This window comes from Camellia sinensis, chromosome 3 (genome assembly GCF_055761805.1).
Source record: "Camellia sinensis isolate YWXY chromosome 3, ASM5576180v1, whole genome shotgun sequence".
Lineage (NCBI taxonomy): Eukaryota > Viridiplantae > Streptophyta > Magnoliopsida > Ericales > Theaceae > Camellia > Camellia sinensis.
In genome coordinates this window covers 200,178,362-200,250,450 of record NC_138963.1, presented here as the reverse complement: position 1 = coordinate 200,250,450, position 72,089 = coordinate 200,178,362, and the positions used below count along the sequence as shown (strand labels likewise).

Genomic DNA, 72,089 nt, shown 5'->3' with positions numbered 1-72,089 from the left:
TCAAATGTGTTCAACAAGCTTCTTGCTTGATTTTCTATAAGAGGGAGGCCCTCCCTCCCTTCTCCAGGTTCAAGAAAAGTTGGCTTGAGCTATAGATACACATATATTTCTATATCTCTCTCTTTGTCTCATTTTTGTGCTTGAAAGTGCATTTTCATCATACTATTGCACACAAACACACACTCAAACACCACCCTTTTGTTGTTGAGGTACCTTGAGATTGGTTTTGGAGTTTTTGGACTGGTTTTGATCTAAAATAGCTGCTGGAGTTATTGCTCTAAAGTAGTTCTACAAGGGTGGGCTTCTAACCTCTTAATCCCCTTGTTTTGTTTAAGCTTTTGGCCTTACTTTTATGTTGTTTTAGTCCTAACTTTCTACTGCAAAAAGTTCTGATTTTGCATGCTTGTAATGTTTGTTTAAGATCTCTTTTGTGTTGGGGGTGGTCCACCCCCTCTTGTGCCTTGTTTGGCCTTGTTTTGTGATTTCCTTTTAAGCTATTGGGACCACCTCCTTTTGGCCTTCACACCACTGAAACTCAGAGGAATTTTAGTAGTGGAAATGGTGTTTTGAGGTCCCAAATAGGAGAGGGTCATCCCCTCTCCTTGTATCTTGGATGCTTGCTTCATGTTTGAGCATGTTTGTTAAGCTTATGTTGGCTCCATCTTAGCATGTATTTGGGGTTATTTTGACATAACATACCACTATTTTGATTTGGTTTTGTCACCTCAGGCATGCTTTATACACTTGTAGTGTAAATTTTGCAAACTAGTTTTGTGTGCTTCATGAAGTAGCATGTCTTTCTAGCGTGTTTTGAGTCCATCTCAGTAGGTTTTTGGTGTTCTTTTAACATGCCTTAGATCTGTTTTGGGTTGGTTTGATAGCCCCATGCATGCTCCATGCACTTGTAGTGCATTTCTATTCACTAGTCTAATGTGTATCATGCTTTTGATCATCATTCTAGCATGCTTTTGGCTTAACTTCAGCAAGCTTTTGGTCATGTTTTAGCATGCTCTAGCTCTGATTTGTGTTGTTTTGGCCATGCATGCATTGCTTTGTATAGCCATGGTTCAATCTTGCTCACTAGCTTTGTGTATTGAGTCCATTAGCATGCATTACTTGGACTATTTTCATGATTTGGTATCATTTCATATGTGATTTCAGTGCATGTAGTGTAGTCATACACTCACACTTGTCACTTTTTCCATGCTTTGGAAGGTTGGTTCTTTGTGCTTTAAACATGAGTCATTGTGTATGCCTTCATGCCTAAGCTTGTGAGCTATCATTTCAGTATGTTTTTGGGGTTATTTTGCCATGATATAATTCTGTTTTTTGTTGGCGAAGCTATCTTATGCTTGGTCTTGGTAGGTGTAGTGTAATCTTCCATATTGGCCTTGCATATTCCATGCTCCATGCCTTCATGCTAGCTTATTTTGACTTCCTTCCATGCATGTTTTAGCATCATTTTGACATGCTCTAGGACTGTTTTGGGTTGCCTTAGCCATATGCTTCATGTTTTGCATAGCTGTAGTGCAAGTACATATGCTAGCTTCAAGTTTTGAGCACCATAGCATGCTTCATTTGTGACATGTGCATGGTTTGGCATCATTTCTTACTTAATTTCAGAGCTTATAGTGTTGTTACACTTCCACATTTTTCACTCCTCGAGCATTCTTGAGAGTTGTGCTCTTAGGCCTAGTTGATGGGCCATTGCATGTGCATGCATTTACCTTGCATTTCACGCTATCATTTTAGCATTATGGCCACTATTTGGGCATGATTGAGGCCTATCCCTTTTTAGTTTAAGTCCATTCAACATCATATTTGCATGCTTGACTTGCATTTTGTTTTGCATGCTTATGGTTTGCATTGTTGATGCATACTTATGTTGCATTTCATTATGCTTGTATTGTTGTTTGTTTTGTGTTGAAATGCTCGTGTTGCCTTGCATTGTGTATGCATGCCATTAGCATTGATAGGTTGCTTATGTTGCCTTGCATTGTGTATGCATGCCATTAAGCTGATCATGTTGCATTGCATTGTGCATGCATGCATTACATTGCGTTTAGCATGCTTGAGTTGCATTGCATGTGTTTGGATTAGGTGTTAATCCGAACACGAGAAACGAGGGACATTTCATACTTGAAGTGATGAAATGTGCCTCATTTCTCGATCGCCGACCCTCTTGATCGTGCATGATAGAGGTTAAGGCATTTATGTGTTATTTGTGCATTCATTTCATATTGAATTGTGCAATCTTAGCTTCTTTGGTCATCATGCATCGAGATGAGTGATTGGTGGTTCGAGAGTCGAGAACCGCACTCCCTTGAGGTCATGAAATGATAGGGAGGGTGGTTGTGCACACATATCTTGCAAATACATTGCCATGCCCCTTCTTGTTCTCTGTTGCAGCAAACTGGAGATTGGCGGCCAAACTGGTCAGCCGACCAGTAAAAGTGGCTGTCCGACCACTTTTTTTGGTCTGCAGCAAACTTAGGTGGTCGGCAGGTGGTTGGCAACACCAACAATTGGCCGGCAGCCCTCCTACAGGTTCCCATGGTGGAGTAGAAGCTTTCTGGAGCTTTGAGCAGTGTTCTGAGAACAATTGCAAACAGAGGCAAGTTGGGGCATCGCGATGGATTTCCGAATGAGGCGATCGAGCATGCATGCACTCCTCGTCCCGAGGACCTCTTTTTAAATGCTTTCCTTAGCTACCTTATGCTTTGGTTTTGTACTTAAATAGTTAATGCATTTAGCTATTCGTTTGTGTTTAATTAGCTAGTGTAGTTAATTAATTAATTTGTTTTGTAAAAGTTACTTAACTAGGATTAGTTAATTAGCTTCATTGTGTAATAATTAGTTTAATTAGTTTAGATTAGTTAGTTAGCTCATTATTCGGACCCTCATGCGAGAGGGCGTACTGTTTTAATAAGCGTGCGTGTGTGTGATGCATGTCTTTCAACCCCCATTTCTTTCTCCCTTTTACTTAACCGCTTACGATGGTTAGTTTAGGGCATGTTTCAATTAGCATCCTTATGCTCGCATGCGTGCATCCATTCATCTGTATTGTATGCACCGGGCTCGGCACATCATACTAACTGCATTGTATTTCAAATACATTTACTTGAATACGTGTTCAACAGCATGTTATCAAGTTGCATTCACATGACATTTTAGAATAGCCGAGCCTATCTTAGTTGCATTTTTGCATGTGTTGCATTAGCCATCTTAACATGAACTAGGATCATACATGATTTCTAACTAGTTCTCTGTTTTGGCTCGAAATACACTGTGAATGTTTACGCTTTAGCATACTGCATGAGATGTGTATGTTGCCATGTTAGCATGCTTGCCATGAGGCTAACTGCTTAAGTGATTAACTACATGAATGCCTGTGGATGAAGGTTGGATTGCTTGAATTGGGACAATTCATCAAACTATGTGTTTTAAGCCCACTCGAGAGTGGCAAATCATGTTTTTTAAGCCCACTTGAGGGTGGCCAAATCCTCGACTTAGCCTACTTGCGAGTAGCACCTCTAAACCATTTTCAAACAAACGAACATGAAATGTTTTGTTCAAACTTAGGTGATCTAGTCTATACTTGTATATTGTGCGCATCACATAGTAATTCTAGGTTAATAATAGGAATAAGAACACATGTGTTTTCAAAAATAATATATCATGTTAGTAAAGGCCGATCTTTGATCGGGCGAGCGGGGGTGCTCATTGCATGACCTTCCCCTCTCGTACCTAAGTTCTCGAGCCGAGGCAACTTTGGTGATGACGGACACGTGGCCTTAGGCACGAGTTAGGGTTTCCTAAATTTTTCCAAAATAAAATCCTTAGGTGGCGACTTTGTATCTGACAAAGTAGTTCATGTTTGGCACTTCTTTATAAAAATCAGTTTTCCAAAATGATTTGCCGGATTTGGACTCTTTGGTAATTTATTAGTCTTGCATTGCACTTTGCGAGATTGGATTCAGAACCGTGACATGAGTCCGAACTGTATTAGCTAATGAACAAACGATTTCGCGCCCTCGCGCACGGAGGGGAGTTCTCGGGCGATCTACACATAGGCAATGTCAGGACGAGTCACTGTGAGATAGACAAGACTTCCAACGAGCTGGCGATAAAGAGTAGCATTAGAGAGGAGATCTCCATCGAGGGGAGTGAGACGAATCTGAGGATCAACTAGAGTAGAGGTAGTTTTGCAATCAGTAAGACCAGCACGGGCCAGAAGATCGGATGCATATTTGGCCTGGGACAAATAGGAACCAGTAGAATCATGAGAGACTTCAAGGCCTAAGAAGTAGTTAAGAGTACCAAGGTCCTTCATCTCAAACTAACGGTGGAGAAAACGTTTGAGGTGGAGAATACCAGCTGCATCATTACCAGTGATAATCATATCATCCACATACAGAAGGAGAAGAGTGGTACCATGAGGAGTAGTCTGTATAAAAAGAGCAGAGTCATAGGAGCTAGAGGTGAACCCGAAGTCATGAATGGTAGAACTAAACTTAGCAAACCAAGCTCGGGGCGCTTGCTTGAGGCCATAGAGGGCATGCTGTAATTTGCAAACCTTATGAGGTGGAAAAGTGGACCCAGGTAGAGGTTGCATGTAGACCTCCTTAAGAAGATTACCATTGAGGAAAGCATTTTTGACATCCATCTGAAAGAGCTCCCAGTGGCGAGCAGCAGCAACAACAAGTAAACTGGGGACAGAGGTAAGCCGAGCAACAGAGGAGAAGGTCTTCTCATAATCAATACCATATTCCTGGTTGAAACCCTTGGCAACAAGACGAGCTTTGTAGCATTCAATAGAGCCATCAGAATGAGTCTTGATTTTGTAAACCCATTTGCAGCCAATCGCAGTCTTGCTAGAAGGAAGATCAACATGATTCCAAGTATGAGTTTTGTCCAAAGCCTGGAGTTCATCAGTTATAGCTTCCTGCCAAAGAGGATTAGTACAAGCCTCACGATAGGAGGTAGGTTCATAAGTAAAAAAAGCAGCAGATCCAACAATATAATCACGAAGATGGATAGGAGGTTGAGTTACCCGATGTGGTCGACCCATAGGAGGATTGGTAGGGGGATATCTTTAAATATATATCAACCAATATCTATCTATCCATCTATCCATATCTATTGATATGATAGATATAGATATCCTAAATGATTATCCAAATAAGTTTTGAATTCAAATTTAAACTTACATAGATAAGGTTCAAAAGGTTCAGGTTCAAAAGGTTCAAAGGGTCATGCCACATGGGCGCCCAATTTCTAACATCTCCCACTCGCACATGAGTTGGCATGATACTGCCACATCTCTATCTCAATGTCTCCAAAAATGAAAAATCTCATACTAGCCAGTGCACCGTGCGACTGCTGAGAACACCTGCATGTGGGAGCTTTATACTAGAAACTCAAAATAAGCCAGCATAGAGACATCAACCCAAAAAGAACAGAAATAGTATCTCATATACCCTAGACCCATCTTATTACACCGGTCCAAAAAACCTCTCTAATCCCTTAAAAAAGAGCATGTTCGACCATCTCAATTCTTGCAATATATTCACACTCAATCTGCGTCTCATACAAAGCGATGTGAGTTGCCGGCAATGAATATACAATAGTGGTGTAATACTAGATGATCTTCCCTTTTCCCTCATGCCATTTAGTTTAGGATTGACAGCTTTCCTAGTGATGTCCCTTAAGGCCGAATCATACATGACCGCAGACAACATACCAAAGTAGCAGAACATCAACCCCTTACCTTATGACATAGTCAAAATTCACACAAGGGTACATAAATGAAAGTCATATCAATAATGACACGTAAGACTCACACAGTGAGGAAACAGGGATCCATTCTCTCACCTCATTACTCGGTTGCCAAGCACATGTAGTATGAATACATGTTACGGTGGAGTAGCTCTTCCAAAAAAAGTGACGTCATACTCGATACACCGTGCAGATCTTAGTCTAGTCGCTTTCTAGCGCCTAACCCAAATTCTCTATTTGCTTGTCTTCCAGGCGCCAAATGAGATCTCACATCTGGTTAATCATAACAGGCACAACATGGAAAGTGGGTACTAACATCCATGTTTGGTCCTTAACACGACCTCATCTTGGTTGTAACCAATGCGACATAAATAGTGGATAATTTAAGCCTCTCTTGGCTCCAAATAAAAATAAACCACTAGTCTCATCCTTGCTCGTTCCCAAGCGCCAAGGGCGATTGCTCGTGTGAATGAGCCAATCTTGCTTGCTGAGATCATCATCTGCTAATCATTGTGACACAAACCATAATAGTGTCAACATCACATCATCTCATAACAAATAAGTGATCGATTTTAAAAAAAAACACGACCACATTCTGCACAATTCTAGATTCCAAGCATAAGCCTTATCAGCACCTCTTGTGATAAGCATATACAGCAGAATCCACCATTTGCACCTCACATGAAATGGTTCAAGATCACTACTTCTTGCGCAATTACCTCTCTAAAGATATTTTGGCGACCAATCTGTTTCCATTCAAAATGCGCCCAACTAGCCCATTGAATCGTACAAGGAGCAAATTAATATACTACTAGTAAAGCATTCTATCTACAGTCTAATGAGCAAGGTCAATGTCTAAACTACTCAGTTGACCATTTACCAAAGATAACACTTATCATGCCGAATACGCCCACATAGCGTACTTCAGGCTCCCATAACAAAAAAGATTAAGGAATATAGATCATCTGTTTCTCCCAAAGACAATCCGAGGATTCACTCAATAGCTAAGGCTCTGGCTTTTACCGATAGGTAAGTCAATGGGTTTGCAATTTTGCATCTAGAATCCTTCTAGGATATTCCTTATGTAAGTCATCAAAGACAAACTGGGAATTCTCCCAAAATAATCCCTAAGGATCATACATCCGAGCATATAAATTACATCACCCATGTTCATCATATCTAAAACAGAGGACTGCCCACCCTAGGTGGCGACACCCTTATAAATTCCTGGCTCATAATGACTAAGTAAGGAAAAACTTCTTTTAGACCATTGATCTTGCCTTAGTGGTCTTCATCGATCATCGTTGGCCTATCATAGCTTGACGAAATCTAAGAACCACTATTTGGATAACTGTTTTAGGCTGTAAAAGATTTATTGGAACTAGCAACCCTTTTGCGCTCCTAACTTTTCACCATAAAAGCAGAAGGTAAATCCCTACGGATCTACTTATCCAATTCTCCAACGAGAAAGTTGGGTCACAATGTCCACAAATCAATGTTCCGAACTTATGTCAATCATAGCCTAAGTCAAAATAACCTCACTCCCCAGGAGGAAGTCTTCTCATGGTCTACACTTTTCTCAATGGTGCGACTCTTTGGTATCTAGCGAGCCTTATGCCTCAACAATGACTATCCAAATCACGCATAACTTTAGAACAGTTTCGCGTCATAATGGTAAGTCAACCAAATTATAGAAATGGTTAATCCTCAAAGACTTTGTCTTCAACTGCGCAACATTGATCCACTTTCTAAAAACAGGGGACTAGAGCCTTTGGCATTATTCTACGCTCTTTATCATCTTGCAGAGTAATCATGAATGTTTCCCTCTCAATCACCCAGTGATGACGTGGAAAATTTTCACATTTGCTACCACACAACAAAGAATGTAGAGTATTATTCTCTAATGGAGTAATCCACTAGTAAGCACATCACTCCCACTGTCCCTGGGATATTAGAAATTTCTCTCCATTCTCAACTAGGCTACATAAAACGCTATGCTTAGAATTCTCTATCTTATAGAGTTCCAAAACTCTATTCACGTCACCTTTACTAAGAAAACTTTATGTGACTTAGTTACACTACCACAAAGCTGCTTACCTATATGCATATGACCCGGAGGGTTTACATGACAGCATACAATAATGCGCTATAGAACCCTAGGTCTTAACTTCGCAACCTTATGAGAAGTAAATTTAACGGTTACAGATCGCCCATAGATGGCTCTCCGCTAACCCATTACTCAAATGGAGTGTAAAATCTGATATGGAGGGCATTTAGTCAGGGATATAGGCAACAAACTATTGCAATTCCCAATTGGGAAACATTTTGCGCCATCATCCACCTAACATTAACAATGCTTAATTCTTTATCTCTACTACACCATTGTGTTGTTAAGTACTAGGAATAATCAATTTTCTAAGCATCCATTTCTCTTCACAGAGTTTTCTAAAATAACTCAAATAGTTACTCGCCACATTGGTCAAAACTAAAAGTATGAAAGTTGTTGTCTAATTGATCTTAACCTCATATGTGCAATGTCAAAAATCATCTTAAAACTTTTGATTTATGGGAGATCAAATAGTCTTGACTCAGATGCGTATCGTAATCTATAAATGTGTCGAGATTGAGGCTTAGCTATCATACCCTTACACATATCTAGTCACAAATATCATAGTGGACTAAATGTGCCAATACAAATGGCCTTCTACGACTTTCCTACTTACTTGTGCGCAACCATTGCGAGCAAAGTTACACATTCATATGAGAGCAGGATGTCACAAGCGAGTGGGCCCGAGAGGGCCTACTCAAACCATCCATGTCATCTTCTCATTAATGTGATTAAGTATAATAAGCCATCGGTTCATGACCAACGTCATAAACTAATTTCAATCATCCTAATGTGTGAGTTCACGAAGACAAGTTTTAAAGGTTTAGGCCTAACTAGGTAATGACTCACGACTAATTCATATTCACTAGATCATAAAAGGATGTCATGGAGATATCAAGTGCACCTAAGTCGCAAATTTAACTAGTAAGTACTAATCCCCTACACCTTCAAGTCAATTTTATTCTCCATACACTTTACTACATCTAGTTGAAAGGTGACGATACTCCTCTTGCCATCTCTGTTTCTCGCTTCATAGTTACTTGTAATTAATTCTACTATCCACTAGAAGGAGAGAATATGATATCAATCTATGATAGCTCACGAAGTAACTTAAGCGCGAATTAGGCTAAAGAGTCTAATTCAACACAATGCTCTCACGAGCCATGCGTCAAATTCTTAGAGTCATAACAACCTTGTCGGCCTTGACCTTTTCATTACTATGCTGCAACGTTTGCGCTTAGGGGTAAACATTATTTAAAAACATTAGCCTAGCTAAGGAACCATACAAAGAAGCACCTCTTCATGTCTCACACTTAAGTGTGGAAACAATAAGTGTCCAGATTTAGACAAGTTGGCAATGCTAATAGATTTTGCAGCCACTTGGCGCTAGTCTTTTCACTTAGTGTTAATAAATTTTGCTGCTACTAAGCGCTAATCTTTTAACTTCAAGCGATACTTCAATGCACACTATTATAGTGCGTGAAATTTTGCTCCATCCACGCCCAATAGTTGGGTAGAGAGCAAAACACTGCTCATACTGGCTACTCGTCTTACACTTAATGACTAACTCATTTAAGCTCGTATTTCTTGGATGACGTGACTCTTGAATGTTACTTCATCCAATGATGCAACATCATTACAAGTCAAATTACAAAGTCAATCCGTGCAGCTCAATAGTCAATATCATATACAGATCTATTGAGGGCTTACTAATTTCATAACTCTAAAACTCGCCAACCAAAACTATGTAGCATGCCGCTAACTATAGCCCACACATTAGTTTTTATTGTGCCAAACAAGGCAACAAAACCACAGCGACTTTGAGTCATGTTTCCTTACTATGGCTCAATTAAGGTCTGACCTAAAGTCTCCAAGACTTTTGCTCATCTAAAGAATAGAATTGCATTGTTCACATTTGAACGTCTCTACTAAGTCTAGGTCAACCAAATTAACTTTCATAAGCTAAGTCAATTTAGAGAGAAATTCGCATTGGGATTAATTTGATTAGCATAATTTAATTTTATCGCAAAAATCTAAATTAAATAGTGACAATATTACACAAGTCGCAAGATCGAAAATCCACTATGCTCGTAATCATCTCTTGCGCCACAAGTGACAATTATCCAAAATTTAATTTAATTTATGCGCAAAATATTAGTTTTCGGGAGTAAATCTACAAAGATTTCTCTTAACCGATTAACCTCCCACTGACTATGGCATGTACAAAGCATGATAAATTCCATACAATAGCATCGTAATGTAAATTTACAAATAACTCATGCTATATTCATTTAATAATGGAATTTAAATAAAATAAAAAAACTAAGCATGCTTTTCTAATCACAACATATTAGAAATTCTAGGCCAAAAATAACAATATGCTGTATTTAATATTCAGATTATGCCATAACAGAAAGTATATCACTTTTGAAATTTTTCTAGAATTTTCTGGTATTTTCTGGAATTTTAAATAATTAATAAACACACATGAAATCATAAATAAATATTCCAGAATCTGGAAAAATGCAACAATCATACCAGTAAATAGTAGACCATAACAGTAGTCTACAATAAAAAATTCAGCCCCAGAAACTTATTATTTCAGGAAAAATATTTTTTATTTTCATAAAATTTTGAAAATTTTACAAACAATAAAAAATTTAATTCTGAGTCTAACAGTACTAACCATACTTAAAATAAAGCTATAACGAATGACTTATGACCATTTAACGTAATTCTAAATTTTAAAGAAAACAAACAGACACTTAACCCCAGCCGTCAAACCAGCCAAGCCGGTGCGAAAAACGGCTCGGTTCGGCTCGGCTCGCTGCTCAGCGCACGGCGCAGCACGCGGCTCAGCACGCTGCTCAGCGCACGGCGCGCGTGAGTGGTGCGGACGGGGCGCGCGTGGAGGCGCGTCGAAAGCGCATCTGGCGTGTGGCAGCGCGTGGAAGCCGCTCACGGCGTCAGGTGGCGCGTGCGTCCTACGTGTCGCCTTCCAATGTGTTTTTTTGGTCCAATTTCGGTACTGCTGGACTCCATTTTCCAAAATAAATACATTTATAGTATTAAAAATGACATTTAATGAACATAAAAATGAGGTATTTTATGCTCTTAATCTAATGAGAGTGGACATCTTCCTCCTTTATTAAAATTCATGTATTTAATGTGTACATATTTATATAAAATTATACACATGATTAAAGAAAACACAAAAATACCCATATAAGCTCTGATACCAATGTAAATCAAAGTATAACGCAGCGGATAAAAATTATCAGATCATACCTTTAGATGATAGAACCTGAAGCGAAGAATCTCGTGGGTAAATCACGTGTTTCTAAAAATGCGAACAACGAACCCAACAGCGGAGTGATACTACAATATGAGTATCACCTACACAAGTCGCAGTACAAAGGCTGGATCGTTCTCATATGGGAGAGAGTTAGAGAGAGTCTGGGAAAAAAGGTTATGGGTAAAAATCATATAACGTATATCTGATATCGATATTCTTCCCATCATATCAAATGTATTTTATTAAATATATATCAACCAATATCGATCTATCGATCTATCCATATCTATTGATATGATAGATATTGATATCCTGAATGATTATCCAAATAAGTTTTGAATTCAAATTCAAACTTACATTGATAAGGTTCAAAAGGTTCAGGTTCAAAAGGTTCAAAGGGTCATGCCACATGAGCGCCCAATTTCTAACATGATGGATTGACCACATTAGAGAAGGACAAGGACTGGGCCTTTCATCAAATTACTGTAGATAATCGTTAACTTTACATGTATGTATGAGCACTCGATGATTGATCAGTTGTCCCCTCAGTCGATCACCTTCTTGCAAAATTTGTTTCAAGATTTTGGAGAATTTACACTGACCGATCGACCGGCTAAACATTTTTTGATCATCCTTCCCATCGACTGATGGTTTGATGAAATCTTAGATTGCTCCGTTAGAACGAGTAATATCAAATGAACTTTTTATTTAAATTTTTACTCAAATTTAATGGGAAAAAAAAAAGAGAGTAAACTTTAGAGATACTCTAAAAGGTGTAAAAAGATGAATGGTGCCAAGCCAAATAACTTCTTTAAAGTAAAGCTAAGGTTTTTTGATTTTGTTTGTTTATTTATTTATTTTCTTTTTTCTTTTCAAATACCTAAGAACAAGGCACTCAATGCAAGGTGTTTGGGAAGTTAGGTTGGTGTTTTTTATGCGCGCACGCGCGCGAGTGACACTAAAACTGTCAGTAAAGGTTAAATAGATTAAAAAATAGTTAAAAAAATAAAATGTTATATCTAAACCAAAATCATTTCACTTTTTTCTCTCACAAAATCAAATCAACTATAAAAAATAAAAAAAAGCTAACTATCATGCCAAACATAATTTTTTTAACCAGAATAAAATTATCAAAAAAATCAATTAAAATAACCAAATTCTAAGCCCTCATTTGGCATGCTGGGTTAGGAGGCTAAAAGGCTAAAATAGCCACAAAAAAACAAAATAAATTAAAAAGTTAATAAGATAAAATATCATATCCAAACTATAATCATTTCACATTTTCTCTTACAAAAGTTAAAAAAGCTAAAAAGTCTAACCCAAATGAGACATTTTAACTTAGGCTAAAATATTTAAAAAGTCAAAAAGTCAACCCACTTCCCAAAAGAAGCTTGAACAAGCCCAAAGTTAAGTTTTTCTCAAAGGGAGGCCTTGTTTGGGAAGTTGGCTATTTAGTTTTTTTGATTATTTTAATCTAGCTAAAATAGTTGTGTTTAGAATGTTAGTTGACTTTTTATTTGTAGTTGATTTGATAATTATGAGAGAAAAAGTGAAATAAGTATAGATTGGATGTGACATTTTGTCTTGTTGATTATTTTAGGCTATTTTATCTTTTAATAAATTATTTTAGTCCAACTCTTTTCCCAGACAACGTCAGAGCGAACATATCTAGTGTTGTAATACGCTGTTCTAAGAGCGTCTCCAATGTTTCATCTTTTCTTTCATCAAACCAGAATCAAATCTATGATATCTTAAACTTTTCATCAAATTGAGGATAATTGTGTACTTGTACATAGCCATTGGAAATGTAGAGCATACATCATCACTGGACGACCGGACAGATGTCTGGCCGGTTGTCCCCCTAGTCGACCACCTCCTTGCAAAAATTTGTTTCAGAATCTGGAAAAATTACATTGGTCAGTCGACCGGCCAGACATCCCCCTGTCGACCTGTGATTTGATGAAATCCCAAATTACTTTGTTGGAATATGCGATATCAAATGAAACTTTTATTCAAATTTTTACTCAAATTTGATGGAAAAAAAAGGATTAAATGTTAGAGATACTCTAACTATGTGAGACTTGAACCCTCTAGAACAAATATTCATAAAAAGCACTGCTATATATTATTAGTATATATATATATATTTGAACCCAAGATACAATAAGAAAACTCAGACAAGAACCTAAGCTACATCCAGTGACAATAAACTAGAGCAGAAAGAGGATTGCCAACCTAACTCACAGGAAGAGTTTGCTTAGAAAAAGCATTAGCTACCCAGTGAGCTACTTTGTTGTTCGCTCTCCTCGTCCAAATAAAAACCTGGCTCATGTTTCATGCCATCCAACGGACATCTGATAAAATAGCCAAATTGTCCCAAAGGGGAACTTTTTCCGAAACACAAAGTTTGATGGTCTGTTGGTTATCATTTTCAATTTTCGCCTTATCCAGGTTGTGCTTTTGGGATAGTCTGTAGGCCAACCGCACTGCGAACGCTTCCGCTTAAGATGCTGATGTTGAGAACGAAGAAGTAGTGATGCCATCAATAAGACGACCTGCAAAATCCCGCAACACTGCATCACACCAAGCTCTAGATGCTCTCTTGGAAAATAAAGCATCACAATTAATTTTGTAACCTCTCGCCGAAGCAGGTTACCAACCAGAAACATCCTCACCTGAGTTAGATGGGACAGCAGGGTTCAAATGAGAATCTTCATTAAGTTGGGAAAACTATTCCTTCCAAGCAAAGGAAAATTTATGAATATTGTCTGAGGGATCAACTGGTGCATGGTTAAAAACCAGATCATTCCTTGTTTTCCACATGAACCACCTAACAAGTGCTACCTTGCTTAAAAAAATTTTCCCAACATCAGCACTGGCTCCTAGAGTTAACCAACTAACTGACCACTGTGCCACGTTTTTGACTGATCCTTTGTGAATTGGAATATTCAAATTGCAGCCAAACCACACAACCTTTGTCCAAGAGTAATCAAATAACATGTGTTCCACTAATTCCACCTTCGTTAAACATATCAGGCACAAGTTAGATGCAGAGCATCTCCTTTTGGACAGATTCCCTTTTGTTGCTAATAGATTCTTGCAAGCTCTCCACCAAAAGTGACTCACCTTAGGAGGTATTTCAAGTGTCCACAGATGTTTCCAGAAGTCGGAGGAAAAAGTGGCCCCGTTTGGTGTAACTGTTAAAACAGATTATAGATTATGACTTTAATCAGAAGCTGTTAATCTGTTTAGTGTAACTGTTGGATTATAGATTTAAATTACTCAGTATTGTTTGTTAAATAAGCTGTGAAGTAACTTTTTGTTGTGTAAATATCTTTTTTATCCTTGTTAGTTGTAAATTGAATTTATCTTGACTTTTTGCTATTAATTATATATTAAGAGATCATTCCAACACCAAATTAACATAATGATTTTTTTTTTAGATAATAACAATGATATGAATATTACACAAAAATAAATTTATTATATTTTAATAATTATTTCCTTGAAAAATTGATATTAAAATCTCATATCTTCTCGAATTCATCTCATAATCATCATTATGAACTAGATACCCATGTCGGTCTTCCCCTACCACTGCTTCTTCGTCAACAGGGACATACTAAATATGTTTATCATAGGAGTCAAATGTAATATCCATTAAATTAGTTCATCTAATGAAGTTGTGGATAGCCATTGTCGTTGACAAACAAAATTGTAATTGCATGGAATATGTTTCATAAAAGGCCATCTTGCTTCGAAACACCAAATGATCTTTCTATTACGCTCTTGAGTGATGAATGTGTCTTGTCGAATTTTTCATGTGCAATTTGAGGAGGTCGATGGTCAAATTGAGCTAAATGATATCTCTCTTCTTTGTACGGCGCAAGATAACCCTTTGTGTTTGGATAGCCAGAATCAACCAAATAATACTTATCTACAAAGTAAAATATGAACTCATTACAAATATAACTAATATAAAAAAAAAAAATGAAGAAATCTTAATTTGTGTTACATACATACCTCCTTCTGGATATGGAAAATTATTGCTTGGATTCCTAATTGTATCCCAAAAAATTCGAGTGTCATGTGCACTTTCCTTCCAACCAGGCAAGCAAAAGGTGAAACACATATCAAAGTCACACACTACCAATATGTTTTGTGTAGTGTATCCCTTCCTACTTATGAAACGGGGTAAGTATTCTGTTTCCACATGAGCTTTGATATGTGTTCCATCAATTGCCCCAATGCAATTCTACATACAAAGAATATCAAAAAATATTTTTTTTTAAGAGAGAGAGAGAGTATTTGTAGTTACCTTAAAATGAGGGTAATATTTTCGGCTATTCTTTATGTACGGATAGACCCCATTTCTCTGCCAAGGCTTCACCCAATCCATAGACATTTTCGCACATGCTTTTAAAGTAGAGTGGAAGTATTTTGAAATAGTTTCACCTAATAATTGAAATCTTTCTTGAGTATTTCTATTGTTTGCATGTTGACCAACAATATATATATAAAAAAAAAATAGCAACTTGTTGTTGAACCCTAACTTTTTTCCCACTTCGTAGTTCATAGTTAATCTCTAATAAATTGCACAATTGATAAAAAAACATCCCTGTCCATTCTAAAATTTTCATATATTCTTGTAGCATTACCATGTTGCAATTCTAACATCCATTAATGTCTTGTGAGGGCAGATGTACTACATGGTTGTTTATTTAGGTATTTTTTTGCATAAATTGTTCCTACCATTACTGTTGCCATTAGGTAAGGATTCCCATGTGGGTGATTTGGCTGTTGTGAAGATCCAGCGACATTGTCATCATTATCATAGTCACCATCATCATTGAAATTGTCCATCTTTTTATACCATACAGAAATTGGGTTATCTACTACATTCATTCAATAAGAAATTAATTTAACACATAAAATAAATATAAAATTAGAGTATATATATAGACAAAAAATAAAATTAGACAAACATCAGTAAAATACCTGCAAAGATTGGAATGCCTCTTGTTGTTTAACAATTTAGAATGGTAAACAAGTTCACCATGAAAGTATATATAGACAGTGTCATTGTAATGACCATCATTGAAAATAATGTTTTTTAAAAATTGCTATCTAATCTTGCAGGCAAATGGACAAATAATAGCTAAAGCTTGTGACCTAGAATTTCAAGGACAAATAATTGCATGGCACACAAGTGGGCAAATACAACTTGCAATAATACTTTCTATTCCACTTGTGATAGCACAAATTAAATCTGCCACTGAGGCAAACACAAATACAACATCAAGCCAAATTAATTGAAGATAGTCCTAATGTCTTTTTTTTAAAAAAAAAAAAAAAACATTCGCACAATGGACTAATCACGATAACCAGGAATGCGAGCCTTTTCCAAAGCAATTTCAAAATTAATAAACTTCAAACGCAACACATCATTAGGCAAAGCCATGAAAGACTCACGAAGTGAGGGTTTTATGAACAACCTTACAGCATAAACTAAATGGTCATCATCTTCACTAACACCAGAGATTGTGCTAATCTTGGCCAAACACTTATTGTGTGCGGATTTTGCATAGTAGCATTCTATGTTCCAGTTGAAGATGATACCTCCACAGCATCGACAATGTAGTTAAGTGTCTTACTCAACTCATCGACAGCCGATTGTTTTTTGTTCCCTTTTTTTTTCTTTGATGGACCCACTTTTTGGCGATGACATTGGTTGCTCAATTCAGATGGATCGATGTCCGTATCAGTATCATCACCAAGTGGGGTGTAAGATCCTCAGTGTCAAGAAACACTCCAGAGCTTGGGTGTATGCCCACTCACTAGTTGTAAAAACATCAAAGAATAATATGTCCATGTCATCGGCTAATGTCAATGGCTTGTCATGAAATTTGGCCGCATCAGGATACCTCTATAACAAAATATGGACAAAGAATTACAAATATATAAATCACAAAGCTCAAATACATAACATAATTCACTGACCTGCAGCTTTAAATTCCACCAATCATCAGATGCCATGATAGCTCCATTCAAGGGATCTAACCCTAGCCCAGTCTCACCTCTCAATAAATTTTTCCAAAGACCCCACTCCTTTTAAGGTATCCCAACGATTTTTAAGCTGAATGCAAACATAGGACTTTCCAATTGCAATTTTGAACTTGTTAATAACTGTTTCCCAACCAACCCTATCTAAGTGCGTACTAGGTCTATGACCTGCTTCACTTGCTCTTCACAAAGTTTGACAAAATTTCAGTGGATTTTGTGTCCCAATGTGCCTTTAAACCTTGTGAGGGTTGGGAGTTTTGGGAAGCTTTTCCCTTGCTCTTTGTAGTTGTTGGAGATTGTGATGGTGGTTGGGAACTCATTTTATATTAAACAAACCATAATAATAAAAACACTTGAAATGCAATAATGGTATGAACAAACCCTTACTCACATTATTAAAAACCATATCAACAAGAAAATAAAAAACAATCGGAACCAAGTTAATTTTACCTGGCCTTGTCCCATTTTGAAAACATTGGATATGAACAACATGAATTAATAAGAACATGTAAACAAAATAAACTTCAAAATAACAATGAAAATAAAGGCACATGATCATTCCAATAAGTAAAGAAAATCACTGTTGTCATATTCCTACACCTAAAAGCAATTGCATCAAGTATTTGCACACTTTAACAAGCATTGTTTAAGTGTATATTAACTAATTTGTAGTAAAATAGTGACGTAATTAAAAATACGCAATAACAACCTATATGTGTTCTTGAGAGTATTATCTATGATCTTAGGCATCATACAAGTTCATCTACTAATTGAGGGATTAGAGAAAATTCTGAATATGAAATGGAATATATATATATGTGTGTCTGTGTGTTAAGCACTCCTTCAAAGCATGAAGGAGATACTAGTTCAACATAATACAACAAATTAGTTTTGTCCAGCAATGTACAAATTGGTGTGTGTGAGATAGCAAGAGACATTGCAACATGTAAGGTAACATCATCACTACAACAAAAAAAGGTATTTGGTGACAAACTCATTTTGTCTCAAAACATCAAATTTTCCTCACCAAAGTGATCTGTGACGAAATAATTTTGTCACCACGTTTGTCGCCTATACGTTGTCACTGAAAGTACCTGGTGACAAAAAATAGTTTCGTCGCCTATTTTTCATTTTTGGCGATGAAATTTTTAATCTCTAAATATTGCCTTTTTCGTCCTTTATAACATCAATTTCGTCACTAGAATTAGATAATATTTTATTTTAATTGTTTTGGTGACGAAATATTTCGTCACCAAATAGGTTTAAGTGACGAAATTTATCCTCACCAATGATATAGATTAAGCTGACAAAAAAATTCGTCACTGAAATGAACACAAGGAAAATTCTTCAATGACAAAATAACATTTTGTCGCCAAATATTTCATTTTAGCAACGAAATATTCAGCAAATGTAACGAAATTATTTGTTTGGCACTATATCATTAGCGACAAAATTATTCGTCATCTTTTTTGAAAACTAATAGCGACATATTTTTTTTCCTTCGTTAACAATAATTAAAATTTTTTAAAATGGGGGTAATATTTTCAATTTAAAATTTTTCTTTTCAATAAAAATTCCCTGCACATTTCAATAACCTGTTCAATAAAATATCTATTACAAATCAATACAAAAATCTGTTCATTTTCATAAACACCACAGTTGAATTTCGGCACAATATCCACAAAAATACAATATCAATTGCATGTGAATTACCAAACACGTCTCCTAATATCCACAAAAAATATATTTACTAATATCCAAAAAAATATAATATCAAGTGCGGATTACCAAACATGTCCTGTAATACCCACAAAAATATAAAATTTACAACGCAACCAAAATACATGTAAAGTAATATGAACAGAAACACAAAATGAGCTAGCTTCTGCTTTCTAAATTACCAAACACATCCATGTATAATCTTGAATTTGCAAAAAAATAAAACACAAAAAAGAAGAAGAAAAAAGAATGCAAGTTAGACAATTATTATTTTATCAATCAAATATACAATTTAGCATGCATTTTTCGACTTAGTTTTCAAACTGGGAGTCTCGTGCTAGTTCCGTAAGTTTTCACAACTTACATTGGTCACTCTTGAGGTGTTTGAGGTATTGCCTGGGCCTTCCCATGCCTATTACACGAATTTGGCCCCTAATGGACTATTTTCAAGCTAAAGTGTTGGAAAAATACATTTTTTGCATTAGTTTTCAAACCGGAAGTCCCGTGCTAGTTCCATAAGTTTCCAAAAGTTACGATGGCCTTTTCCAAGGTGTTTGAGGTGTTCCCTATGTCTTCTTGTGATTGTTTAACGATTTTGGCTCCCGATGACCTATTTTCAAGCTTAAGTGTTGGAAAAGTGCATTTTTTGAATTAGTTTTCAAACCGAGAGTCCCGTGCTAGTTCCGTAAGTTTTCACAACTTACATTAGTCCCTTCCGAAGTGTTTGAGGTATTCCCCAGGCCTTCTCGTGGCTATTATAAGATTTTGGCACCCGATGGTCTATTTTCAAGCTTAAGTGTTGGAAAATTTTGACTTAGTTTTAAAATCGGGAGTCTCGTACTAGTTCTGTAAGTTTACACACGTTACAATGGTCCCTTTTGAGGTGTTTGAGGTGTTCCTCGAGCCTTCTCGTGGCTGTTTCACAATTTTGGCCCCCGATAGCCTATTTTCAAGCTCAAGTGTTGAAAAAGTACATTTTTCGACTTAGTTTTCAAACCGACAGTCCTGTGCTAGTTCCATAAGTTTACACAAGTTACATTGGTCCCTCCCGAGGGTTTGAGGTGTTCCTCGAACCTTGTCGTGGCTATTACACGATTTTGATCCCCGATGGCCTATTTTCAAGCTTAAGTGTTGGAAAAGTGCATTTTTCGACTAAGTTTTAAAACAGGGAGACCTATGCTAGTTCTATAAGTTTACACAAGTTAGATTGGTCCCTTCCAAGGTGTTTGAGGTGTTCCCCGGGCCTTCTCATGGCTGTTACACGATTTTTTCCCCCTGATGGCCTATTTTCAAACTTAAGTGTTGGAAAAGTGCATTTTTTGACTTAGTTTTCAAACTAGGAGCCCCGTGCTAGTTCCGTAAGTTTAAAAAAATTAAATTAGTCTCTCCAAAGGTGTTTAGTGTGTTCCCCGGGCCTTCTCATGGATATTACACGATTTTGGCCCCCCGATGGACTATTTTCAAGCTTAAGTGTTGGAAAAATGCAGTTTTTGACTTAGTTTTCAAATCGGGAGCCCCGTGCTAGTTCCATAAGTTTACACAAGTTAAAATGGTTCCTTATGAGGCATTTGAGGTGTTCCCCGGGTCTTCTCATCATTGTTTCACGATTTTGGCCCCCGATGACCTATTTTAGAGCCTAAGTGTTGGAAAAGTGCATTTTTTTGACTTAGTTTTCAAACCGGGAGTCCCATGCTAGTTTTGTAAGTTTCCACAACTTACATTGATCCCTCCTGAGGTGTTTTAGGTGTTCCCCATGCCATCTCGTGGTTGTTACACGATTTTGGCCTTTGATAGCCTATTTTCAAGCTTAAATGTTAGAAACATGCATTTTTTGACTTAGTTTTCAAACTAGGAGTCCTGTGCTAGTTCCGTAAGTTTCCACAACTTATATCGGACCCCTCCAAGGTGTTTGAGGTGTTCCCCAGGCATTCTCATCACTGTTACACAATTTTGGCCCCCGATGGCCTATTTTCAAACTTAAGTGTTGGAAAAGTGCATTTTTCGGCTTAGTTTTCAAATCGGGAGTCCCGTGCTAGTTTTGTAAGTTTTCAAAACTTACACTGGTCCCTCTTGAGGTGTTTGAGGTATTCCTCGGGCCTTCTCGTGGCTGTTACATGATTTTGGCCCCCGATGGCAAATTTTCAAGCTTAAGTGTTGGAAAAATGCATTTTTCGACTTAGTTTTCAAACCAGGAGTCCCGTGCTAGTGCTGTAAGTTTACACAAGTTACAATGGCCCATTCCGAGATGTTTGAGGTGTTCCCCAGGCCTTTTCGTGGTTGTTTCACGATTTTGGCCCCCGATGGCCTATTTTCAAACTTAAGTGTTGGAAAAATACATTTTTTGACTTAGTTTTCAAACGGGAGCTCTGTACTCGTTCTGTAAGTTTTCACTACTTACATTGGTCCCTCCCAAGATGTTTGAGGTGTTACCTAGGCCTTCTCATGCCTGTTACATGATTTTGGCCCCCGATGGCCTATTTTCAAGCTTAAGTGTTGGAAAAGTGCATTTTTCAACGTAGTTTTCAAACTAGGAGTCCCGTGCTAGTTCTGTAAATTTTCAAGCCTTCTCGTGGCTGTTACACAATTTTGGGCCCCCGATAGCCTATTTTCAAGCTTAAGCGTTGGAAAAATACAGTTTTTGACTTAGTTTTCAAATCGGGAGCCCTGTGCTAGTTCTGTAAGTTTAGAAAAGTTATAATGGTCTCTTTTGAGGTGTTTGAGGTGTTCCTTAGGCCTTCTCATGGATGCTACACGATTTTGCTCCTGATCGCTTATTTTCAAGCTTAACTGTTGGAAAAATACATTTTTTGACTTAGTTTTCAAACCAAGAGTTGTGTGCTAGTTTCGTAAGTTTTCACAGTTTACATTGATCCCTCCCGAGGTGTTTGAGGTGTTTCCCAAGCCTACTCGTGCTTGTTACATGATTTTGGCCCCTGATGGCCTATTTTCAAGCTTAAGTGTTGGAAAATGCATTTTTCGACTTAGTTTTCAAACCGGGAGTCCCGTGCTAGTTCCGTAAGTTTACATAAGTTACAATGATCCCTTCTAAGGTGTTTGAGGTGTTCCCCGGGTCTTCTCGTGGTTTTTTTATGATTTTGGATCCCTATAGGCCTATTTTCAAGCTTAAGTGTTGGAAAAGTGCATTCTTGATTTAGTTTTTAAACCGGGAGTCCCGTGCTAGTTCCGTAAGTTTTCATAACTTAAATTAGTCCCTCTCAAGGTGTTTGAGGTGTTCCCCATGCCTTTTCGTTCTTGTTACATGATTTTGGCCCTAGCCTATTTTCAAGCTTAAGTGTTGAAAAAGTACATTTTTTGACTTAGTTTTCAAACCGCGAGTCTCGTGCTAATTCTGTAAGTTTTCACAAATTACATTAGCCCCTCCTGAGGTGTTTGAATTGTGCCCCGGGCCCTCTCGTGACTATTACATGATTTTGATCCACGATGGCCTATTTTCAAAGTTAAGTGTTGGAAAAGTGCATTTTTTGACTTAGTTTTCAAACCGGGAGTCCCGTGCTAGTTTCGTAATTTTTCACAACTTACATTGGCCCCTCCCGAGGTGTTTGAGGTGTTCACCAGGCCTTCTCTTGGTTGTTACATGATTTTGGCTCCGATGGCCTTTTTTCAAGCTTAAATGTTGGAAAAGTATATTTTTTTGACTTAGTTTTCAAATCGGGAGTCCCGTGCTAGTTCTGTAAGTTTCTACAACTTACATTGGTTCCTCCCGAGGTGTTCCCTAGGCTTTCTCGTGGCTTTTACATGATTTTGGCCCCTAATGGCCAATTTTCAAGCTTAAGTGTTGGAGAAGTGCATTTTTTGACTTATTTTTCAAACCGGGAGTCCCGTGCTAGATCCGTAAGTTTTCACAACTTACATTAGTCTCTCCTAAGGTGTTTAAGGTGCTCCCTAGGCCTTCTCGTTGTTGTTACATGATTCTGGCCCCTGATGGCCTATTTTCAAGCTTAAGTGTTAGAAAAGTACATTTTTTGACTTAGTTTTCAAACCAGGAGTCCCGTGCTAGTTCTGTAAATTTCCACAACTTGCATGGTCCCTCCCGAGGTGTTTGAGGTGTTCTCTGGGCCTACTCGTGGCTGTTACATGATTTTGGCTCACCATGGCTTATTTTCAAGCTTAAGTGTTGGAAAAGTTTATTTTTTAACTTAGTTTTCAAGACGAGAGTCCCGTGCTAGTTCTGTAAGTTTGGACAGCTTATATTGGCCCCTCTCGAGGTTTTTAAGGTGTTTCCCAAGCTTTCTCATCGCTGTTACACAAGTTTTGCCGCCGATGGCCTATTTTTAAGCTTAAGTGTTGGAAAAGTGCATTTTTTGATTTAATTTTCAAACCAGAAGTCCCGTTGTAACAATCCCGACCTCTGATTAACATGCAATCCATGGTTTAATATGCCTAATAAGTAATTAAGTTGAAATCCCAAGTTAATTACTTGTGCATTGTATTATTTGTGTTAATATATGTCTAATGTAGAAATATTTGTTTGTGTTTCTATTCTGGTTTATGAATTGAAGGCCTTATCGGCAACCGAATGCGAAATTGACTTGGTATATGTATTATTTGGAATTTTTAGAATATTATAGTAGATTCAATTAAAATTTGATTCAAAACAAATCAATTTAGATTAATTAATACCTTTACCTAACCTAAGTTAATTAAGGTTAATTAAGCCCACTAGTGGAGCCTATATAAGACTAATGCAAACCTTAGAACCTTTTACACACTCTCATTCCTCATCTTTTGGCTCCAACGTGTGAAGAGAGAGAGAGAGAGAGAGGGAGAGAGAGAGAGAGAGAGAGAGAGAGAGAGAGAGAGAGAGAGAGAGGAGGGAGAGAGACCAAGAGAATTGAAATCAAACAAGGGAATTACTAGCCATCTAGAGGAAATTGACTTCAAGGCTCAAAGATAGAACAACCTAAAGCTCAATTGAAGGTCTTAGGTGAGTGTTTAATTCTTAATCTTTGTATTCAAATTGCTAATAAAGAGAATTCAAGAAGTTTTGGTGACTAAGTAAGAGATTTGAGCTTTAATGAATGAATTCCATGCATGCATGCATATATCATGGCATTCTAAGTAGATTTCTAAAGAATTTTCGCATGCATGTGTTTATCTTGACATGGTTTTGAGAATTCATCATATGTCTTACCATTTGACCTTAATTGATTATGTTTTGGAAAGCTTAAGTTCAAAGTAATTCATGCATGTCATGTTCATGACATATTCATAATTTCAAGTTAGAGTTTTGGTCAATTGACATGTCTTAGGGCCTTGATTTAGTGAAATGATCTTCAAATCATGGTATTTTACAAGTTTCTAAATGTTTTCTGGAAATTTGACCCAAAAAGATGAGTTTTGAAGGGTGTAATTCGAGTTTGAAGCTTGGGAGTGCAATCTAGAAATTCTAGATTTAGCACTTCTGCTCAAGCGGCATAATCTGCGCTCGAGCAACCACTTTGTGATCTTGCACTTCCGCTCGAGCGTGACCCCTATTTTCAGCAAGTTTTGTTAAGAGTCCCAAAGTGCATTTTGGCATTCACATTGCATCCTAGGCATTCCTAGCCTATGATTAAGACTCACTAAGAGGTTAAGACTTAAAAACACACTAAGAGTGAACAAAAGAAGTTAAGTACCAACAAAGTGTGTGTTTCATTATGTGTTTCCACTACATGTGTGTAGGTCACGCGCTACAAGGTATCTGATTTATCTGTTCTGCAAGTGGAGCCATCTGTGAGTAACAACTCTATAAAGTTATGTTTAATTTTAACTATTTTCTGATGTTATGAAATGATCAATTTTTTGAAATGCGATATTTTGTATGAATGAATGATTGTCCAAATTTCTGAAATATATTCGTGGCATTCTTAGCACAAGGCTCTTGCCTAGGGATAATAATATTGTGGTCTACAAGTATAAGGCCCTTGCCTGGGGATAACAATACCATGCCTTTTATCTAAGCAAAGCCCTTACCCGGGGGTAATAATACTGTGGTCTCATGGCCCTTGCCCCGGGGGTAACAATACCATGGCTCAAGCATATTACAAGTTCCCAATACCGAAGGTTCCTTACGGAACTAATAAGCATGATAATGCTAATGGATGTACCATGTATGATTAAGCATGAACTCTGATTTCTATATGAAGTTCGAACAAGAATATATATATACATATATATATATATATATATATATATTTGATATGAATTCTAATTTTTGAATTTGTTATGGACATCGATCATTTAAACCCTTCACTCTATTATTATTCATTGGGCTTCTACTCATTTTTTATATTATGTATGTAGGTGAGCAGACGCGTGACCAAGCCTAAGCTACTGCATGGAGTTTTGGGTCAGCCAGCCACAATGCCTCCAGGGGAGGTTCCCTTTGAATGTTTAGTTTTGTAACCTTGCTACAGATGTTTTTGTTTTGTTTTGCCTATCTGTACATTGGGCTTGTTAGAATTTACCTACACCTACCACCACCTACTACCACACCTACTACACCTACCACCAATTTACCCTCACCTACTCCTCACCTACTACCCAAATCCTCTTCTATATAATAGGAATCCTTGTAATATCAATCATACAACAACACAATACAATCAATCAATAATACATTTCTCTATTTCTTTTTATACATTGCATTTTTTACATGGTATCAGAGCAGGTTTAAAATCTAAAAATTCTGCTTCACCGGCGGGCGGCAGCCTCGCCTTGGCCGTCCGCCGGACCTCTACACATACCTTGAAATTCTTCTTCACCACTTTGCCGGAACAACCCCAAAACCCCTCGTGGAACACCAGTGTCTGGCCAACATTTATGCGGTCCTAAGGTCTCAGGGCAATTACAACCTTCATCAGATTCTGCTCACAACTCGCCCTTCTACATTGTCCGTCTCTCGCATCGGATCAGGAGGATCAACTGGCAACGGCGGTGGTAATGGTGTTTTCATTGGGCTGAATTGGGGGAATATATCTGGTCTCCGCCCAGGCTTCGGCCTTTCCCATTCGATGGGGAAATCAAGAGGAGACCGGCGAATCATCTTCTCTTCTCCGGGCGCCATACACACGACCTGCGACCTCCGAAGACTACACGTTATTTCCAATCGCCGCCGTCGGAGAGCGAGAGCAAGAGACAATGGCCTTCGGGAATGGCTGAGCGGCGGAGAGGTGGTGGTTAACGACGAAGGAACCGCCAGTGCCGCCGTGGACGGCGGTGATGAGGATAGAGACAGAAACTCCATTACAGGCCGCTTCTTTCTCTCTCTCCCTCTCTTCCATGCCATCGTCTCTCCCTCCCATCCTTCTCCAGCCGTGCCGCTACTACTCCTCTCTCGAACCAGAGCTTTGTCATCGATGGCAGATCTCTCTCCACCGCCACCGCATCATTTGTGATCTCGTCCAGATTACGCAGAGGCAAAAGGGGCGAGATTTCTCTCTCTCTTATCTTTCCACCCGTACCCTCACAATTCTTTTTTTTTTAATCATTCCACTTCCTCTCACTCTCATTAAAATATTTTGATAGCCAAACATTCCCACGTGAAACCCATCAGGAAAGTGGCCCAGCTGCTGTTGCACACTTCCACAAACAAATATAAGATATTATATAAATATTTTGTTAACTACCCGGCCCATGGTATTCAAAACCCCCATACACTCCAACCAGCAGGAAAATCAAACTTGAATCTTCCCCATTAATACATTTTTATTATTATTATTCTTTTCAACACAAAAACAAAAAAAAAAAAAAAAAAACCAACAATTTCCAAATTTGCACAAGAGCCCATATTTTATTCATGTCGGGGCTCACCCCGATCACCATTTTACACCAAAAAAAAAAAAAAAAAAAAAAACAACACAAATCGGCACAGTGGGATTTTTCTTTTCCCTTCTCTACTCTACTGCAGGTCTCTTCTTTTTGCCTCCATCCTGGGCGGCTCTTGACGGTGCTCCCTCAGTACTTCCTTGTCCACCGAGCACGTTCACTCCCCCATACTCCTCCACTGCAGCATATGGTGGACCTCCAAATCGGAACATCACGGTGGCCTTCCGCTTCAGCTCCTTGTTTTCTGCCCTTAGCACGCTTATCTCTGCTCGCGCATCCTTATACATGCGTTGGAGCAGAGCCAGCTGGGAGTTTAACTGTTGCACCTCATTTGCCCTACTCTGCAGCCGGTTCGACAAGTTTGTCACCGCAGTCATGGACTCCACACATGCCTTCAAAGTATACTGATTAGCCTCCACATCCGTTTGCACTGCCATTTTTTGCTCCACCGACCGCATCGGAAAGTTCAACGGAGCAAACTCCGGGGCACTCGGTTGAGGTTCCAGTGCCACCGCTCCAGTTCTCTCTCTTGTTGACTCGTTGAGGTCGGGAAAGAGGGTGAGCAGTCCACGGGAAGACGAGGCCATTTTCTGGGCAACAAAGTGTTACAGACTATCTCTCTCAGCACAAGAAACTCTCTTTCTCAGCAACACGAAGGATTTTTTCAGAGGTTTCTCTCAGTTTTTCTCTGCCTCAGCCTCTGCCTTCGTCTTGGTTATATAGCCAAAGCAGCCACGCGTATCATGCGCCGCTCGGCGCTAGACGACAACCTGGGCGCGCAAGCCAAGTCACGCGCCTCGCCATCATGTCCGGTACACCTTTTGATAAAATGGGCACGCCTTTTGATGGCACGCCTTTTGACAAATTGGGCACACCTTTTGAGGGTGCGACTTTTTAAGGGTCCGACAAGACTCTGTAAACTGTCCCGACATTGATTCCGGTTAGCATCTCCATCGGTCCGACATGACCCTATAAACTGTCCCGACATTGATTCCGGTTAGCTCCTTTATGGGTCCGACAAGACTCTGTAAACTGTCCCGACATAGATTCCGGTTAGTTTCTACATGGGTCCGACAAGACTCTGTAAACTGTCCCGACATTGATTCTGGTTAGTTTTTAAGTCCCCTATTGGCTTCAAATGTATAAATGGGTGACGTATGACTAATGTGTTTATGACGTCACATGTATTTATATTATATATGTATAAGTTTCTTTTGAAGATTCCTGTCTCATATCCGTCAACATAGCTCTATGGACATTGTACATTTTCTATATTTGCTTTCTCAGCCCCTTATTATATGTCATTCTATTAAGAGGCCTTTGGTAATCTAAAGATTACTGGCCAATTACGACGCTAAACCTGTAGGGGCGAGTTTAGGTCGTGACACCCGTGCTAGTTCCGTAAGTTTCCACAACTTTTATTGGTCCCTCCTGATGTGTTTGAGGTATTTCCCAGGTCTTCTCGTGACTGTTATACGATTTTGGCCCCAAATGGCCAATTTTCAAGGTTTAGTGTTGAACAAATGCATTTTTCGACTTAGTTTTTAAACCGGGAGCCCTGTGCTAGTTTTGTAAGTTTACACAAGTCATAATGGTCCCTTCTGAGGTGTTTGAGGTGTTCCCCAGGACTTCTCATGATTGTTTCATGATTTTGGCCCCTGATGGCCTATTTTCAAGCTTAAGTGCTGGAATAATGCATTTTTTGACTAGTTTTCAAACCGGGAGCCCTGTGCTAGTTCCGTAAGTTTCCACTACTTATATTGGTCCTTTCTGAGGTGTTTGACGTGTTACCCAGGCCTTCTCGTGACTGTTACATGATTTTGGCCCCCCGATGGCCTATTTTCAAGTTTAAGTGTTGGAAAAATACATTTTTCGACTTAGTTTTCAAACCAAGAGTCCCGTGCTAGTTCCGTAAGTTTTCACAACTTATATTGGTCCCTTCTGAGATGTTTGAGGTGCTCCTCGGGCCTTCTCGTGGCTGTTACACGTTTTTGGCCCACAATGGCCTATTTTGAAGCTTAACTGTTGGAAAAATGCATTTTTCGACTTAGTTTTAAAAAAGGGAGCCCCGTGCTAGTTTCGTAAGTTTACACAAGTTACAATGGTCCCTTCCAAGGTGTTTAAGGTGTTCTTCAGGCCTTCTCCTGGCTGTTACACGATTTTGCCCCCGATGGCCTATTTTCAAGCTTGAGTGTTGGAAAAGTAATATTTTTTTAATTCATTTTCAAACCGGGAGTCATATGCTAGTTCTGTAAGTTTTCACAGCTTATATTGGTCCCTGCAGAGGTGGTTAAGGTGTTCCCCAAGCCTTCTCGTGGCTGTTACACGATTTTGGCCCGCGATGGCCTATTTTCAAGCTTAAGTGTTGGAAAAATGTATTTTTCGACTTAGTTTTCAAATCGGGAGCCCCGTGCTAGTTCTGTAAGTTTACATAAGTTACAATGGCCCCTTCTGAGGTTTTTGAAGTGTTTCCTAGGTTTTCTCGTGGTTGTTTCACGATTTTGGACCCCTATAGGCCTATTTTTAAGCTTAAGTGTTGGAAAAGTACATTTTTTGACTTAGTTTTCAAATTGGGAGTCCCGTGCTAGTTTCGTAAGTTTTCAAAACTTACATTGGTCCCTCTTGAGGTGTTCATGGTGTTCCCTAGGCCTTCTTGTGGCTGTTATATGATTTTGGCCCCCGATAGCCTATTTTCAAGCTTAAGTGTTGGAAAAGTACATTTTTCGACTTAGTTTTCAAACCGGAAGTCCCGTACTAATTCTGTTAGTTTCCACAGCTTACATTGGTCCCTCTTGAGGTTTTTGACATGTTTCCCGGGCCTTCTTGTGGCTGTTACATGATTTTGGCCCCCGATAGCCTATTTTCAAGCTTAAGTGTAGAAAAAGTGCATTTTTTGACTTAGTTTTCAAACAGGGAGTCCTGTGCTAGTTCTGTAAGTTTCCATAGCTTACATTGATCCCTCCTGAGGTGTTTAAGGTGTCCCCCAAGCCTTCTATTGGCTGTTACATGATTTTGTCCCCCCGATGGCCTATTTTCAAGCTTAAGTGTTGGAAAAGTATATTTTTTGACTTAGTTTTCAAATCAAGAGTCCCGTGCTAGTTCCGTAAGTTTTCACAACTTACATTGGTCCCTCCCGAGGTATTTGAGGTGTTCCCCATGCCTTCTCGTGGCTGTTACATGATTTTGGCCCCCGATGGCCTATTTTTAAGCTGAAGTGTTGGAAAATTACATTTTTTGACTTAGTTTTCAAACCAAGAGTCTCATACTAGTTTTGTAAGTTTTCACAACTTAAATTGGTCCCTCCAGAGGTGGTTGAGGTGTTCCCCGAGCCTTCTCATGGCTGTTACATGATTTTGGCCCCTGATGGCCTATTTTCAAGCTTAAGTGTTGGAAAAGTACATTTTTTGACTTAGTTTTCAAACCGGGAGTCCCGTGCTATTTTCGTAAGTTTTCACAACTTACATTGGTCCCTTCTGAGGTGTTTGAGGTATTCCCAAGACCTTCTCATGGCTGTTACATGATTTTGGTCCCCGATGGCTTATTTTCAAGCTTAAGTGTTAGAACAGTATATTTTTTGACTTAGTTTTAAAACCGGGAGTCCCATGCTAGTTTCGTAAGTTTCTACAACTTACATTAGTCCCTCCCAAGGTGTTTGAGGTGTTTTCTAGGCCTTCTCGTGGCTGTTACATGATTTTGGCTCCCGATGGCCTATTTTCAAGCTTAAGTGTTGGAAAAGTACATATTTTGACTTGGTTTTCAAATCGGGAGTCCCGTACTAGTTCCATTAGTTTTCTCAACTTATGTTGGTCCCTCCTGATGTGTTTGAGGTATTTCCCGAGCCTTTTCGTGGCTGTTACATGATTTTGGCCCCCGATGGCTTCTTTTCAAGCTTAAGTGTTGGAAAAATATATTTTTTGACTTAGTTTTCAAATCGGAAGTCCCGCACCAGTTCTGTAAGTTTTCACAACTTACATTGGTCCCTCCTGAGGTATTTGAGGTTTTTTCTAGGTCTTCTCGTGACTGTTACTTGATTTTGGCCCCCAATGGCCTATTTTCAAGCTTAAGTGTTTGAAAAATGCATTTTTTGACTTAATTTTCAGATCGGGAGTCCCGTGCTAGTTTCGTAAGTTTACAAGTTACATTGGTCCCTCCCAAAGTTTTTGAGGTGTTCCCTGAGCCTTCTAATGGCTGTTACATGATGTTGGCCCTCGATGACTATTTTCAACCCTAAGTGTTGGAAAATTGCATTTCTTGACTTAGTTTTTAAACCGGGAGTCCCGTGCTAGTTCTATATGTTTTCATAATTTACATTGGTCCCTCCCAAGGTGTTAGGGGTGTTCTCAGGCCTTCTCATGGTTTTTTCACGATTTTATCTCTCGATGGCCTATTTTCAAGCCTAAGTATTAGAAAATTACATTTTTGGACTTAGTTTTAAAAAGTTTACACTACAACAAAAAAGAGTTTTTACGGCGCGCAATGCATGCCATAAAAACCCTTCTACGACATACATCGCGCGTCATATTATGACCAGTCATGGAAAGTTATTCACTTTCAACGATATGCTTCGTACGCCGTTAAAAACTATTTAACAACAGATTTTGTGCGTCGTCGTTACTTTTTCTACAACTACTTTTGTACGCCATTAATTGGTGAGACAAATAACGACGCTGATTGCGTGTCGTAAAATATGTAATACAACGACTTATTATATCCGCCGTAGAATATGCAATTTTTTTTTTAATTTTTAATTCAGCAGGTTCTATTTGACCAATTTTGTACAATCTAACAAATATTACAAACAAGCATTCACAAAACATCAATCAACCACCAAAATATTATTTGAAACATCAAAAAGAACCTATATCTATAAATTATAAACATTCAACAATTGTCTACACATTCCAAACATTCGAAAATTATATCCTTAAGTTCTAAACTGTACAAAAAGTTTAAACCATCCAAAACTATACATATCTAACTTTCTAAACATATCGACAACTATTAAGAGATTATCTAAAACTACCGACAACAATTCCTATAACAGTTGCTGCTGAAGCTGTAGCAAATCCACTTGCTCCTATCACAGGGACGAGGGTGCCCAATTTATGTGTTAAGGCACCTAAACCCACAGCAATAGCTGGAGCAACTAACCCTGTTGCATTTCTTGTCTGCATGACAAAGAAAATTTCACATTAGTACAAAAACTAACGACTCAGGGACAAAAATGTTTCTTGAGGAATCATTTCTTGTCACACCACTCATCCATCCAAACATTCTCATTTCAACTTATTTTGTTTACTAAACATGTTATTTCTTAACTGCCAATATTCAATACAATATACATCATAACAAGCCTAGTAACAGTCCCACAAAATTGTCCCTTCAATCTAATAGGAATCTTAATATCGTATAACACGCTTGATCTGATGTAGTAAAAGCTTTTACTTTTCATATATAAAAGATATGAGAAGTAAAAGCTTAACTTCAAAGACTATAACAAAATAAACACCAAGGCTTCAAGAAAGGAAAAAGGCTTCAAAACAAAACCTATAGCAAGGGATATACCTGTCTAGGATGAGACATGTGGCATCCAAGGATAGAATTATGTATTGTAACTGCACTTACTACATGACCTCCAACATTATAAGCAGCCTGGATTAAATAAATTATCTGGCCATGGACTAATTGCCTATATGGGTTGAAAACTTACCTGAGTTGGTCATCTGAAACACTTTCATTCACACCACCAACAAATATTTGGCCATGCAAATTGTTGTCTACAAGCATATCAGCCCCATTCTCTCCAAAAAAAAGAAAAATTGAGAGATTAAAAGAAAGAAAAGAAAGTACGCACAGTTATATTATTTGGATCAGCCTCATCCTGAGTTCCTTGTGTATTCTGAAATGAAGCTGCAAATACAAAAAGTAATGGCTCAAAATGAATTTTCCCTCTACAACTATGTCAGACGCTATGGACCATGTTAAAAAACCATGCAGGAGATTTTCATCCAACATAATTGGTAAATTGAAGACATTATCAGAACATCCATAAGCACACAAAAAAAATGGAAAAAGAAAATAAAAGTGTAACACATACAAGCTGACAGAAGATCTAACCGATCACAAAACCAAATGAACACATTATAGCCACTTTGTCAAGATAGTAGCATTCAGGAAAATCTTTTAACAGCAAAAAGATAATGCCAGAATGAAATATGCCATCTTGCAAACAGAATGACAAGTAGCCATTGCAATAGTTTACTTCTTAGTTCTTAAACACATGTACAGAAAAGAAAAAAAAAGAAAAAGAAAAAGAAAAAGAAAAAGATAACCACTAAAACCTAATTATAACATCAAAGCAGTATGCTCAAGAACGTAACAACATATGTGAACTAAATATAATAGACATAAATAATTTTTTCATTATCGAACCCATGTTGACCCACCAAATCACAAAATCTTCCAGTCAGAGAGTTTTATAAAGTGGCCAAACAAATTTTTTTTATTATTATTTATAACCTACCAAATAAGTAAATAAACCTGCTACTGTATCAAAGTCAAGACGGTTCATTGGCTCGGTAAAAGAAATGAGACGACTACATGACTTCCCTCGCTTGGTTGCTAACATATCTGATCCCCATATCATTATATCCCTAAGATGTGAGCTCCACGAGTCCCAAATAATTGAACATTAACCATTTGTATTGCTTCTAAACTAACTACAACATGCAGGGGAAAAAATGAGCATACAAGACAAAAATTTACACAACATTTGCAATGAAGAAAAATGTTGAAATTCAGTATGCCACTAGACAATATTTTGTTAAATAAACTATTATAACAAACCAAACCAAACTAAGCCTTGTGTCCCAATCAAGTGGAGTCAGCTATATGAATCTTTTTTCGCCATTCAAGTTTGGTTAGCTAAATAAACCATTGTAAAAAGCTAAAGCATTTCCTAATTTAATGCAGTATCTAAATTGAAAAAGAAAAATTGTCATAGCAGTGTTTCATTTCATCTTTAAAAAAAAGAAAAAAAGAAAAAAAAAAAATTGATTGAAATAAGAGATAGCAGTGTTTTGTAAAGACAAAATAGTTAGCTGTTTAAGATAAATAACCATTCAAGCAAACAAAACAATTGTGATCATGTATCAAATCCATCATCTTATTTCAATGTATTAGAAACCCCTCAAACCCATTAAAGAGAAACCAATAGAAATCATTTCATAGAAAAAGAACCATTTCAAAACTATTTCACAGAAATCATTCGGAATTCTTTTTGCAAAGAAGCATGATCATGCCTAATATTCATCAAGTGCATAATATTAAGTGAATATTAAGAATGGGTGATAGCATATTTTCAATACACATCATAGCTTATTCTCAAAGAGATCGTATCTATGTGTAGAGACATGTGTAGACAAAATGGACAAAATGAAATGGGTGATAGCTTATTCTCATCGCAATGCTGCAAGTACAGAAAGCAGTACATAACCATACATGTATAAAGGAGTTCTAATCAAAGATGAGTAAAATCTTCACTGATAAGCAGTACATTACCAGCAAGATGCCCTTTAGTGTCTTGATGAAGGAGTTCCAACCATTGAGAAGCTACACTAGCAGCTGACAATCAAAGAAACATTCATATCAGAAGGTGTGAAAGCTTAATTTTAATTAACATTATTTATCTAACATAATAATATTGCTCAACTATTCACTATGCAAAAAAACATAGATTCAAATTTCTTTGAATATGTCCTTTAAAGTTTCTATTCAATTTCTTACTGTTTTCTAGAACTTCCTGCAGATTGCAAAGTCTGATAAACATATAGAACAAGCAAGGAAGCACAGCTGTTCAGATTCCTGAAAACTGACCTTTAACAGATAGAGAAGTGACCAAATCTAAAACATACCAAAACCCAGAGCAACAGCAGCCATAGTAGCAGCCAAATCTAACCAAATCTGAACACATACAAATAAAATCAGTTACAGTAGCCAGATAAAAAGAGCATTGCCCACACATACCAGCAGCAACCCATAGCAGCAGGAAGAGGATGTCGAAAAAGGAAAAAACAACAGCAACATCAGCCACCACAGAGTAAATACTTCTTTTTTCACCTAAGAAACATGGCCAAAACATTGCTAACAGATTCCAGCATCAACCATCAAGAACTAAGCATGGCTGAGCAGCCAAGAAACAAAACACCCATCAGCCAAGAAGCAAAAACACCCTACAAACAAAACACCCACATCAAAACACCCATCAGCACACCAGAGACCTTCGCACCATACATTTCGGCCAATCGGCGAACTGTTTGCTCGCAAATAGAAAATTACACAAAACCTTTTCAATCTCTTAAGGAAAATAAAATAAAATAAAACCAAGATATTTGGACCTCATTCAAATTAAACCTTTTTTTTTTAATACAAAACAAAAACATCTCAAATAGGATAAAAACATGTGCCAACCTCCCAACGCAAATGCTGACTCTCTCATTGGTGCTTGTGGGGATTGAAGCATCTCAATTAGTTGTTGGACAACACCTTTTTGAACAATGTGCACCTGCACAAATCATATATAAAACTATAAGAAAGAGTGTATAACAGTGGATGGGATGTGTTCAAAAAATTTAAAATTTAATTTTAACTATTTCATTCCACTTTACAGTCTGAATCTATGGCAGCAAATTGCCCAAGTAGCAAAGTTGCTTGTCTTTGGCTCTCTAACCAGCAAGAACTGTAATTGAAATCAAAATATTATTAAGATACAAAAATTGAAGGAAAAGTAGGAGAGGGGCAGCAAGCTCCAAATTATTTAGAGGCCTAGTTCCTACAATATGAATTTGTTGATTTGCTTGCAGCTAACTAAGGATTGTGTAGCCAAAACACTAAAAATAATATTACAGCAGAAAATCTATGGACCATTGAATGAGTTATCTTTTATTTTATTTTTTCTCTTACTAGTTTCTTTGGCTGCTTGTTCTTTCTCTATGAACACCAAACTAGTTTCAAATTTTTAGTTTCACCAAACCATTCAAGCTACACCTAGTTTTTTCACCAAACTAGTGTGTAGTTATTTAGAAAACATATTCTAAAAAAACCAAATAGTGTTTTAGTATAATAAAATGGACCATCTATAAAAATCCAGCAGCTTTTCCCACTATAAAAATGTGAGGAAAATAAAACGTCAAGAAAGCATTTTAAAAATCATGAGAGAGACATACTCATATGGTTTGCCTTTCAAATCCACAGTAGCAAGATGCAGACCAGGTTTTCATCTCTGAACCACTGCTCCAATATGAAGCGGGGCCCTACTAATCATTTGTAATTTTGCACTTTAAAAAGACCACACACCAAATGCATTTGATCATGCTTATGTGAAAGTAATGAGAAACCTTTTTCCACTAGGATATGATTTAATCACCAAGATTCCTGCAAAAAGGCTGTAATACACATGCATATATGATCTTCTAAATATATATATATATACACACACTTCAATAAAACGATTTTCTAGTAATACACATGCAAATGCCAAATCTTAAAACCATCAATGTTCCAAAAAAAATATTCACTCACTAGGAGGTCATATGCTTGACTTCCCCTCCAACGCAGCCAAAAAAAAAAAAGCAACTCAAAAATTGGGCAAATATCCATAAAAAAAACATTATATAATAGGCAAACTAGGAGGAATAGTTAATTGAAATGGGGACCAGATAATGAACTAAAATAACTGCTTCATCTCAAGACCCTAAAAATTTTTGAGAAATATCCCAGAGTATGAAAATGGATACTAAGGCATGCTGAATATGTCTCCGAAACACAAATGTTTCAACTTATTTTTCCCTCCACTAAGTGATAGAGACAGATCAGGGGAAAGAACTACAAAAAATTAAGAGAGAACAATATATTGGTGAGGGAATGATGAACATCATAAAGTTCTTTAGAATTACTACTGTTTTACTAGACAAGTCATCAATGAAAGTTAAAAAAACATGAAAAACATAACAAAGAAGTTCGAATAAATCAACAACAATTCTGAGACACTTACACCAGAAAGTAAAAATGAAAACACAAACAACCACATAATTATTAGGTTGTTGAATGTTGTTCTAAAAGAACCAATCCACCTGGGAAAGAGAGTAAAATGGAATTGGTTGTCTAAGCGACATAAACAGAGGACATCAACTTAATCAAGAGTAGTTATCTTAGGAGTAAAAGTTCCTGCCTCCAAACAATCCAAAAGAAAGTAGAGCATATTATAGTTTCTTTTCTTACCCAACTTTTTCTCAACAACCAAACAGTGTGTGAAAGCGTTTTGCCTCAAGCTACACAGAGATAAATGAAAACAAGAAAAAGGAAACAAGAAGTATAAATATATTCAATTGAGGGTTCACCCTAATATATGCAATATTCATATTTTTGGCCAAAAAATGGCCCACGAGAGTTTCTTCCCATTTTTCAATATCATCCATTTTATGAAGACCAATAACTATATTAGTTTCCACTACAGAGGGAGGAGAGTACCTTAACTTCACAAATGACCTCTGATTTAATGCAACAACAGATGCCTAGCTCTTTTCAACAGGTTTAGGTGCTATCTCCTCCCCTCACCGCTGCTGGAAATTTATTCGGTCCACCTGGGTAAGGTCCCTGACCCCAACCTCCTCTGCCTCATCTACTGGTAGCAGATAATCCCGATCTACCTTCCTTTTGTCGACTCCTAGAACTTTGAGCCCCTGCAGCCCATGGAATATCTGCACTCAGATACGATTTTCCCCTAATCTTGCCCAAAGAAACCTCTTGTTGATTAAGTTTAGATACCAGATTCCTAGCCAGGCTATTAGGAAGGTCTTTGAATCTATCAATGACAGCCTCCTCTCCTCCTTCCATCTCAACTACGTCCGACCATCTAGACTGGAGCAAATTGAACACTGAAGCAGAACCTTCTGAGTCCATCGCTTAAATCTTCGATCGTAGACCCTCCATTGACACAACAAAAGATTTCGCACTAGGACTGAGACTACCTTCACCCCCCATGTTCACACTATTAGGATTACTGGAAGATCCACCCTTATTAGAAATACCCACCAGTTCATCTTGCCCTAAACCCAATTTCTCAGGTAGAGTCAAAACCCTTGCTTTATCTAGAGCCCTAGAAGAAGCCCCTTCCGTAAACAGTGACCGTACTTTCGTCATCAACGAGATATTGGAACCATAGAAATTTAGGAATTTCTAGAGAGATGGCAGAGCTTCTCACACTAATCCATCATTTTTGTCCTGCCGTAAGAAAACCCGTAATTGTGATCAGAGAATGATGCTTTTAACAAATTAAAAAAAAAAAACCAATTAAACGAGAAACCCACATCTCCGTACCTTCAAATTCCAACACATTTCCTCCAAACGAAGTTTCAGCACCACCCACATCAACATTTTTTGTTTTCTTGATTCCTTTCCTCTTTAACCCCACCCTCTTTGTTCTGCAAACAATCAATTGATACTGACCCACCAGACCTAGAATTCAAAGAACTCACCCTCAATCTAGAACTTGAATTAGGGTTAGGGTTTTGCAAGCAAGTCTCTTTAGGGTTTTGCTTCTGCCTCTTCGATAAAATGTAACAATTTATTTTCCAAACGAGAAGTCATTTTACCAAACCCCAAAACTAAAAAAAAAAAAAAATTACTTTTGTCTTTGGTTTCACAATTAAAAAAATTAGAAACTTGGTTGCCCTCCTCTCAATTGATGTATATGTTTTTTTTCTAATATATATATATATTTTTTTGGTGAATTGGCGCCAGCAAAATTTTATTTTGGCGCTTTTTTTTTAAACATACAATTCACGACATGCATTGTGCGTCGTAAAAAGGCAATACTTTTACCAGCAGGCGATATGTACGTCGTAAAAAAAGCAATACTTTTAACGGTGAGCGTTGTGTACGCCGTGAAAAGTATTCACTTTTCACAGCTGGCATATGTGCGTCGTGTATAACTGATGTATTAACATCACGCTATATGCACGTCGTAGAAAGTATTATTATTTACGGCGTGCATTGCAAGCCGTAAAAAAATCATCGTTATTACCATTTATAGCCTACGCAATAGACACGCCGTGGTTGGAAGAGTATTTACAACGTGCAAAAAAAGCAAGTCGTAAAAGTGAGAAACTACGGCATGCATTTATTGTATGCCGTTGATGTGGTGTCGTAAAAAGTCAGTTTTGTTGTAGTGTTATTTTTCTACATAGTTTTCAAACCGGGGGTCCCATCCTATATCCATGCATATATTATTATGACTTATGAAGATGTAATAGATATTTAATTGGTTACATTTCTTTTTCTTTTTTCTTGATGTTGCATTTCCATTTAACATATATGGGTTTTCAATAATGCTACAATAAATAAAACAATATACATGGGTTTTCAGTAAGTTCACCCGCAACCTCTACCAACAACCCATACAACAAATATAATATATCCGGGTTTTCAGTAGGTTCAACCTCTTAAGACCATTATCAGTTTCCAGTAGGCTCACCCTTAACCTCATCCACGTGTGTGATTGTGTACATGCGTGTGTGTATATATATATATATATATATCAATGTGTAGAAGATACCTGCACATCAATTCATGTCTAAGGCCTTTGTGAAGAGTCACCTTAAGATCAAACTTGATTACAAGATCTGCAAAACCTGAGGGCAAAACGTTCAAAGAAAAACATAGCATAACTAATAAGTGTTCAAAGAAAAACATTCACCTAAACTTGATTATATTTAACTTGAAGATTACGCAAAAGTCATAGTTGTAACAGATTTAGGAAAATTTAGGCATTCTGAACAATGCTAATGTTTAAAATTATAGTCAATTTGGTTTGAAATTCATGAAATCACCAAATGTTCATAATATGAATAGCATGAAAGAATTGTACTAAAATGATTACTCAATGTACTCATCCTGCACAATAACTTTCATCATCAAAGATCATGTACTCGTTCGTCCTAACTCTTGCTTCTCTATAGCCTGTTAAAGAGAGAGAAAAAAAAGGGAAAAAAACTCAAGTTCTTGAAATTGCATCCCATTTTCTTGCAAAAACAAAAACTATTAATTGTGAAATAACCATTACCTATCTTCGAAATTGATGTAGGACAAGATTTTCAGGACAAGATTTTAAGAATTTTTATATTTTTTTAGTTTTAATATTTTTGATATATTATTAGGATTCTTGTAATTTAGTATAAATATTTTAGAATTATTAGGTTTCTTAATTTTATTATTTTGGAATTAGATTTTGACTAGGATTTTAAATAGTTTAGAATTCTAGTTTCCTATTCTCTTAGGTTTCCTAATTTGTATTGATTTAAGTTTCCTAGTTTATTTTAGAATTACTTTTCCTACAAGTATTAGGCTTAGTTTATAATAAATAGCTATGTAAGCCTCATAGCAAAGAGAATTTTTTCATTCAATATTAAGATATTTTCTTTTCCTTGTGGATTCAAGGTTCTATTTTTTCTCGTGGATTCGAAAGCCCCTTTCGTCTACTAGAACGATATCTAGTCCCCGTGTGATTTATTCCGCTGCGTCAAGTGGTATCAGAGCAAGGTTTCTCCTGGCTCGATGTCATTCATCGAAAGAGGAAGCACAAGCTCTATTGACGATGATCATAGAGAAAGATCTAATAGGATTCGAGTCAAGGAATTTGCCCAAGGCCAACCTGTTAGTCACAATGTTAATAGGAACCGTGCTATGAGATTTGCCCAAGGCCAACCTATTAACCACAACGTCTTGAGACGATCTTCTTATTATCAATATGATAATGAGGATAAATCTAAAGATGAGTTATTCGAGGATTATGGTGAATATCAGTCGGTAAGGCAACAACGAAGATTCAGTGATGTGTTCAATAGCAATAATTGTATCAATTATGACTTTTCAAATTATCAAGTACCACTAGAAATTCCCTATTTTAATGCTTCTTGTCATGCCGAGGATTTTATTTATTGGTTTCGTAAAGTTGACAAATTCCTTGAGTGTATGGAAATCTCTGAAGAAAAGCAAGCCAAATATGTCGCACGTAAGTTACAAGGTTATGTTTCTACATGGTGGAAACAATTGCAATATGGTCGAAGGCGACAATACAAACAACCCATTAGGACGTGGCATAAGATGAAGAAGTTGATGAGTTCTAAATTCCTTCAATCAAATCATGGGCAAATATTGTATCAACAATATCAAAGAAAGCTTGAATCGAAACAATTGTTCCAAGGTAATTCTGATTCACAATATTCTTCGCAACTCAATAATTATTATGCAATTGTGGATAAAGATTATTCGAGAAACATGACTACGGCTTTGCCAAGTTTGGGTCAATCAAGTCTTATAGGTCAACAAATTTGTTACGCTCCACCACACATTGAAGAAGAAAAGGTTTTGAATATCTCAATGTTTCAAAATTTTGAAAGCCCAAACAGACATTCAATTGAAGTAGAAAATCAAGTTGATTTCAATAATGGCGAGAACGTTGAAATTGGTGAACGAGAGGTCACTGAAATTATTTTGATCAAGATGTTTGAAGAAGACAATGAAAAGGTGAAGCAAGAGAAAAACGTTGAAGGTAGCCAAGAGCTTCTAATGACGGAACTATCATCTCTTGATTATTATGATGGTTATGAGATCGCAAAAGAAGGAGATCTAGTTGAACTCAATGGAAAAGAAGAAATAAAAGATGAGGTAATAAAGTTGACATGTGCACCAAAGAAGTTGATTGAGGATGTTGCAATTGATATTCCAAGATTGATAATTGAATATCCAACTGATTCTAAGACAGAGCAGAGTTCAAAGAGTATCCAACATCAACATAAAATACACTTCGTTGATTTTCTTGGTGTGGAGCAATTTAATTTGATTTTCAATGCTTGTCTAATTGATTTTGTCAACCAGTTGAAGCATATAGAGAACAACTTTCAGAAAGTAAACTTCTCTGCATATAATGTTCAGAAGAGGGACAAACAACTGAAGTATTCCAAGTATCTTTTTATTTGGAATGGACGATGGCAAATCTCTAATATGAACTCGAGGACGAGTTCTTTTAAAGAAGAGGAGTCTGATGTAGGACAATTTTCAGGACAAGATTTTAAGAATTTTTATATTTTTTTAGTTTTAATATTTTTGATATATTATTAGGATTCTTGTAATTTAGTATAAATATTTTAGAATTATTAAGTTTCTTAATTTTATTATTTTGGAATTAGATTTTGACTAGGATTTTAAATAGTTTAGAATTCTAGTTTCCTATTCTCTCAGGTTTCCTAATTTGTATTGATTTAAGTTTCCTAGTTTATTTTAGAATTACTTTTCCTACAAGTGTTAGGTTTGGTTTATTATAAATAGCTATGTAAGCCTCATGGCAAAGAGAATTTTTTCATTCAATATTAAGATATTTTCTTTTCCTTGTGGATTCAAGGTTCTATTTTTTCTCGTACATTCGAGAGCCCCTTTCGTCTACTAGAATGATATCTAGTCCCCGTGTATTCCGCTGCGTCAGAAATCACCCAAACTGCCATTTGGACTCATATCCTATCAGCAATGTCACAAAATAGCAAAATAAAGAGACTCACATATCAATTTTATCTCCCATGAAAAACTAAAGTAATAAAAAAAAAAAATAATTGAAGTACTTATCTATGTCATTTAGAGTAACCTACTTAGTACAGCTATGAATACAAAAATCATTCCAAAATAGAAAAATGATTCAACGAAAAAATAAAAAAATAAAAAAAAATTGTGGTATGCATTGCATTTCTAAAATGGCATTTTTTTTTCTTCCTCAAATAATGCTAATTTCCCTTTGACTTTGAAGTATATTCCAATATCCCAACATAATCTTGGAAAGGGAGACTGTACACAAAATCTAAATGTACATTATAAAAAAAAAAGAAAAGAGTTTAAAAATTCAGATATCACAATAGCCAATTCAAAGCACACACATATAATAAATAAATAAATAAAATTACCCAATGCAAACACTAAAAAAAAGATATATTGAGAACTGCCTTTAGGCACAGTTAATTCATTGTTATGTGTCAAAATAATTTTACTCACATGAAGCATACTCTTCTAATATCCATATTCAATTGGTTGCTCTTATTTATTAGGCAATGACATTGTCAACTGAGAAGGGGAAAAAAAATGTGAAATAAGAAGCAATTTATACAAAAAGAGCAAATTATTTTGACAGAGCAAATTATTTTGACATGGCAAAAGTGACAAAAGCAAATTATTTTTAGTTATTTTACTGATAGTTAATTGAAATTACCTTACAAAGGTCTAGTGAGGCTCCAATCACCTTCCCAGTTCATCATCATCAAAATGTCCATAATCACACTTGGAAAAAAAAATAATAAAATAAAATAAATTGCACTTGGAAATAAAGAAGCAAAAAAAATTATTACCAATATTAATTTTTTTGAAATTTAAAACCTAGAAAATTAAAAATGATGAAATCTCATTTTTTTAGTTTATTGTATTTCTTCTTCTACAAATCTTAAAGTGTAATTTTTCTTCAATTATAATCTCCTTAAGTATTTCCAGTAATCTATTGCGATAGGAAGCTCTATGCTACAGGCCATCTCCAAACCCATCAAAAACAGGAAAAGAGAATAAAAACAACCAAATCTTGAAAGTGCAAGCAAATCATCTGTTTAGAAAATTAGGTTTGGGGATAAAAAACCCTAAGATGTGAATCACTTACCTGTGATAGAAGACGGGCCAATCCACCTGATTGTGCCACAGCAACCTATAAACAGTTAATCAAAATCACACCAAACCCATCAACATACAGTAGCTAAATCAGAAAAGGGGAAAAATGGAGGAGAATGAGAGGACAGCCAGAAGAGGGAGACAATGGGCAGTGCCATTGCTAGTGCAGTTGGCGCTGCAAGAGAGAAAGAGAGCGAGATGGAGGGAGAGAAAAAGAAAAGAAGGCAGCAACTAGAGAAGAGAAGAAGGACAGAGGAGAGGGAGACAAAGGGGGTCGCGTCACTGCTAGTGCAGTCGGCGTTGCGGGAGAGTGAGAGAGTGAGAAAGAGAGAAGAAGAGAGAAAAGAGGACAAACTTGTGCCGTTCGAGTCCACGAGATTGGGGGAACGAGAATGGAGTTTCAAATGTTTAACTATTCTGAGCAAAAAACATTAGGGCACCCAAAGAGGGCTTTGCAAAATAGGAATTGATTTGGACAAACATAGAAGGCTTGCATGAAATGACATCGTTTTGTATAATAAAATTATAAGAGACGAAATTATTTTCTCGGGAAAATTTTTGTACAATGATGATGAAAATTTTCATCTCTAAAATGGTACCCAAATATTCTGCAAAATTTTCTACGAGCGGGAATTTTTTTTGCGACAAAAAATAAAATATAGAGACGAATAAAATTTTTATCACCTATTGTTTTATTGATTTTAAGCATTTTGTGACGAAATTTGATTTTTCTCTCTAAAAATACTATAATTGGAGATGAAATCTTACTTTTATCTCTAAAACATGTATATTTGGAGACGAAATTTTTTTTCATCATGCGTTTTCGTCACCAAAGACCTTTTTTATTATAGTATCTAGTACTTACAAACAAATCATCAAAAATATTTTCCTTGTTGCTAAATTTGAAATCACAGCATAAATTAAAATTTAATCAACACAATAGGATTTCAACAGAATCTATCAATACAGTCCTAGGCTTTTTACGCCAAGCATTATTGATTTCGAGATTTATATCACTTAAATATTATTTTTCTCGCATTGTTAATTTCAAAATTACAAATTGAACATGCATTACCTAACTTATCCGCCACATCCTTTTCAATAGATAACATAACTAATTTGTTTAATCTTTCTTGTAATATGATCGATTAAACATAAGATTTGATTAACTTCGATTTTGAATTTGTTCTTCTTCCTTAGCCAGCTGCTGTAACTGGCATAGTCAACAATAATCTATAAACTAAACGATTTTAAATTATTGAAGACCCTTTAAGAAAATTTTTGGGATCCACTTGGTTTCCAATGTATCACCTACACTTTGAATCAAGTTCACCACTAAATTATCACTTACAGAAGTAGTTAAATAGCAAACAACTCTTGAATCAAAACTTGGATGTGATTTAACCCAAAACTTACAAACTCATAACTCAGTTCCCTAATAGTAGTACATAAGTGTAGCAAAGAAACCCTAATAGTAGTACCAGAACAATAGTCTTTAATCATAATTGTTAATTTTTGTACATTGGCAAAATAAACAAACAAACAAACAAATGTCAATTTTTCAAAAATGAGATTCAAGGGGAGGGAAATGCTCCGTTTGGTTGCCCTAAAAGTGTAGAGAAAAATAGCTAAAAAAATTGAAATTACAACTTTTTAAAGTAATTATTTTTCGTCTAGTTGACTTCGACATATCCATAGATCATTATTGAATGTGTGGAAAATAAGCTAAAATTAATGTGAGATCCAAAAGTTTGTTTCATTCTTTTATCTCTAGAATTTTCTAGGCAACCAAACACTATGTACATAGAGCAAACCAAAAAATTTCAATTGTCGAGCTCTGAATATGAATTTTAACAACAAACACACACACACACACAAATCAAGAAAAAGAATTGGAAACTAATTGATTCGAATCTTTTGATTTGAAGAAGATTGAGATTGAATTTAGGTTTGTAGAGAATCTTAGATACATTAATAAGCCAAAAATCAATGCAATGGCAGTCAACATCCTACACTTATTTTTAACATCAAAGCATGAATAAAATTTCTCCAAATTTTTCCTAAACCCTAACTATTCCTATTTTCTCCAATTTGAACAAATTTGAAATAGACAAAATCACAAATAACCAAAACAATACATATATATATATATATATATACACATGCATGCTGAATCCAAAGTAAGAGAGAAAAGGAAAAATCGTGAGAGATGAAGGAAAAGAGTTGAATACAGAGAGCGAGAGTGCGAGAGAGAAAGAGAGAAGAGAGAATAGATCTAGAGCTAGAAACGAACCAGAATCGCACGTCCAGAAGTGAACCAAAGCCGGAAACAAACTAGAGCCACACGTCGCCAGAAGTGAACCAGCACCGGAAGCGAACCAGAGCCGCAGGTATGCTACTGCGTTGTCTCTTGCCAAAGAGAAAGATTAGGGCTAACAAGAATATATATAGGTGGTATAAGAGTAAATACTTCAAAACACTAAGGGCATTTAAGTATCTTTATCCTCTTCCGCTTGGGGGTGAGAATTTGAAGCACCTCCAAGCAGCTTCTGAAATTCAGCTCTTTTACCCGCCGCATAAGTTGATAGAAGTTTAAGTTTAAGCTGATTGAAGTCTAACAAACAGTTTGCTTATACTTTTCTTAAGTTAAAAGTTATAAGTTGGTAAAATAATCTGAAACAAGCACCCACAATATAGGAGGTGGATGGAGAAAATGCACTGGAGATATTCAAGAGAGGACTTAGCTAAATGGTAGGTAGATTTCACTGAGTAAGACCCCGAAGAAGTATGGTGCCACACTAGAGTATCTTCCCTTCCTTCCAAAGATAATGGAATTATTAATATTGTTCATCATTTTATATTAGCGTATTACATATATTATTTTTTTAGTAATTATAATCATATAAATAACCAATCATAAATATTTGCTGTTGGGTAACATTTACGTTTTCAGTTTTCTTTTTATATTTACAAAAATTTAAAAAACTCAAATAAAAACTTATTTGGTAAAATTTGTGATTTATAAATCAGTGGTCTCAGTTTATAAATTTGGCCAAAAAATAAAAACACAAAAAATGTGTTTCCGTTTTGAGTTTTGAGTTTTTTTTTTTTATCACCCAACACTAGCCACCATCCGCCACCATTTTCCACCACTGTCTTCTGGCACCACCACCCACTACCCACCCGCCACCACCACCCACCACCCACTCGCTACCACCACCCACCCCTCGCCGTCGCCGCCGCCACCACCAACCTGCCACCACCACCCACCACCCACTCGCTACCACCTACCACTCGCCACCCGCTATCGTCACCTACCCACCCACCCACCACCACCACCACCACCACCACCACCCGCCATCCGCCACCCACCACCTGCCACCAACACCGCCACAACCACCCACTCACTACCACCTGCCACCTGCCACCGTCACCCACTCACCCACCACCTACCCGCCACCACCCGCCATCCGTCACCCACCTGCCACCACCACCCGCCACCACCACCACCCACTCGCTACCACCCACCACCCGCCACCGTCACCCACCCATCCATCACTGCCACCACCACCCACCCGCCATCTGCCACCCACCTGCCACCACCACTTACCCACCATCTGCCACCCACCTACCACCATCACCTGCCACCACCACCATCACCACCCACTCGCTACCACCCGCCACCGTCACCCACCACCACCACCCGCTACTACCACCACCCACCCGCCATCCACCACCCACTTGCCACTACCACCAACCACCCACCACCACCACCACCACCACCACCACCACCACCACCCACTCGCTACCACCCACTACCCGACACTTTCACTCACCCACCCACCACCACCACCCATCCGCTACCACCCCCCACCACCTGTCATCCGCCACCCACTTGCCACCACCACCAACCACCCGCCACCACCACCACCCACCACCTGCCACTGACACTTACCTACCCACCACCACCACCCACCTACCACCACCCACCACCACCAGTTATCCACCACCCACCGTTACCACTTTCCATCACCGTCGTCTGCCACTTGCCACCACTTGCCATTTCTCACTCTTTTTTATATTTAATTTTTTTTTTAAACATTTTGTCAATTACCAAACGCGTTTGTAGTTTATGTTTTTCTAAAAATAAACAAAAGCCAGTTTATAAAATTTTTGTAAATATAAACTGAAAGCGTAAACGTTACCAAACACGTAATGATACAAAACCTAAATAAAAATATTAATGAAATATAACTATTTTTATTCATCAAACGTTTTTCACTACCAATTTAAAATTGATCTCGTTTGCAATGACGATCACATTCATTTGACTTCACGTTGTTCTTGTGTTTTCAATGACGATGACATTCATTTGACTTCACGTTGTTCTTGTGTTTCTAACAGCTTTGCTCTATTGTTTCAAGTTTAAACACTGCTAGACTTTCCCAAGTCGGAAAGATTTGATAATTCAGGCTCTGTATAGGAAACAAAAAGAAAAAACAATAACAATGATTGAGACTTCCTTTTTTTAGATATCACAATTTTTTCTGAATTTCAACCATTGCGGTATGTGTGGGGTCCACCAAGATCCAATGGAGGTTGTGGGGTCTCCAAAATAAGGGGTCCCAAACATTTTTCATAAAAAAATTTAGTTAGATTATTTTTTGATTATTTTAATCTGATTAAAAAAATTTCTTTGAAATAAACTTTTATTTTATTTTTTTTATAATTTATAAAACAAATAGTGAAACAATTATGATTTAAATTTGACATTTTTCTTATTAATTTTTTAATTTATTTTGGTCTCGTTTGAAAACATGTTATTTTATTTTAGTAACTTTTTGAATTTTTACAAAAAGATTTACAAAAAAATAAAGAAAGTGATTTGACGACTTATAATAACTTTTTAACTAAAATGTATAATTGATAAATGAGACATTTGCCTTTTAGTGAGCTAAATTAAATCCAACCTTCTTCCTAAATGCCATTAAAAAAAAAACCATCTTCCCAAATAAACCTCAATCAGTGCAAGTCTCATCCAACCTAATCTATAAGTTCAGTTGATTAGAAATAAAATTTGAAAGTGAAAGAAAAATAAAAAAATAAAAAAAAAATTGTAATTATTTGATTAAGATAAAAATTTAATTATAAATAACTCACACATTCAATTTTTTTTTTTTTCTATTTTTCACCACTTTTAAGTTAAATCAACTCATAAAAGTTCAGTTCCAAAAAAAAAAAAAAAACTCATAAAAGTTAAAAAAAAATTTCTTTCTCCTCTCCCATAGAAAATTTATACACTACATTTGGGAAAAAACAGTTGTACATTTGGTGCTTTTTGATCATTTAATTTACAATGAAAATAAATTAAGTTGGTTTCATAATCACAAATTATTTAATTTAAAAATTAAGTACTTTTAGATGGAGTTAAAATTTTAAATACTTAGTAATAATAAAAAGTAAAAATTTATGTTACATGCGTTCTTATTTAATTATGAACTTCTTATAATATCTTAATTAAAAAAAAAATTGATTCCCTTTGTGTGACATGGTTGAATGTCGATCATGCATATGATTTAAGAAAAAAAACATCACGTAAATGATAGTGTTGTAACACTATTCAATATATTTGGTTTCAATTTTTTAGAAATTGAATTTTTTATTTTTAGTGAATATTTTTAAAATTTTAAATATATATAATATATATATAGTTTACTTTTTTTAGATGCACCTTATTTAGATATATCTAAAAAGTAAAATATTTATAAAAAAGTCAATAAATACATAAGAATACGAAAAATGTACTAAATTCTCGTATTTTTTTATTTATATTTTTGGTATTTAATGAATTTTTTTTAAAAAAAATTTTCACAAATATTATATTTTTAAGTACATTTATATTAGGTGTATTTAAAAATTTTAAAAATTATTTAGAATATTAAAAAATTTAATGAAAATAAAAAAATATGAGAAATAAAAAATTTCAATTTTTTAAAAATTAAATCCTAAAAATTCAAATCAAACAAATTGATTGAAGGGTCGCTTGGCAATAACTTTTTTAATTGGTTTGTTTGGCTTTTTTGTTTTGGAATGACAATTTTTTTTGTTTTTTTGTGTTTTTTGATTTTTTAATTTTTTTGATTTTTTTTTTTTTTGACTTTTTGTGATTTTTAGTCCAAAAGAAAAACCAAACCGGGGCTGAGTTGAGCAATTAAGAGATAAGGTAACGTGACGTGCATTTCTACTTGGTATCATGGTATGGTCCACAAACCACCAAATGCTTTAGTATTTTGTCTACATTTTTATTGGAACAGAGGAGGTGTCCAAAATCTGGATTGTTTGGGCCCGTGGAATATATTATCATCCAATTTTTGATGATAATTATTTATTTTATTAGATATTACATGTATTTTATCTAAAAAATCTAAATTGATTTGATAATTATAATTTGTTTAATTTATTATTTTTGTCATAAAAAAATATGTGATTTATTTTTTAAAGATATATTTATTGTCTATTTTTTTTTAGTGAAAAATACAATAAATTGAACAAATTATAATTATTGAATTGACCTAATTTTTTGTATCTATGAAATACACAAAATGCCTAATAAAATGAAATTTTTAAATTATCACAACGGAACCTGTGATGAACACAGACCCAGACAACCCTATCTAATCTAGATTTTAGATTAGAGGGAATCATTATCCTATTAAAATAATATCTTAAGTATTGAACTAAGATCCTTTCAAACAATTAATATGGATTTGATATTCGATTAACTTAAATTTTTTAAATAATATTTTTGACGAATCTTAAAATAAGTATAGTTTGAATCACCAAAATAAACTCGAAAAACACTCCCAAAAAAGACTCACGTCAACAATCCTCAATTCGACTGTGACATCTACACTTTATAAGTCTCACTTATTATTCACTATAAAAAAATAAAATAAAATAACTCATACTTATCTAAGTGTTTGGTAAAATTTTTAGTAAAACTTACCTCATCTCAGCTCGGGTGTGAGATCACATTTTATAGGATTCACACTTGTCTCATTTGAGTTTTGATAGATTTTCTAATAGAATATTTAGAGTATATATATATATTTTGTATATAATAGGTCCTGTTTGGAAAAAAAAATTGAATTAAAATAACTCACTAACTCACTAAAAAATAAAATAGACTAAAATAATTAATAAGATAAAATATTACATTTAATTTATAATCATTTTATATTTTTTCATACAACCATAAAATCAATTATAAAAAAAAAAAACTAACTAATTTTTAAATATAACTATTTTAATCAAACTAAAATAATTAAAAAAAAAAAATCAAATACCAACTAAAATAACTAACTTACGGCCTATAAGAACAAGAAGACCAAACATGAGTAATGAACATCCATAATTTTTGTGCGTTTCATTTCACCATCAAAAACACCATGGCCACACTCTACTTCTTGTACCTTCCTCTAATCTTACCCTTATACCTCTTTACCAAGCACGTCCTTCGCAAGATCCAAAACCTCCCTCCAAGCCCATTCCCAACCCTACCCATCCTCGGCCACCTCCACCTCTTCAAAACCCCCCTTCACCGATCCCTATCCCACATCGCCGCCCGTCACGGCCCAATCCTCCTCCTCCAGTTCGGCTCACGTCCAGTCCTCCTAGTCTCCTCTCCCTCCGCCGCTGAAGAATGTTTCACCAAAAACGACATCGTCTTCGCCAACCGCCCTCGCCTCCTCGCCGGAAAACACCTGGGCTACAACTACACCTCCCTCTCCTGGGCCCCCTACGGCGACAACTGGCGGAGCCTCCGCCGCATCGCCGCCCTCGAAATCTTCTCCTCCCACCGCCTCCAAACGCTTGCCGACATACGCGCTGACGAGGTACGGTGGTCGGTCCGGCGGCTCTGTGGTGAGGCGGAGGCGGTGGATATGAAAGGAGTTTTTTTCGAGCTGATGCTTAATGTGATGATGAGGATGATTGCGGGGAAGAGGTATTATGGAGAGAATGTGGCGGAGGTGGAGGAGGCAAGGCGGTTTAGGGAGATTGTGGCGGAGACGTTTCGAGTTGGGGGTGCGTCGAATATTGGGGATTTTTTGCCGGTTTTGAGGTGGGTTGCAGTGAGAGGGTTGAAGAAGAGGTTGGTGGCGTTGCATGAGAACAGAGATGGGTTTATGCAGGAATTGATTGAAGAGCTTCGAAGAGGAATGGGTGGCGATTCAGGGGAGGTGGGAGAGAAGAAGAAGAAGAAGACGACTATGGTGGAGGTGTTGTTGTCTCTGCAAGAATCGGAGCCTGAGTATTACACCGATCAAATGATCAGAGCCCTCATGATAGTAAGAAATCCCTAGCTCAATCAATATCCATATTTATTTATTTTACGAATTTGATAAAAGTTAATTAGTTTTCCTAATGGTTTGTTTGGTTTAGGGGATTTGAAGAGATATTTGGAAAGAAAAATGAAAAAGTTAGATAAAATATAAATAAAATATACTTATATTTTATCTAGTTTCACACACATTTTTCCTTTCTGTTTCAAAATCTCTCCCTAAATCTCTCAACCAAAATAAAAAATTTTAGTCAAAACTTTTCCATTAGATCATTGTTTGAAAGAACAATCCAATTATTTTGTTTCATAAACCTCTTAAAAAAAAAAACACATAATTGAGTAGGGATAAAGTAAAATATATATATATATATATTTTTCTCAGATAATATTGTTAAAGTAACATGTTATTATAAATTAGATAGAATAACATGTTATTGTTTACATCAAATTTAATGGTAATAAATTATTTATTTATATATTTAAGAATTTTATAGTCAACATGAATCTTATTTGATAGATTTTGATGAGAGAATTTTAAAAATATTAATTTTATTAAAAATCGACATCTACATCAAAAGTTATATTATTTTAAAGTTTAATATTTTGATAATAATAGTATATGTTGGACTTTTCAAGAAAAACTTTTTACACTTGTCCTTAATGCATTAAAGTTTTATTATGATAGGGTTTTGACCAAATTCCCATTTAAAATAACTAATATATATTTAATTTAAATTTGTCTAAGCATCTCGAATGCTCACTCAATTTTTTGTTAATCAAATTTGAATAAAAGTTTAATATAATATGTTGCATTTCAATCGTTTCATCAAATTTGCCTAATCGTCTAGTTAGTCATCTGACCGATCATTCGGCATAAAACAAATTTTCAACAAAACTTTCCCAAGCCTTTCATCTACCTAGTTGACTAGCCGGTCATCTACCAACGATCGTCTGTGAAATTTGATGAAAGGCTGAACGTTTCCTTGATTTGATGAAAAATCTGGCCTCACCTTTATTTGATATGGGTTTGATGCCTGGTTGGAGCAGAAAAAAGGGGCGTGTTTCATTAAATTTAAATTTGATGAAACTTCTTAGTAAATGTTAGAGACCCTCTTAGTACATTCGATGAGAACTAGTGAAAGATTTTTATATATCACTTGTTTTTTCATCTGGGCAGTGATTGAGGGCTTTAGGTATATAGCCCTAAATGGAGCTTTATATGTGGCATTGGAAAAAAAAAAATAATAATAATAATAAATAAATAAAGTAATACAAAACAAAACAAAGAATAATGATAGAGAGATCTAGAGCCAGCGCTCTAAACCCAACTCTAGGGACGTGGAAATTCAAAAAAAAAAAAAGTCAAAACATCACATCAATAGAGTAAACCCACCCCTAGAGCTTCTTAGAGCTCATGTTTTAGAGTTTCAAAACATTTTTGCAAAACAAAACAAAACAGGCCAAAACATCACGTTGTAAATAGAGCTCTCTTAGAACTCTCCTTTTAAAGCTCCAAAGCATTTCTCTTTTTTATATTTGTGATTGGTTATGTGATGAAGATATCATTTATATTTATTAATTTTGTAATAATTATATCAAATAAAAAAATTGATCATGAATATTTATATAAATGGTGATATATGGTAGTAATAAGAAAATTAGTAATATATATCATTTTAATTTTTTTTTAAAAACTACTATATATTTATTTTATTTGATATCACCGGATACTTGATAAGTTATTATTTGATTTCATGAATGACCCAATAATTATTTTCAAACAAAAACCTAATTATGAGTATTTATGTACATGCTAATAAAAGTCAAGTAATATGTAACATTTTTTAATTTTTCTTTTTTTACTAATGGTGTGCACTCCCAAGTATTTTGTCGCATATTAATTAGTTCTTCATACAATAATGCAATTTTCTTTTATCTTTATAAGAATCTTGTTCTAAACCTTATAATAGTTGAATTATATGTGAAATTCTCACAATTCAATGTTCAAATGATCTAAAATTTTAAGACTGCGAAATGTTACAAACATAAGATTCTTGGTTTAGAAACATTTCTCAAGTTATTTGATTTTTATAGTGATATTCTGAGAATCTCTAACATGATAGTTAACATGATACAGATAATAGGTAAGTTAGTTTCAACTTGCATATTGATACAAATAATTGTTTCAATAGAAAATCCATTACATTTTTTTTAATTTTTTTTTTACTTAAATTGCTTAGACATGTTAAATTCTCTTATGTAATTTATTTATTTATTTTTGGATTGGTGGCCAACAAAACAAGATCCATGAAGTGGTGGGCCTCACAAAGGGTTAGTGGCAAATTACTGGGATTCAGTTAATGAGTGGTTTGAAGATTACACAATTGCTTGACAGGTCGACTTGATTGACAGTGTGTTAATATATGAGAGAGAGGGAGAAAGAGAATATTATGTGACATGTATATTTAATATTATGTTCTATAATAATGTACTAATGTATATAAAATTCTTTTATACCGGAGGAGAAAAATCTAAATATAGTAATCCTTAGTATAGTAATGAATATTATATGGTATGTATGATAGACAGAATATATAGTTATTATATTTAATACTTCCTTCAAACTCAAGGAGGGATACCAACTTGAGTTTGGAGAAAGAAACTAAAATATGAAATAAAACTAAAAACAAAATAAAACATGGATACATTCGAGGCAAATAGATTACAAAGTCCGATTGGTAGCACATGGGTGCTTGAGCTAGATTAGAGGCTGGAGCTAATGCTTGGAGACAATTTATGATCGTGTCAGACCGTTGTAGAAATAGGGCTGGAGCTAACAGAATTAATGTCTCGAAACAGTTTATGGTCATGTTAGATTGTTATAAAAGAAGAACAAGTGTTGAGCCAACAAACGTGGCACACACATAACTTATGACGTGGTGCTAAACGGTGGTGGCAACAAATGAAAAAGTGCATAAGGGGGCGGCTTGGAAAGGAATCATGTGCGCCAAGGGGGCGGTTTGAAAAGGAACCATGTGAGCCAGGAGGTGGCTTAGAAAGGAACAAAATGCACCAAGGGGGTGGCTTAGGTAATGTGCCAAAGGAATGGCTTAGAGAGTGTGCTGATGGAGGCGGTTTTGGGAGTGCGCCAAGGGTTGGCTTAGAGAGTGCGCCAAGGGAGGAGGTTTAGGGAGTGCACCAAAGGGGCGACTTAGGGAGTGCGCCAAGGGGTGGCTTGGGTAGTGTTATTAAAGGCGCGCCTAGGCCCAAGTCCCATCCAGGCCCAAGGTTTGCGCCTTGTAGTGTTCCAGGTCAGGCGACTTCGATAAGGCTCGCCTATGCGTGCTCCTAGGCCCAAGTCCCATCCAGACCCAAGGTTTGCGCCTTATAGTGTTCCAGGTCAGGTGACTGTGATAAGGAGCGTGACTGGCCCAAAACTTACGTCTTGAGAGCTTTTTTTATTGTTGTTTTAATTGGTTTTACTTAAAATCTTACCATTGATTTAATATGGTGCAGCTACAGAAGATCCTACTCTTATTACAAATGCTAATACGTTGGGCATTCAACCCCAAATCAATGATAGAAGAAAAATTAGCCCTAATTCATATTCTCTAAAAAATACTAAATGTTTTAACATTTTATTTTGTTTATATTAGACCCTAAATTATTTATTTATATTAAATTATATATTTTTTCCGTATAAGATGCGTCTCACTTCAATAAAGTCTGCGCCTCGCCTTGCGCCTTGAGTCTTGAGCCTAGAGCCTAGGCCCCAGGAGACCTTGGCGTCTTGGTGCGCCTATCGCTTTTAATAACACTGGGCTTGGGTGATTCACATGATGTATCACCATATTCACCATGATATAGGTATAATAGTCCCCTCAAACTCAAATAGGTTTGGATAAAAACTTATTTGAATTTGAAACAGAGAAAATGACCGAAGGGATGGGAGAAGATGTCAGCTATGAAAATAATAATAATAATAATAATAATAATAATAAAATTGGTTATTTATTTATTTATTTTTTTAGCGGATTGGAAACGGGTTGATGGTAAATAAAAAACCAATATATGTTGAAGGGTAAGGAACAAATGTTTTAAATAAATAATTAAAAGTGATGATAATGAAATGTTTGAAAAATGGGTTTGAAAAGTTGGGGAGGTAGACAAAAGGCAAACAAACTCCATAGGTGAGTATTTTCACCTTGTCAAAATATAATAATAATAATAACCATAAAGGGAAGATCACACTGGTGTATGAAAAAAAAGAGAAGAATATTTATAAAAAAATAATGGTGGAACAAGCTTATGTGATTGAGTTGAAAAACAGATTGTTTTGTTTGAATAGAAAGAGTGTAGACCCGAGAGAGAATTTTTGGATGGGTTTGATTAAAAAATTGTGAAGGTTATGGGTTTGTGGGCAACGGTGATGGCGGAAATGCCAGATTTGGGAGATGCAGGGGAATGAAGGCGATGATGCTGAAGAAGGTTTGGTGGTTATGGTGAGACAACAAATAGGATTGAGGTCTGGCGATTGGTCAAGGTACGGTTACCGCTTGCTGGTAAAGCAAAGAACACCAAGAGCTTAACCCCAACTATGATATCATGTTACAATAGCTAAGAGAGAGATAATATTATATGATATGTATATTCAATATTATATTGTATAACAATGTAATAATGCATACAAAACTCTTTTATATAGAAAGAGAGAAACTTAAGTATGATAATCCTAAATGTAGTAATGAATATAATATGATATGTATGATAGATAAAATATATAGTTATTATATTTAATAGACAAGATGATCTAAATGATTGATTCCTTAATTTACACAATTACATTTTTTGGGTTAAATTTTGTATTATATATATATATATATATAATTAAATAATTATTAAAAAAATAATAAAAACAATTAGTATTTTGTAATGTATCCCAATGATATATAATTATCCTCTAATTTTAATGAATCTTCTACAATCCTCAACTGTTATTGTTTATGGCTTTGTTAGTGCAATTGATAAGGATTAATTATAGTTTTTTTATTTTATCTTGAGAGTATATATAGAATGTTTCGCGTAACTTTCCTTTATAGTTTATGAGGTAGAATAAGTTAAATAAGATTATATATATATATATATATATTTAACTATAAAAAATATTTAATTATTGTAAAGTTGAGAGAATAATGTTTTTAGCAACTTTTATTTTGCAAAAAATTACACCAAACAAGCTCTTTGTCATTGTAGTTATTCAAATAAATACCAGCAATGTTAGGAACGCAAAAGGTTTTCATAGAATGTGACGTGTGTGAGAGAAATGTGAGAACTATTATTTGTCTTACATTTGTATCTCATTATGTAAAAATCATCTGTACATTTATATTTATTTACACAGGTAATAGTAGACAACTAAGGTGTATAGTTTTTTTAATAAATAAAAAAGTGTCTAGGAATACAAAAATCAATCACTTAATTGGATGAGAGAATTGTGTCCCATTGTATGAATGGTTTCCGTTAGGAATGCTTGGGAACTTCTCAGTTATGCTTCTGTTGATTATGCTAGGGGTGGTGTTTGTCTTGCAGATCATGGGCTCTAATTTCCAATGCACTGAATTTGAGCTTTTGAATAATCATTTTTAATTTTCTTTTGGGCCACTCTAGAAGCAGAGACTAACCACTAATTTGTTTATTTTCATTTATATTTGTAGGTTTTATTAGCGGCAGGAACAGATACTTCAGTTGGCACCATGGAGTGGGCACTTTCACTTCTATTGAACAACCCCCACATTTTACAGAAGGCACAGACTGAAATCGATACACAAGTAGGCCCACACCGTCTGATCGAAGAATCAGACATAGCCGATCTCCCTTATCTCCGCTGCATCATCAATGAGACAATGCGGATGTACCCAGCAGGCCCATTGCTAGTACCTCATGAGTCCTCAGAGGAATGCACGGTAGGAGGCTTCCGCATCCCACGTGGCACTATGCTATTGGTGAACATTTTGGCCATACAAAATGACCCGAAGATATGGGTGGAGCCCGAGAAGTTTATGCCAGAGAGGTTTGAAGGGCTAGAACGGTCGAGAGATGGGTTCAAGTTGATGCCATTTGGATCAGGGAGGAGGAGCTGTCCTGGAGAGGGTTTGGCCCTGCGTGTGGTTGGGTTGGCAATGGGATCACTAATTCAGTGCTTTGATTGGGAAAGGATGAGTAAAGAGATGGTAGACATGACCGAAGGAACTGGACTCACCATGACTAAGGCTCAGCCCTTGATGGCTAAGTGCAGGCCTCGTCGGATAATGGCAAGCCTTCTTTCACAAATATGAACCGCATTTTGGTTGAAGATGGTTTCTGTCAAGCGCACATAAAACTATGAAATTGTTTCTAATTTGCTAAAAAAATGAGGTCTTATGTGATAGCTATGTTTTTCTTCTAGTTGTTTTTTGAAAATCTTTGTCAAAGACTTGCAAAGTTCGTAATGTTTGAATGAGATTTTCTTTCATGAATTTCAAAAGCTAGCAAAGCCAAAATTGCTTGTAATGGTAATTAGTAACTTCAGATAAGATAGAACTTACACCTCACAATTAAGTGGATTATGTTTCATAAATAAACCCAAATATAAACTGTGACTATTGAAAAGCCTAAGTGACTCGTGATTCAGGCTAGATTAATTGCACCAATTCTCAAACAATTTAAAAAAACAATCTAAATTATCTAGCATATACGAAGGTGATTTAGATTGTTGCTTTGAAATCAATAAATCGACACAAATGATTTTTTCATGGAAAAATCACAATTGGAGATTGGAGCACCTCCAATTGTGATTAAAAAATTACAGGCAAAACACCACTAATCAATCCATTATGAAAGAAAGAAAGAATACAAATATACCAAAACAAATTATCCAAACGCAATCAATTTGTCTTTAACAATTTGTATCTCTTTCACTACCGCCTTCGCCTCAGAATTGATCAGCTTGATGTTGAATCCACAACATCTATGTTGAACCAACGACTGCGCACAGTTTCGAACTCTTTCGAATACTCCACGCTTGAATGTCCGGATTCCAGCGAAGAAGAAGAAGAAAAACACTCTTGAAGTTGAACAATCAAACTCTTCGATGTATGCTTGTCAAAACATGAGTTTAATACTCAATCAAATATTAAAAAAAAAAAAAAAACCTAGCAAAATAGCCCCAGAAGAAAACTCTAGAACCCTCAAAAAAGATTTGGAAGCCGTAACCTAAAACTTGACAGAACCGCAGCTTTTATAACAAACAGATCTGCGATCTCCGCTCGAGTGCAGGACTTTCCGCTCGAGCGGTAGTACTAAAACGTGTGTGACAAAACAAGGTCTACGCTCGAGCGTTGAAACTTATGCTCGAGTGTAAAATCACACCTCTCAGTATTTTTGTAGACAAGCGAAAGTACTGAGAAGGTGAAAACTCCGCTTGAGCGCAACTTTCCCTGCTCGAGCGGGAAGACCAAAACAAAGGAAAAAATTCAACTCAGTTTAGCTAAGCTTGTTCCCGGAATTGGCAACAAGTTGGGACCTAACAATCTCCCCCTTGGTCAATTCCCGGACAAAATTTTTCTAACAAACACATGCACTAGACATACTAACTAACATCATCAAAAGTTTCGGCCTAACAAACGTAAAAACAACAAAACAACAAATGCCGATTTGATTGAGAAACACTTAGGAACATTTTGAACAATCCACCTGTGAAAAAACCAAAATTATGGAACAAAATAAGATAACGAAGATAAATAGATATCAATAAGAAAAATATCCAACTGTATATCTAAAGCTATCTATTCCAATACATCCCAATGTTCATGCCCAAAACAGTTGTAGAAAACACAAATGTCTAGAGTTCTAAAACAAATTAAACAACCAACCAATGTTTATGAGTCTAGAACAAAAATATGCAGTTCTAAAACAAAGGAAACAACCAACCAATGTTTATGAGTCTAGAACAAAATATATACCCAAAATACTCTCCTTTTTTGTTCGGGAAACAAGCAATAACAAAAAACAAAAGAGAAGAAAAAAAACAAAACTGTCCAAGAGAGAAAAAAAAAATGCTATCAAAGGAGCAACCTAGTCAAGGATCGGCCTGTCACGACCCAACCCTAGGGGCTTAGGGTTGGAATCGCAACTTACTAAATAATTTTAATCGTAGCAAATTAAATGGCGCATGCGAAGGCAAAATGGAAGTAAGAAAATAATTAAACAGAAAATTACTTCATTTGACTATTTTGATAAAAGAAAGTGCATCTATAGGGCTTTTATTTATTTTTTTATTCAATGACTGGCCCTCAGTAAAAATAAAAATAATAAAAAAAAAGGAAGAAAAGGAAAGAAAAACAAAATAACGGATTAGTATCAAATTCTTGAATGGGTTCCACTACACGAGGTTACGGGTCTTCCTTACATCTTATCACTTGAAAGGGTAACAACTATAAGCACACAGCAGAGTGAGAATTATTATGCCAAGAGTATAGGGAATACAAAATAACCATGGATAATTAGTTAAGTTAAAACATTTACATAACTTAATTTGAATAAACAAATTATTCAAAGTGGCAGAAACTAAAATACAAAAATTATGTAAATAAATAACCATAACCACGGTACCGAATAGAACAGAATAAAGGTCATAGACAATCAGAACATAAGTCAATGGATCCATGACAAACAGAGGACTACAAAGTGGCCAAACAGAGGACCACAAAGTGGCCAAACAGAGGCCAATCGTTATTTAAGTCTCCTAAGGCATTGGACTCCTATGGTGATACTTACAAAACATAATTGTTTATAAAACCATTGTCAAATAATTTCTAAAAATTAAACAAACATATCCATGGATTTCAATTTAAGCAAATAGGGTTCAGAAAATAATTAACGTAATCAAAATATTAATATAATTTATAAAACATAGATTGCATAAAATAATTTATGGTAACGCAAAACATACGTAAAATATATTATGGTAACTCATGGTATAACATAACTCACCTTAATATTAATCCTTACTATTTCTTCCTATTTGTTGCCAACTACCCGGGATTGTTCCCTTGCTCCTCTCTTTTTTTCTCCTTTTTTTTTTCTCCTTCTCGTTTCTATACTGCCTTTCGTAGCCCCCACCACCCTCTTATATACACAAGCACCTGGGTGATGAATCACCTAGTCATGATGCCTCAAATTGGTGACTCACCTCCCCTAGGGGCTAGACGACACAGGTGGCGCAATATCATTCCCTGTAGAAATTTGCAAATCTACTCATTAATTATTATTATTCATCCATATATTTATTTTATTATTTGTTTGTTTATTTATTTATTTATTTTTATTTTTGGAATAGCGTGGTGTTAATTAAATATTTAATGTGTCACACGGCCGGTGGTAGATGAGGTTGCTGCAACTGAAGCAAGGAGATAATCTAATTAAGTTGAAGAGTAGTCTGTGCGGTTGACTGCTCAAGATGTCCAAGGCGGCCATCGAAGGCATCAAGACAAGCATCCATGTGATCTAACCGTTAAGTCATGGATTGCTCAAATCGGCGAAGCTGGCCACGAATGGTCCGGGGATGAACATTAGCCTCCTCTGCACTAGCTGCCGCTGCATCAATCTCAGCCTTCTCTGTTGGAAGATCATCATCACCTGTAGAAGAAGGACCCGCCCTAGACGACTCCCCTTTAACATGAGCCCGACTTTGAGACACAGTTTTCTTAGTAAAGGGTTAATTGGAGTGGCATTCTCATCTTCCTCAAAGACCGAGACCTCAAGTTTGGACAAGAGACGATTGATCAATCAACTATAGGGAAACTCTAATTGTTTATTCCCAATAACTGCAATCATTTTGCGGAGGATAAAGGTGGCAATATTGATGGGCAACTGGTGATCAATGCAGTACAAGGTATAACCTTGGTCTTGGTTTATTTCTGAACTATGGGTGGTGACAATGAGATTGGCGCAAACAATGAGGTTTAGTAACCTAAATTTAGGAAGGAGTTCATTCTGCTTGATTAGAGCCCCTTGAATCCAGGTTCGGGGTATACCACACAATTCAGTGGCCACCTCATTAAAGTCACACGTGGGGCGAACAAAGAAAGAGAAACGGGCATTAAAAATAGGGCCAATGTCGATAAGAGAACGAATGAGGTCCTGGTCAACTACAAGTTCCTTAGACCTAACCCAGGTTTTGAATGAGGGACCTACATTATCAACCCCTTCTATGTTACAACAAAATTCCCTAACCCAATCTAAATTTTGACACCCGGAAAAGGAAAGAACAAGATCACCCCCCAATGGATCAAACATCGGACGAATGGGTATGGACTCAAAGGTATTAGGTTGCACATTGCGTTCCAAGTGGACAATCCGAGAAATGAAGGCTTCGCTAAAATTCTTAGCTTTTTCTGTGGAGGGAAACCGGTCAAAGTTATACCGAGGATAGGTAGGAGTGGACTTATGACGTTTAGATATAGAAATGGTAATCCCAATAACAGAACCAACACTAACCAGACAAAACACCCCCCTCCAAAAACCAAGGTAAAGACTAAACCCAACAAGGAAAAAATTAGTAACAAGAATAATATTCGACACAATTCAAATAACCAAGAGCTTCAACCAAAGCAGTTGAGCCAAATCCCTAATCCCAAACAGTGCATAATTCATTAGTAAGAAAAACATCCATAGATCAAACTCCAAAGCAGAACAACTTAGTAGCATTAAAGGAGCACACATTTGAAAGAACACAAAGACCACGACGTAGAGACGTGTGGTAACACAATAGCATAGACCAAAAGCAATATGCTCAATATCACTAATATAGCATAGAACAAACACCACAGGCTTAAAACCCTTTGAGGAACTGTGTGAACAAGTGAACAAAAAGAAACAAAAAAAACACAAACCAAGTCACAAAAAAAAAAAAAAATCAAACCCCAAATCAAACAGAGAGAGAGAGAGAGAGCCAAAAGAGATTTAACCCTCGAGCGGACTAACTTAAGCGCGTCTCACCACTTGAGCCCAAAAAACAACCTCTCAGAGTCTCGCGCACTTTGCAAAAATACTGGATGAGGAAAATCTGCTCTCGAGCGCTATAGGTGCCGCTCAAGCAGGTAAGAAAAAACACCAAAGGCAAAAAAACACCCTCCTAAGCAGTTAAAAACAACTCACACTTGTCAAGGCGGACCTGAAACAAGAGAAGGTGAGCATAAAAGCAAGAATGAAACACTAAGATGAGATAATCCACAAACCATGAAGCCTGCAAACTTGCAATTTTGGCAATATGAAGCACAGTATCATGAGCAAATAAGGTAAACATCAATCAATAATCATAAGCTATATGAGAATGCACAACTCAAAGACAAACATGAGAGCTCACATAATGAATGTGTGTGTGCAATCCTTGAAAGGCCATAGAGCTAGAGTTAATCCTCGTAGTGATTGGATGGCTGGATCTCCGACAAGAGTAACTAAACATCATTGAGAAAAGTCAAACTACTAGAAATCAAGGAGTATTTGTTGAGTAAAAACGGAGGCTCCCCCTCAATTAATAAGTCCCCCCCCCCCCTTTTTCATTTGATTTTTGACTTTTTTTTCTTATGGGCACTCACTGGTGGCTTTCACGCTCAAGAGTATGGAGAACAAACTAGAGAAGTATGTAATCAATAAGGATGGCCTGATTGGTTCCTTTGAGGTAGCCTTTTCCTAATGCCTGGACTTCAATGAACTAAAGGAGGAACCGTGAAAGTGAAAAACGATGGTAGATGGTTAAGAGACTCAACATCACACATAATATGCCAGTATAAGTTAATTCCTCTGAAAATGTATAAGAGACACTGTTAGAGGTCCATAGAGAACTTTGATCACTTGTGCAGAAACCCCAGCAATAGTTTATCTCAAGGATGTGTACAAAATGAGATCATGAAGTCAATGAGCAAGAGCATACAGAATGAGCTATGAACAAGAAAGAATGAAATCTTGCAAGCAGCATGAGAGGTGTTCATATGAGTGTTGTAGACACCCCATTTTTCACCGACCTCAAGACTTAGACGTCATCGCTTGTGCACTCAATGATTACGATTGCATTTGTTCGCTTTGAGTGCCCGAAGTCCTCGGTGGGATGCCCTGTCTTTGAGCCTTTAAAGCTTGTCCATTTTGTGCTTTGTTTTAGACCAAAACCTTGGTGTTTCGAGTCTGGAACTTTTGGTGACCTGTCAGCCACCACCTTAGGCTGTCGGCCATGGCTCATGGTTGTCGGCCATTGGTGTGGCCGGTTGGCCATCAATGGTGGCCGGTCAGCTACCAATGGTGGCCGACAGCCACCAGTGTCTTTTTTCAGATATTTGTTGACAGCTGTGCTAGCTATTAGCACATTGAGCTACATCTCCCTACACGTGTATGGTAGGATGTTTCTAAGCTTAAGGCTTTTTTCCTATATATAGGGGGGTTTCTCTCCCATTTTTGAGGGTTAGCAATTTTGGAACAAAATTCTCTCTCTCTCTCTCTCTCTACATTTTTCTCTCTCTCTAGCAATTTTGCGTATAGTTACTTAGATACACTCCACTTTTGTCTATCAATCCTTAACAGAAGTTGCTAGTCTTTGGGCTGAGGGAGCTTGGGACTTGTTTTGAGCTCTACGAGGAGGTTTTGGCTTGGATTGTTGGTCAAATTGTGTCTTAGCTGCAAGAGGTATAACACTTGCTTTGTTAGCTTGTTTTAGATACTTGCTTTGCCATCTTCTTCTATTTTTTTGGGCCGTTTTGGGGCTGGTTTTGAACTGTAAAAAGCTCTATTTTTGTGGCCTAAAACTGCTGATTTGAGGCCATTTTTCAATTAAGGGTGGTTCACCCTTCTTGCTTCTTTGTTTATAAAGCTTTTGTACCTTTGTTCACTACTTTCAAACCAGCTTTTTTAGGCCTTTTATCCACTGAATTTCAGAGGTTTTTCAATAACAAAAAACTCATTTTGAATTCTAAATTTAGAGGGGTTAGCCTCCCCTCCTTTTGTCTTGTTTGCATACCTAGTTAGCCTCATGTATTAGCTTAATGTTTTAGCTTTTTGTGGCTCAAGTCCAGCATGTTTTAAACTCTGTTTTGAGCTGTTTTGCCATTGCTTTGGCTGTTTGGTACTTTTGAGTCTTGTATTGCATAGTTGTAATGTAAGTCCTTTAACTAGCTTGGTGTTTTAAGGTTTTAACCACCATTGGTTTGAGTTGGTTGCATGTTTTAGTATTTTTTCTCACCTAATTTCAGCACTTATAATCTCTGCAATCTCTCTCATTTCTTCACTTTTTCATTTACTTTGAGGGTTGTTTCAATCTTAGGGTTGTTTAAGCTTGAGATTGAGGCTCATGCTTAATGGTTTAATCCTCCTTTAAGCGTTCATTACCAACGGCATGAAGCTTCTCTCATGCCTTAAACTATCCCTTGGTTGACACTTCTTTCATCTTAGAAGACACTCACCAATGTACAAATTGATTAATGAATGATTTGATAACTAAAATGTGTAAACAAAATTGGCAAGTAAAAGTGACAAGATAAGCATTCCTTTGTGTTGCATTGCATGTGTTCAAATTGGACATTAATTTGAACACAAGGAAAATGGGACATTCCATACTCAAAAGTGATGAAATGTGCCATTTTCTTAGGTCTCCATTGCCCTTGATCATGCATAATAAGGTGATGGTCATTTTGGTCTCATTTTGCATTTATTAAACTCGCACAATTGGTTTCACAAGCCATCATGCAATGAAATTTCTTGATTGATGGTTTATGAACAAAATATTGTCCCTCTTTTGATTTCCTCATGAAAATGAGTGGCAAAGTGTGCAAACGACCCTCGAGCACTGTTTTGCTCTGTTTGCTCTTTGTTGCAGCAAGGAAGTGCAGGTTATCAGTGGCCGACAACTACCACCAGTAGCCGACCGGCCACCAGTGGTAGCGACTGGCCACCATTGGTACCCGACCCGCCCCTTGTTGGCCATCAATGAAATTTGCACAGTGTGTCGGTGAGGTAGAACAGAGGTGTTTTGGAAATGGGCAGAATTGTTGATGTTCAATGTGTAAACAGAGGCATTTAGCAACAAGGCAGTGGCTTTTCGGGTGGAAACTGAGTATGCATGGGCCTCCCTCGCTTCCCAGGATTAGCTAATTAGTTTAATTAGAAATAGATCAAATATGTGTTGTAATTAATTAGTTGTAGCTAATTAAGAGTTGTAATTAATTAGCTAGTTTAACTAGTTATTCGATTTCGTTTTGTAATTAGTTAACTAGAATAGTTAATTAATTCGAGTTTTGTAATAATTAATTAGCTTAATTAGCGTAGCTAGTTGGTTAGCTTATTCATTCAGACCCTCATTCGCGAGGGTGTAATGTTGTAATAAGTGTGTGTGCGTGTGTGTATGTCTTCCAACCCCACGTCTTTGTCCCTTTAATCTTTTTGGATGGTTAGATTAGGGTCATATTTCAAATTAGCATACCTTATGTCTTATGCTTGCATCCATTCATTCATATTGCATGCACCAAGGCTCTTCGCATCATACAAACTGCATTGTTATTTCAATACTTTTTTGAATACGTGTTTAATCGCATGTTGCTCAAATCGATCCATATGCCATATTAGTAGCTGAGCCTATTAATCGCATATTGCATGTGCTACATTAGACATTTGGCATAGTTAGGAATCAGGTATAGTTTTCTAACTCATATCTTCTTAGCTCGTAGTATTAGGTGAGTTTTACGCTTTAGCATACTTACATGAATGTGAATGTTGCCATGTCTAGCATGCCTGCCATGAGGCTAAATGCTTATTTGCTAAACTGTTTGAATGCCTGTGGATGAAGGCTTGTTGTTTGAATTGGAACAATTCAATAAATGTGCATTTTAAGCCCACTTTGTCACTTTGTTGAGTGGCAAACCATGTTTTAAGCCCACTATGTTTAGTGGCAAATCCGCAAACTTTAAGCCCACTTGAGGTGGCAAATTCAAATCATTTTAGCAAACAAACATGAGTTGAATTGTTTCAAATTGAGCAAACTAGTCCATACTTGATTGTGCGCATCATATAGTAAAGCTAGTTTAATAACCAGATTAAGAGCACATAATGTTTATAAAAAATCATATCATGATTAGTAGAGGACGATCTTCGATCGGGCGAGTGGGAGTGCTCAATTCATGACATTATTCTCTCGTACCTAAGTTCCCGAGCCGACGCAACTTTGGTGATGACGGACACGTGGCCTTTAGCATAAGTTATGGATTTCCTAAATTTCTCCAAAATAAAATATTTAGGTGGCGACTCTGAATCTGGCAAAGAAGTTAAATTTTGGCATTTTTTATCCTAAAATCAATTTTTCAAAAGATTTGTTGGATTTGGACTCTTTGGTGTTTATCAATTTCACATTGCACTTGTGAGATTAAATTCAGAACCACGGGAGTCAGAACTGTAGGGCTTTTTTTCAAACCTTCCGAAATGGGGCGCAAAATAGGCAAGCCACAGTTTCTGGCGACTCCACTAGGGATTTAGAGAACTTGACTCGAACTCATGATATGACATTTTATCTACACTTATGTGTTTCTTTTCATTTGCATTTGCATTTGCATTGGTGCGCCTAAGTCACAGTGTTTTCCATCTGCTATTCTGCTCACTTGGAAAAGCTTGCCAAAAGCTTGACTGGTTGCGGGCTCTGCCATGATGGGAACACAACCCTTGGATCTAGACTACTGCTGTACGGTTTGATCCTCCTTTCACTTCTCGGTGTTAGGTGTGAGAGGTATATTAGATAGTCTTGCTGAGGTACCTTTTTTTTTTACCAATCGACGTAGTTGCATATCAGAAGCCATCAAAACTATTCCAAACTAGGACAGGTTGCTTACCCAAATTCAGGATTGTGTGAAACACTCTGCTTGAATAGCTAACCCTAGTTCCTGACGAAGCTAGGACAGGGTGACCCTACCCCATCATAGGGGTGTTTTGGCTCTCACTTAACTGTTATGTGCTTTTAGAGTGAAACTTTATAGGAATGTATGTATCAGTTGCAAGTTTGGGCATCAGTTTTGGGGCAGAAATCAATGTTGAGTACAGTTCTCCAGCTTATGATTGCAACTGCCTATTGTTTGTGTCTGAGCCGAGGTGCTGTGTGGTTTCTGATTTTTGTTTTCTTTTTGTTTTATTTCTTTTTACAAGGTTGTTTTTTATCATTACTTCGTACGATTCTGTTACCCCCAAGCACTCTAGACCCGTGTGAGAAGGATTTGCAGATCCGGGGATCTTGTCAGGGGACAGCCAGTGTTTGTTTCACTCCCACTGGTTACCAGACGGAGGAGGATCAGGCAGAATTCACCAATCCAACAGTCATCTTTTACTTCGCCTATGCCCAGTTAGGCATAGTCTTCTACTTCTACTCCAGAAAGAGAGTATTCGCCAGTTCCGATAGCTCAACATCCCCCAGTCAGCTTGGAAAATATGCTTTGTCAGCTCCAGCAGACCATTGAGACTATATAGCTAGATGCTGCAAGCCAAGCTGAGGTCACAGCCCGCCAAGTTGAGGTCGCAGCCCGCCAAATAAAAGTGATGGATAGGCTTTAGCAACAGCCGGCAGTAGCCTCTGCATCCTATGCACCCCCAGCGGGTATGCCGGCGTCTGGGGTCACAGTCAATGTTCAAGAGAATATGGGCATTCCGACAGATCCAATCCCACCTTAGACCTCCAAGGCACCAGTTTACCAAATGGAGGCACCATTGAATTCGAGGTTGACCCAACTGCATTGAAGGTCAACAAGCTAGAAAAACTCTTCAAGCGGGCGCAGGGCGTGAATTCAATCCTTGACATTGAGGATGGATACACAGACTTCGCAGTGACTCTGCCGGACAGATTCAAGATGCCATATATAGACCAGTTCAACGGCTCCGGGGATCCCATGGTCCATTTGCGTTTATTCTCTAATATCCTACGATCAATGGGTCTCACCAGACTTCAGAAGCTGTCGCTTTTTGGCTAGACCGTGTTACGTATAGCGGCTATTTGGTACGCAAAGTTGGAAGACTCCGTAAAATGAAACTGGGAGAAAATGGCCGAGGCCTTCATCGCGCAGTACTCCTACAATACCTAGATCAAGGTCACTACTCGTGATCTTGAAGCGACCCATCAAGAGCCAAAGGAGGGTTCTCGGACTTTGTGACTCGGTGGAGGGCTAAGGCCTCTATGATGACTATCCGACCGTCCAAAAAGGACCAAATCAGAATGGTGGTCTGTAACTTTCAAGGGAGGTTATTACAGAAGATGATAGTCTTGCCTTTGTTTACATTTGTTGAGCTCCATGAAATAAGGGTTCAAATTGAGGATGTGATGAAACAGGGGCTGATAGACCATGAGAAGGAACAGCCCAAGAGGCCCTTTACACGCAGCTCCAATGTAACTACGGGTGGTTACACCTCTGCACGGCCTTCGGATGTGAGTATGGTCACCACCACAACCAAAACTGCTAACTCGTTCGCTAACACTTCCAACACAACTACACAAACCTCAACCAACCAAGCCCGATCTCAAAGGGTCCTTACCCCGCTCTACATGCCTTTATCCAAAGCCTTAGGGGTTTTGATCAAAAAGGGGCATCTTAAACCACTAGAGCCTCGCCCTCTACCTGATCTTCTTCCCCCGAGACACAACCCGGCCAAATACTACGCTTTTCACCAATAGTACAGTCATGACACTAATCAATGCTATAGGTTGCGTCATGAGATTCAAGATCTCATTTACAATAAGGTGATAGCGCCTCCCCAAAAGCCAAACGTCACGACAAATCCTCTCCCACCACATAACCAAGTCCCTCCACCTCAGTATATAAACCTTATCTACACACTGGCCCTCGCTTATGACCCCAGTATATACATCACCCCTTCCCACCTACCTAAGCTGGCGTTGTTCATCCCTGAGAGCACAGACTTGTGCATGCTGAACACGTCTTCATTCCAACCCGAACCAGTGGTGGTGACAGTGGAAGATAAAGGGAGGTCTGCCTTGGTGGAGAATGTCAGTCTGTTGCCCAAGGACTCTAAGGATTTATCTGAGGGGATGTACAACCCATATTGCTATATCGTGCCAATCCATCAAGCTAAGCTAGAAGTGGTATTGCCGACTAGGATGGAGGTCAATGTAGTTCGAGAAGATGGACCAAGTCAGGGATTAGATGATCTAGCCGACTTGGAGGAGGATATAGACAATTCGCAGCTCTTTGATGAGCAAGATCAAGGGGACGTTCATATTGATTGGTTTGATCTGAACGAGTCAACAGACAATTCTGGGTGGCTAAGTGATGAACCCGATAGAGATGAGGGAACTGAATCAAAGTTGGAAGAATAGAAAGCGAGAACTGCTGCAATGGCCGGAACAGCCGATGGAAAGTGTAAACATTCTAAAAAACACCAGTGTAGAACAATTGACTTAGGAATTGGGCATTGTTAGTACTGTACATGCAGAGCAAGAAGCAGCGCTGGAGCAGTTTGAGCAAGAAATGAATGAAAATGATCGGAAAGCTGGAAAAGCTCAACACCCTGCGAGGAATGTTTATAATAATAGAATGATCCGAACCGAGCCAGACGAGTGCTTGTCCGCTACTGAAGGGGTCTGGTGGGATGACGACGACCTACACCTAACTCATACCGATGAGGATTAGGGTGAAGACCTTCCTAACAACACTTGGTATGTGGAAGAAATCGACCACATGACAAGAAGTGGCTGATATTTCAAACCACCGCATCTGGACCAACCCGAGGCATCCGGGAAGGATAAAGAAGTTGAGAAACAGAAAGAAAAACTGTTGGAGGAAGAGGCTGTGCTGAAACAGTTGAAGAAGATTCAAGCTGACATATCTATCTAGGGTCTTCTTATGGCTTCGCGAGTGCACAGACAGGCTGTACTGACAGCGATAGATAAAGCTAAGTTGTCCATTGACACCACCCCGGGAGAGCTTGGGAGATAACCTGACCGTTTCCATGATCAGGGACCAACCGGGTGTGAACCCTTCTCACAGCATCTTGGATACATCTGACGCACCATCTCTCATTTGGCAACTAGAGGAGGGCTACCTGTCTTGCAGTTTTGAGTCGGGTAGTGAACCAGAATTTGATTCCACAAAGTCTATGGAGTCAGAATCAGATTCCGGTATTCTTAGGGTTAATAACCTGGATGCCGAGGTTTTGTCCAGGTCGTCATTTTTTTTTCCTTTTGAGTCGGTTATAATCGAGGAATTGGATGAGCTGGACCTTTTGAATGAGAATGCCACTGTAGATTCTAAGTATTTCTCTGTGCCTCTTGTTTATTGCATTTGATCATGATTTTCAAAATTTTGATGAAAACGATGAGGAAAGAATTCCTCTAGTTTTGAAAAAATTGATTAATCGGGAGAATGAGAGGTTTGCAAAACCCTCGCTGATGAAATCATTGTTATTAATGTGGGTACTGAGAAGGATCCGCGTTTGGTCCAGATCGGGTCCACGTTGTCTTCGGAGGAGCGCAAGTGCTTAGTCACTTTATTAAAAGATTCCAAAGATGTTTTCGCGTGGTCCTATGAAGACATGCCTGGAATTGATTCTGAGATTGTACAGCATCGGATCCCTCTTGACCCTGAGGCCCGACCCATAAAACAAAAGTTGCGGAGAATTCGCCCGGATTAGGCTTTGAAGATTAAGGAAAAGGTCACCAAGCAAATAGACGTAGGGTTCTTGCTAGTATTTGAGTATCCAACTTGGTTGGCCAATATTGTCCCAGTGCCAAAGAAAGACGACAGAATTCGGGTGTGTGGACTTCAGAGATCTGAACAGAGCCAGTCCGAAGGATGATTTTCCTCTGTCGCACATTGATGAATTAGTGGACTTTACTGCGGGCCATGCATTGCTCTCTTTCATTGATGGATTTTCTGGGTATAACTAGATTCTGATGGCACCCGAAGACAGAGAGAAAGCTCCTTTCACTACGTCATGGGGAACCTACTGCTATCGAGTGATGCCGTTTAGGCTAAAGAATGTCGGGGCTATCTATCAACAGGCTGTAACCACAATTCTACATGATATGATCCATAAAGAGGTCGAGGTGTACGTAGACGACATGATTGTCAAGTCCAAGGAAAGAGAAAGCCACTACACCGCCTTGAAGAAATTCTTTTAACGGATCAAAGAATACAGAC

The 72,089-nt window shown here is 37.0% G+C and overlaps 2 protein-coding genes across 51 annotated transcripts; one reads left to right on the top strand and one right to left on the bottom strand.

The window, feature by feature from the left end:
* Positions 1 to 16,815: 16,815 nt before the first annotated feature.
* On the bottom strand, positions 16,816 to 45,925 carry LOC114300555 (uncharacterized). Of its 50 annotated transcripts, none has more exons than XM_082921915.1 (15): positions 43,897 to 44,022; positions 43,534 to 43,578; positions 43,099 to 43,166; positions 39,727 to 39,806; positions 39,403 to 39,478; positions 38,166 to 38,269; positions 37,614 to 38,069; positions 36,014 to 37,528; positions 35,456 to 35,526; positions 35,259 to 35,352; positions 34,908 to 35,020; positions 34,665 to 34,751; positions 34,350 to 34,412; positions 32,644 to 32,699; positions 31,625 to 31,957 (listed from the first exon to the last, which is right to left on the bottom strand). In XM_082921915.1, the coding sequence occupies exons 11-15, from the start codon at positions 34,927 to 34,929 to the stop codon at positions 31,799 to 31,801; spliced, it is 387 nt and encodes a 128-aa protein (XP_082778041.1). In that variant the 5' UTR covers positions 34,930 to 35,020; positions 35,259 to 35,352; positions 35,456 to 35,526; positions 36,014 to 37,528; positions 37,614 to 38,069; positions 38,166 to 38,269; positions 39,403 to 39,478; positions 39,727 to 39,806; positions 43,099 to 43,166; positions 43,534 to 43,578; positions 43,897 to 44,022; the 3' UTR covers positions 31,625 to 31,798. The 50 variants fall into 50 exon arrangements, 47 of the variants coding, with proteins under 47 accessions (XP_082778026.1, XP_082778041.1, XP_082778045.1 ...); XM_082921919.1 differs by having other exon boundaries at positions 34,703 to 34,751; XM_082921916.1 differs by lacking the exons at positions 37,614 to 38,069; positions 38,166 to 38,269 and adding an exon at positions 42,885 to 42,953 and having other exon boundaries at positions 35,438 to 35,526; positions 36,014 to 36,232; positions 43,897 to 44,004.
* A 4,998-nt stretch (positions 45,926 to 50,923) lies between these two features.
* On the top strand, positions 50,924 to 58,397 carry LOC114300529 (cytochrome P450 81Q32). The gene is made up of 2 exons (XM_028245391.2): positions 50,924 to 51,889; positions 57,597 to 58,397. The coding sequence occupies exons 1-2, from the start codon at positions 50,942 to 50,944 to the stop codon at positions 58,215 to 58,217; spliced, it is 1,569 nt and encodes a 522-aa protein (XP_028101192.2). The 5' UTR covers positions 50,924 to 50,941; the 3' UTR covers positions 58,218 to 58,397.
* Positions 58,398 to 72,089: the final 13,692 nt, after the last annotated feature.

Excerpts from the sequence above, each read along its gene's own strand:
- LOC114300529 (XM_028245391.2), top strand. The coding sequence starts at position 50,942 with ATGAACATCCATAATTTTTGTGCGTTTCATTTCACCATCAAAAACACC. Across the intron at positions 51,890-57,596 it reads TGATCAGAGCCCTCATGATA|GTTTTATTAGCGGCAGGAAC; the intron begins GTAAGAAATCCC and ends TTATATTTGTAG.
- LOC114300555 (XM_082921884.1), bottom strand. The coding sequence starts at position 34,929 with ATGTTTTGGCCATGTTTCTTAGGTGAAAAAAGAAGTATTTACTCTGTG. Across the intron at positions 34,413-34,664 it reads CACTTCTCTATCTGTTAAAG|CTGCTAGTGTAGCTTCTCAA; the intron begins GTCAGTTTTCAG and ends TTTGATTGTCAG. Across the intron at positions 31,958-32,643 it reads CTGATCCAAATAATATAACT|ACAAGAAATGCAACAGGGTT; the intron begins GTGCGTACTTTC and ends TTTGTCATGCAG.